This window comes from Cherax quadricarinatus, chromosome 72, assembly GCF_038502225.1.
Source record: "Cherax quadricarinatus isolate ZL_2023a chromosome 72, ASM3850222v1, whole genome shotgun sequence".
In the NCBI taxonomy this organism is placed as follows: Eukaryota; Metazoa; Arthropoda; class Malacostraca; order Decapoda; family Parastacidae; genus Cherax; species Cherax quadricarinatus.
This window is the reverse complement of record NC_091363.1, coordinates 37004-109092: the sequence shown is the minus strand read 5'-3', so window position 1 is coordinate 109092 and position 72089 is coordinate 37004. Positions and strand designations below refer to the sequence as shown.

Below are 72089 nucleotides of genomic sequence, written 5' to 3'. Positions count from 1 at the left end.
TCCATACCTCACCTATGCTATTTGTGCTTGGGGATCAACTGCAGCAACACACCTAAAGCCAATAATAACCCAACAAAAAGCTGCAGTAAGAATAATCACTAAATCCCATCCCTGGCAACACCCCCCCCCCACTCTTCATAGATCTAGACTTACTCCCTGTTCAGTACATCCACACTTACTACTGTGGAATCTACATCTACAGGACCTTAAACTCCAATATCAACCTTGACCTAAAACGCTTTCTTGATAGTTGTGACAGAACCCACAGGCATAACACCAGACACAAACATCTCTACGACATTCCCCATGTCCGACTAAACCTTTACAAAAATTCAACGTATGTCAAAGGCCCTAAAATCTGGAACACCCTACCTGAGAACTCTAGAACTGCAGACACATTCATCACCTTCAAAACTACCATTAGAAAACATCTTATCTCCCTGATAAACCCCATCAACTAACTACACGAATACCACCTGGTGGTTCACACTTACACTCACTCACCCATTTGACAAACAGAAATATTAATCTCAATCTTAAAATAATGAATCCTATGATACTCCAATACTGAAACTATGTACTGTGCCAAAACAAAAGCATTCACATTGCTAAACTCACAAACTAGTATTTAGTCACTTAGCCATAATACCAACTTACCTTATATTATTATTATTATTATAATCAAGGGGGAAGCGCTAAACCCGGAGGATTATACAGCGCCTGGGGGGGATGTGGAAGGCATTCAGGCTTAATTCGGGGAACTGGAGCACAGATCCAATTCCCTAAATCAAGAGCCCCTCACCAACATCAAAGAACCTTCCTTGAGGGGAACTTACCTTATAATTTGTAATATTTTAAAATAAAGAATTAAACTAAGTCTGCCCTAAATGCCTAGCCATGCTAGGCGTTCTAGTGGTACACTGTAATCATTATTTAACTACATGTAAACCACACAACCAAATTCTCTAAATTCAACATTGTAATCTTTATAGAGAATAAACTTTGAATTTGAAACTTTGAATGATTCTTAATCATTGTTTTCTTGAAGAGCTATGATATTAGAAGAGGTTTCCAACTTGTGACTTTTAGCGTAGGATTAGTGTATGTGTTGCGCCCATATTATTTGCTGTGGTCATTTCATAAGAAGCTTGAATTATTATTATAATCATAACTAAGCGCTAAGCCCATAAGGATCATACAGGGCTGCATAGAAAGCTTGGAGTTTTTCTGCTCTTTTGGCGCTCAGACATTCCTCAAATCATTGTCGAGTAGTGAGAGAACATGGGTTCATAGTCAGGGTCGACAATAAAACACTTGCATAGGGGCTCAAGCAGCAAGCAGTTGCCAGAGAGTGAATCCAGGTTCTGGGGAAGGTCTGTGGACATGCCAGGGTCAAGTAAGGGTGCCACAGTGATCAGGGAGGATACAATGAATGTTACTATTCATTTTTTTTTGTAAAAACATAAAGGGAGAGTGGAGGTAGAAATTAAAAAAAAACTACATACCTATCCTGTTAGGAAGTATTTCTTCAGTCATAGAGTAGTCGGGAAGTGGAATAGCCTAGCAAATGAGGTAGTGGAGGAAGGAACCATACATAGCTTTAAGATGAGGTATGATAAAGCTCATGGAGCAGTGAAGAGGCAGGGCCAGGAGCTGAGTCTTGACACCTGAAACCATAATTAGGTGAGTACCCCTGATGTGGCAGAAATTGCTATTGCTCCTTGGAAACTGTCCCACACCCTAAATGGCATACCAGAATATATCGCATACTAGGATACCTGGTATATTAAGATGGCACCTCCAGAATCGGTGGTGGAAGACTGAAAATGCCAAGTGTCATACATCTACACCTTTGGCCGCCACTCCTAGATCTGAAGGCCGCCTTCCCTCATCCAGAGACAGGTGATATCAGCCTCCAGGACACCAGAAATCCAAGTAGCACATCCCCAGATAATCCAGTTCCCATTTCACGACAGTGCTACCATTGAGGCTCTCAACAGATCACAGCTGATAACAATCCCTTTCCACTTTGCTGTGCGTGCGCCCTCGTGTGGGTATGTGTGCGCGCGCGCTAGTGTGGGTGTAAGACCCACTTAATATTTGTATTTATAACTCATTACAATTGTGACCAGGTGTGGACGTATCAGTGGTTCATTACTTTGTAATTTGTTCATGACTGTAACCATGTATAGGAGTGAGGCTGATTCATTACCTTTGTAACTTGCCATGATTGTGACCAGATCTACCTGGAGTTCATTACCTTTGTAACTAGTTCAGCTATCATAACTTTGGGCTCCAGTCCCTGGACCCATTATGTACCTTTGTAATCTTTTGACTACCGCCCACAGGATGGCTATGGGGTGAGGCCAGATGGAGAGGAAGGGTAGAGCGGAGGTATTTAGAATCGATCTGGTGAATGGGACAAAAAGTCTAATTCCTTAGATTTACAGCCCCTTTATAAAGTGCTAAAAGACTCCCATTGAAGGGGAGGAAATCCAGTAGAAAAAGGCAGAGCCAGGAGCTGAGACTCGACCCCTGCAACCACGTAGAGGTGAGTACTCGTATACATGTGCATTCCGTAAGTATAACCCGGGCCGGGAGAGTACCGGCGAATAAAAAAAAAATAAAGCTTTGCTCACATTTTTGAGCACACACACACATGCAAGAGTATATTTATATATGTGTGCAGATGCGCATACATCTGCACATATGTTTGTGTTGCTACACCAGAATTTTATCAGGGATCTGAGTTTATAAGATACTACAAGGATACCTTTCTGGTATCAGACCCAAATACATCACCTTTTAAAAAATGGCCAGATCACTGGATATGGAAGGACACGTTCACCTAACGGTTTATGCATCTTACTCCGCTCAAGGTATATACAATGTTTCATCTCTACCATATACCAAACCAACCTTATACCAAACCAACCTACTTAGAAATAACAAAACTGTCTTAATAACGGCAATCTGGAACGAATGAAAATGAAAGTATAGTCTCCAGGAGTGAAATTGGTTTTGTTACAGCATTTTACACACTTACCTATTATAATGCAACTAAACACTATGCCAGTAATTCTTCTGTACTCCATCCTGATCAAGAATTAAAACGCAAAATGCATTATTTGTCATTAATTAGACGCAATAAGAGAGTAAAATAGCACACAACCCCCTACCACAACAGTCATGGAAGCACTGAGGTGTGAGTGGAGGTCACTTCTTAGTGATGTCGCTCCAACGTATTTACTCTCACATTTTACTAGATATACACCAGTAAGAATTTTGCGTAGATATAAATAATGATAATGTATTCACAGAAAGACTACTAAATTATAAAAAAAATACATCCTACAGCTAGTGTTCTGTAAGTGTGTATTAATATGCATTCTTAATTAAGAAAATTAGTAAAAATCGCTCCATACGTATGCTCACAGGATGAACATGAGGGATGCAGAATAAACTAGCCGCTTAGGAACCACCGCCCACAGGATAGGTATGGGGTACAGATATTAATTAACTTAGGCGGAACAACATAAAATAAAACCTTTCTGACTAGTACATTAAAGCTTCCATATAACTTCAATTAAAGATCTTTATTAAGCACTCCATACCAATTTGTGTTTATTTCACATCTTGTAGGTATTTATGTTATCTACTTGAACTACTTACCTGGGTTGGGAGATATCATCAGGGCGATGATATCATGAACCCATAGGGGAACGACTGAGGATATCCTCAATATTCTTACTGGTCTTCCGCCTCAGCCTTACACATTTCACTGCCTATGTGGAAAATACTAAACATTTGCCGGTCTAAGTTATATTTACCTTATATTTTAACAAAGTATGGTTGAGTTTAAGCAAGTTTAAGTGGTTATTGTTTCTTACAATCTAATAATTCCAGGGAAGGAGGTATCGCTACTCGGTATATACCAGGTATGACTGTTAAGGTTTTCGTATACAAGGATAGATCCCTAGCTATCTTCAAGAAGGCTCTGGACAGGCACCTAAAGTCAGTACCTGACCGGCCGGGCTGTGGTTCGTACGTTGGGTTGCGTGCGGCCAACTGTAACAGCCTGGTTGATCAGGCCCTGATCCACCATGAGGCCTGGTCACAGACCGGGCCGCGGGGGGGTTGACCCCAGAAACCCTCTGCAGACATACTCAAGGGTATATTCAGTGTGTAAGCATTATAATTAGTCTGTCCGAAATACTCATGCATGCTAGTGGCTTTGTGTTTTTAACAATAGTTTATTACATGTAAACTACATGCTGTATACTATTATTAGAAATAAAAATTTGAATTTGAAAATCAACCTTTATTACCAAGAAGATAATGGACTGGTGTGGGTGGCATCCTGAGGGACAAAATAACCGACTCGGCAGACGATGTAACATCCCCCAATGAAAAGCAGGGGTGCCACTAGCACGTTAAGAGACAACACAATAAGTGTCAGGGGCCCAAGACTGTTCAACTGCCTCCCAGCATACATAAAGGGGATTACCAATAGATCCCTGGCTGTCTTCAAGCAGGCACTGGACAAGCACTAAAAGTCGGTACCTGACCAACCGGGCTGTGGTTCGTACGTTGGATTGCGTGCAGCCAGCAGTAACAGCCTGGTTGATCAGGCCCTGATCCACCATGAGGCCTGGTCACAAACCGGGCCGCGGGGGCGTTGACCTCCGGAACTCTCTCCAGGTAAACTCCGGGCTCTGGTGGCCTGGTGGTTAAAACTCTCGCTTCACACGGCAAGGGCCTGGGTTCGATTCCCAGCCAGAGTAGAAACATTGGGCGTGTTTCTTTCCACCTGTTGTCTATGTTCCCCATTAGTAAAATGGGTACCTGGGTGTTAGTCGATTGGTGTGGGTCGCATCCTGGGACACTGACCTAATTTGCCCGAAATGTTCAGCATAACAAGGGGCTTTCTATATAGTAGTATGTCATTGATGTCAGCTAGGCCTGTATGCCGTTTACCTGGAGAGAGTTCCAGGGGTCAACGCCCCCCACGGCCCGGTCTGTGACCAGGCCTCCTGGTCACAGGATCAACCAGGCTGTTACTGCTGGCTGCACGCAATCCAACGTACGAGCCACAGCCCGGTTGGTCAGGTACAGACTTTAGGTGTTTGTCCAGTGCCTGCTTGAAGACAGCCAGGGGTCTATTGGTAATCCCCCTTATGTATGTTGGGAGGCAGTTGAACAGTCTCGGGCCCCTGACACTTATTGTATTGTCTCTTAACGTGCTAGTGACACCCCTGCTTTTCATTGGGGGATGTTGCATCGTCTGTCGAGTGTTTTGCTTTCGTTGTGAGTGATTTTCGTGTGCAAGTTCGGTACTAGTCCCTCTAGGATTTTCCAGGTGTATATAATCATGTATCTCTCCCGCCTGCGTTCCAGGGAGTACAGATTCAGGAAATTCAAGCGCTCCCAGTAACTGAGGTGTTTTATCTCCGTTATGCGCGCCGTGAAGGTTCTCTGTACATTTTCTAGGTCATTAATTTCACCTGCCTTGAAAGGTGCTGTTAGTGTGCAGCAATATTCCAGCCTAGATAGAACAAGCGACCTGTTCTATGATGGGCTCGGCATGTACATGCACTTGTAGTAAATAGTTATTATTATTATTATTATTATTATTATTATTATTATTATTATTATTATTATTATTATTATTATTATTATTAAAAGCCTATCAGTACTTAACTACAACATCAGGTCCTTAAGCAAACACTATGATGACCTCCCGGCACTCCTTGAATCACTAAAGACACCCTTCTCCTGCATTATTCTTACTGAGACCTGGCTTAAGCAGGACACAATAGATATCTACCCTCTACCAGGATACACAGCAATTCACAACTGCAGACCAAACCAAGTTGGGGTGGTATTGCAATCTATTACTCTAACCAATTATCTTGTATTAGCACCACTTACTTTAGTGATGAATATGGGGAATACATTTTTGCTAATTTTACTGTAAAAAACCTTAAGACACCTATAACAATCGGTGCCGTTTACCGGATACCTCACACAAACATCCCAAATTTCAGTGAGAAATTAAAGTCACTAATAACAAACAGACAAATGAATAAGCACCACCTTCTCCTAGCTGGAGACTTCAACATCAACCTTGGCTTACTAGATGATCAGCCTGTAACTGATTTCATCAACAATATGAACAACACACTTCTCATACCAACAATAACTAAACCAACCAGGCTCACTGAGACAAGTGCAACCATAATAGACCACATATGGACCAATATACTAGCCCCCCTTAAATCAGGGATAATCACAGATAGCACTACAGACCACTACCCTACCTTCCTCCTGACAAACATTAATAAACCACCACTTGAATACAACAAAGTCTCATTTAGACTCCATGACGAGGCCTCAATAAGGAAGTTCACAACTGACCTAGAGATTGTTGACTGGCCTACAGAATTCTCCAAGGCCAATGGTATTGATGACTGGACAGACATTTTTCTTAACAAATTACTTAGACTATACAACAAACATTGTCCTATAAAAACGAAACAGATCACAAACAAACGGCTTGGTTGCCCATGGCTAACCAGCACCATTCTGAAATCCATTGACAAGAAACACCAATATGAAAAGCAATATAGACAGGGCTTAATACACAAAGATATTCTTAAACACTATTCATCAGTTCTCACCAAAGTAATAAAGAAAGCCAAACAACTATACTACTCCAGTAGATTCACAGACACTAGAGGAGATATAAAAAAGACCTGGAAAACACTCTCTCAGATTCTAGGGACCCACAAACTGAAAAAACCAAGAATATTGTCCTAACTAAACCTAATGAAACACCACTACATCCCACTGACACAGCTAACAAGATAAACGACTTCTTCTCAACCATAGGATCTAATCTCACCAATAAAATCCCACATACTAATGCCCATGCCGGGGACTACCTAGATGGGAATTTCCCAAATTCCTTCTATCTTGCACCAACTGAGCCCTCGGAAGTCACCGAGATTATAAAGTCACTTAAAAACAACTCAGGAAATCTGTCTAATGTCCCACCATTACTGTACAAGCGAGTGGCCCATATCCTTTCGCATGCTATTTCATTACTTTTTAACAAGTCACTAGAAACTAGCACTTTCCCGAAACTACTCAAGATGGCAAGGGTTACACCAATACATAAAGGTGGTGACCCTACAGACTTAAACAACTATAGACCAATATCAAACTTACCATTGCTATCCAAAATCTTTGAGAAACTCGTGCACAGGAGACTATATTCATTTATAACAGCACAAAACATACTCAACCCCTGCCAATTTGGATTTAGGAAAAATAAAAGCACTAATGATGCAATCATAAAAATGCTAGATCTGCTTTACACAGCATTGGAAAATAAGGAATATCCACTAGGAATTTTTATTGACCTAAGAAAAGCTTTTGACACAGTAGACCACGACATCCTACTCCACAAACTTGACCATTACGGTATAAGAGGCCATGCGCTTGCTTATTTCAAATCTTATCTTACTAATAGGTATCAGTATGTTACCATTAAAGACACAGCATCAACAACAAGGCCACTTGACACTGGAGTTCCGCAGGGAAGTGTCCTTGGTCCCCTGCTCTTCCTCATATACATCAATGATCTTCCAAACGTATCCCAACACCTGAAACCCATTCTCTTTGCTGACGACACGACTTATGTCATCTCTCATCCTAATCTTGCCACCCTCAACACCATTGTTAACGAGGAGCTGATCAAAATATCGACTTGGATGACAGTCAATAAACTTACGCTTAACACTGACAAAACCTACTATATTATGTTTGGTAGCAGAGCACGAGATGCACAAATTAACATTAAGATCGACAACACTCTAATTACCAGACATAATGAGGGCAAATTCCTAGGCCTATACCTTGACAACAACCTGAATTTCAGCACCCATATCCAACACATAACCAAAAAAGTATCCAAAACAGTTGGGATCCTCTCCAAGATACGATATTACGTGCCGCAAAATGCCCTTCTCACACTATACCACTCACTTATTTATCCATACCTCACCTATGCTATTTGTGCTTGGGGATCAACTGCAGCAACACACCTAAAGCCAATAATAACCCAAGAAAAAGCTGCAGTAAGAATAATCACTAAATCCCATCCCTGGCAACACACCCCCCCCCCACTCTTCATAGATCTAAACTTACTCCCTGTTCAGTACATCCACACTTACTACTGTGCAATCTACATCTACAGGACCTTAAACTCCAATATCAACCTTGACCTAAAACGCTTTCTTGATAGTTGTGACAGAACCCACAGGCATAACACCAGACACAAACATCTCTATACGACATTCCCCATGTCCGACTAAACCTTTACAAAAATTCAATGTATGTCAAAGGCCCTAAAATCTGGAACACCCTACCTGAGAACTCTAGAACTGCAGACACATTCATCACCTTCAAAACTACCATTAGAAAACATCTTATCTCCCTGATAAACCCCATCAACTAACTACACGAATACCACCTGGTGGTTCACACTTACACTCACTCACCCATTTGACCATAAACAGAAATATTAATCTCAATCTTAAAATAATGAATCCTATGATACTCCAATACTGAAACCATGTACTGTGCCAAAACAAAAGCATTCACATTGCTAAACTCACAAACTAGTATTTAATCACTTAGCCATAATACCAACTTACCTCATAATTTGTAATATTTTTAAATAAAGAATTAAACTAAGTCTGCCCGAAATGCCTAGCCATGCTAGGCGTCTAGTGGTACACTCTGTAATCATTATTTAACTACATGTAAACCACACAACAACCAAATTCTGTAAATTCAACATTGTAATCTTTATAGAGAATAAACTTTGAATTTGAATTTGAATTTGAATTATTATACTTGAGGCAGATACAGCGGCTGAGAAGTAACCACCCTAACCTGCACTGCCACACTGCTACATACAGTTATCATACATAGTGTAAATTACCCACCATAACCCAAAAAATCAGTGACTTATTTAGTAAGTTTATTCAAGTATACACAAATACAGTAACATATATTACCATAAAGCAGCATGTATATAGAGAATCAGGCCCGGTGGCCTGGTGGCTAAAGCTTCCGCTTCACCTTCACACACGGAGGGCCCGGGTTCGATTCCCGGCGGGTGGAAACATTCCGACACATTGCCTTACACCTGTCCTGTTCACCTAGCAGCAAATAGGTACCTGGGTGTTAGTCGACTGGTGTGGGTCGCATCCTGGGGGACAAGATTGAGGACCCCAATGGAAATAAGTTAGACAGTCCTCGATGACTCACTGGCTTTCTTGGGTTATCCTGGGTGGCTAACCCTCCGGGGTTAAAAATCCGAACGAAATCTTGTCTTATCTTATAACCCAAAAAAGTCAGTGACTTATTTCCATTGGGGTCCTTTTAATACCTTATTATTATTATACTATAAAGGAGATACTGGTTCATGCTGTGACTAGCTTTAACATGTACAGGCAGTCTGTTCCATTCGTTTATTGCTGTACAGTAAAAGGTGTTTGAAGCCTGGCCACTGACTGTGGGTACTACAAAGTTGTGCTCCCCCCTCCCTAGTACTATGAATGCTTTGGTTCCCATCCTTAACAAAATTGGCAGAAAGATATTCTGGGAACTGTTTGTGAGCAGTTTTATGAACTTTATTTAACTTCAGTTGTTTGCTCTCTTCAACATTCAGCATATCCAATTGTTGTAATCCATCCTGGCTTACATGCTCTCTTGGAATCTTACTGTTTTGTTCTGGGTGATTTATAGTCTACATTTCATTTTTTTTTTGTCAAGGCAGAGTACCATGAAGAGTATAAGGGCTAGACATAGGGTCCTGCTATCTTCGGTAGGTAGACATTGTGCCTGTCTGTAGAGGAACTTCAGTCTGGCATTCGCTTTCTTTACTACACTGCTCCCTATCAATTCTCCTGACAGGCATGGGTCATTTGTTTGTTGGCCGATCTTATTGAAACTTTATCAAATATTAGTACAAAAATGCTTCTAAACGTACACCAGAAAGAAACAAAATCGGACGAAAAATTAAAAAAGGTCACCTAGTTTGGGCAAACCTGTCCCTCAAGTCATCCATCTATGCTCCAAGTAACCTTTATGGACATTGTCATGGCTGCCTAAGCTTTAGCTGACAGTTTAATATTATTCACGTCATACCCATCCTGTGGGCGGTAGTCAAAAAGATTACAGAGGTACATAATGGGTCCAGGGACTGTACCTCAACATTACAGTGGTACATAATGGGTCCAGGCACTGTACCTTAACATTACAGAAGTACATAATGGGTCCAGGGATTGGGCCACAAAGTTTTGATAGTGCCACTAGTATCAGAGTACTAGTGGGAAAATAGTACCACTAGTACTCTGGTGGTGAGAATGGTGGCCTGGAGAGAGGTTCCTTGAAGGTGGTGGTGAGGGTCTCTTGATCCAAAGAATGTGATCTATGCCACCTGCGAGTGAACTTATCTTCCCAGGTAGTGCATGATCCCCACGGGTTGAGTGCTCCACCACGAGTAGTACTGACAGTGACGGTATAGTAGTGCCATCTAGTGGTGATAAGATAAGATAAGATTTCGTTCGGATTTTTAACCCCGGAGGGTTAGCCACCCAGGATAACCCAAGAAAGTCAGTGCGTCATCGAGGACTGTCTAACTTATTTCCATTGGGGTCCTTAATCTTGTCCCCCAGGATGCGACCCACACAAGTCGACTAACACCCAGGTACCTATTTGCTGCTAGGTGAACAGGACAACAGGTGTAAGGAAACGTGTCGAAATGTTTCCACCCGCCGGGAATCGAACCCCCTCTGTGTGTGAAGCGGGAGCTTTAGCCACCAGGCCACCGGGCGGTAGTCAGAGTTAGTCAGTTATCAGTGATGGTGTTATAGTGAAGGTCAGGACAGTGACCATTCTTAAGGTCACATAAAGGTCAGTTAACCTTCAATGGACGTACAGGAGAGAAGTTAGTTAGTTTAATGTTTATTATGCACCCCATACCCATCCTGTGGGCGGTAGTCAAAAGATTACAGAGGTACATAATGGGTCCAGGGACTGGGCCTCAAAGTTTTGGTAGCTGAGCAAGTTACAGAGGTAATGAATTCACAATTTACAAAGGTAATGAACTCACAATTTACAAAGGTAATGAACTCCAGGTAGGTCTAGTCACTGTCATGACAAGTTACAAAGGTATTTACAGATTACAGAGGTACACAATGGGTCCAGGGACCGGGCTCCAAAGTTTTGATGGCTGAACTAGGTACAAGGTAATGAACTCACAAGTTACAAAGGTAATGAACTCACAAGTTACAAAGGTAATGAATACTGTAAGAATGGTTACTTACGTTTATACATGGCTGCAATCATGAACAAATTTTAGAGTAATGAGCAATTCACACTTCCACACCCGGTCAAAACTGTAGTGAGTTATTGGTGCAAATGTTGATTGCTGAGTCTCTCTCTCTCTCTCACACACACACACACACACACACACACATACAAATTCATACACACACACACATAAACACACACACACACACACATACACAAACTCATACACACACACGCACACACACTCATACACACACACACACACTCATACACACACACACACACTCATACTCACACACACACACACACACACACACACACACACACACACACACACACACACACACACACACACACACACACACACACACACACACACACTCACACACTCATACACATACACACAAACACACACACACACACACACACACACACACACACACACACACACACACACACACACACACACACACACACATGCACATATGTGGTAATGCTTTATTTACAGCTAGCAAAGTCAGGGTATTTCTCCAGAATGGTCTGTAATATACCACTGTGGATAAAATACTTAGCCATTTCTTGAACACTTCTGAGTGAGTTGTTTCTAAATTCATTAATGTTATCGCACTCCAGTACATAATGACGCGGGGTGTGACAATAATCCATCTGGCAAAGTTTACATTTCGTTTGGTTTACATCTGGTGGTGGTGATTTAACCTGCCAAAGATACTTGTAACCCAGCCGGAGCCGGGCGGTAGTGACATCCAAGAGTCTGCTTATTTTGTTGATGCACCATAGACATGTGGCTCCTCCTCCTGCATGATAGAATGATGATAGATGGACTCACTGGTGTCAATCTCCCTGAGCCTTAAGTCCATAAAATTCAGCTGAAGTTCTTTTCATATTATTGTTCTCAAACTACTACCTGACAAGCCAAGATTGTAATCTACTCCCTCTTTGAAAGCATACAGCTTAGCCAATTTATCGGTTCTATCATGCATCTGAAGACCAATGTGAGATGGAATCCACAGCATGTGCACTCTGACTCCACTGTCCACAATCCTACCATACCTGTGTCTGGCTTCTGACACAAGCATGCCACAATTTATGCTTAATGAGTTGAGAGCATTTATGGATGACAGAGAATCAGTTACAATTAAACTGTCAATCTTTGATACATAGATGCATTTCAGTGCAAGGAGTATGGCAAACAGTTCTGTCTAAAGGGTAGAGGCCCAATTATTGATGCGTGCTCCAATTTCTTTAAGAGAGCCATCACTCTTTACGACAACAGCAGCACTACCAGCTGCACCAGTGGATTGGTGAACAGAACCATCAACGTAAATAATTTGCGAGAGTGTGTGCTGTGTGACTAAGTTATCAATACAGCTTAAGGCCTCATGTTTGGCTTCAAGGCGAAGTTTTGGTTGTGATTTAAGAAGTAGTTTGGGGGGAAATGGAGGAATGGTAGTTTGGAATGGGGTAATATTCCATGGAGCGGAGAAGTGCCGCTGTTGCCTTACTTGACATAGATCATGTATCTGATTCATGCGGAGGTCGGTTCCAGTCTTTTCGATCCATCTGGAGGAGTGTTCACCAGTGCTGAGGAAAGTTTGGAGGGCTTCTGTGCAGGGGTTTGAATGAGCTTGCCTGAGCATATTAACCCCAATTAGGATATTTCTTTCAGTAACACGATCTCTGATGCTTGGAATATCAAGTTCTTTTTGCATATTTAAAATTTTGGCAGTACGAGGGCATCCTAGGATGATCCTCATTGCTTCGTTCTGCAGTTTTTCCAGTCCTCCAAGCTTCCAGTCAGACACAAGAGCAAGTAGTGGCGCAGCATAATCAACCAATGATCTAATATAAGCAAGTTACATCATTTTCACAATTTTAACATTAGCACCATACCTGGGGTGAAGCCCTGCCACAGCTCTAAGTGCTCTTAGTCGTTCTTTTTATTGGCGACAAAGTCTTGTTACAACAGGTCCAAGTAGTGGAACCTCAAAGCCTAGATACCTGTATCTGCTTACATATTCTAGAAGAGACCCATCATGCAATTGGATCTGACGAACTGTGCCTCTCTGTCGAGGAGGACGCCTATTGAGTATCTTTGTTTTATCAGTAGAGATTATCAACCCCAGGTCCTGACACGAGGCTAGTACATGATTAAGAATGTTTTGGGTGTTGGAGAATCCGGTGGTGTGAATCATTATATCATCAGCAAAACTAATCACATAATTATGGGGCTGACTAGGCATAGCATTAAGTAATGCATTAACTAGAATATTGAACAGTGTGGGACTGAGCACACCTCCCTGTGGGGTTCCTAATTCAAAGTCTTTAGTTACACTTCTATGTCCCTGGAACAGCACAGACGATTTTCTGTTGGACAGGTAGCCTTTAATCCAGCGGAGAAGCCATCCTCCAACATCCATTCTGGCAAGTTCACTAATTATTACATGTCGGTTGGCTACATCGAAAGCGGATTTAAGGTCAAGGAAGGTAGTGTAGGAGCTGTCAGTGTGCAGGGTGAGAAAGGTGGCTATGCAATGATGCACGCTCCTTCCATGCATGAAACCATGTAACCGGGGAGACAAAAATTGTTTGATTCTGTACATGAGACGATTAAGAATCATTCTCTCAAATGTTTTTTCACAAGCAGCTAGTAAGAGATATTATGCGAAATGCATTTTGTTGATTGGGCTTAGGAATTGGAATGATGAGGCTGTTGGTCCAAGATTGAGGGAGCTCCCCAGTTACATAGCTCATGTTATATAATTCAAGTAATGGATTACCTGGTATTCGACACAGCAATCTGAGTATGTTGTAAGTAATACCATCCTCACCAGGCGACGTACAGGAGAGAAGTGCTGCTCCTCCTGCCGCCCCGCCGGCTTTACCGCTTCCTCAGCCTCTTAATACACCTAAATAATTTAAGTATTGTCTGTTGACGTGTTTGTCAGTACAACAGCAGAATTGAGCTGCAGCTCCTGGTCCCCACCACCAGTTTGGTCACTAAATTATTTAAATCTTAATTTTTTTTTGTGGGGGGTTAATGCGAGGAATTGAAGTTACTCCCCTTCCTCTGATCAAACAATAACTCTCACACCAGGTGTTACATAACCCATAATGTCTATGTACCTGGAGTACCTGGAGAGAGTTCCGGGGGACAACTCCCCCGCGGCCCGGTCTGTGACCAGGCCTCCTGGTGGATCAGAGCCTGATCAACCAGGTTGTTACTGCTGGCTATGTAGGTCTTACCTATTTTTTTCCATTATTGAAAAATTAGTGAAGGTCTCTTGATCCATGTAAGTTGCTCCTTGTGATGCAGATATAGACTTCCATGTAAACAAATTGTTAGTTATCACGTTAATGTTAAAGAAAATATAGATAATTTTACTATCTTAAACATTAAGTTCGGAAAAATCACATGGTCTCATGGTGTTTCAACGAGGATGACCCGATGAATGGACACACCAAACCCAGTATTTTAAGCGGTGAGTTGCTCCTTCATCAGGGAGACGTATGCATCTTTTTCTCACCACCTGTATAGTAAGGGAGGTGGTCGATCCCCTCCAGAGACGACATCTTGTTACTGTGTATTTGGTGTATAGGACGGCAGTTCACTTACCACACCAAGCTCAGATGCCAGTATATTATTATGAACCCATCGTGTTCGTTTCATCTCAAACGGCAGGTCGACATAAAGAGGCCAGGTAAAGTGCCAGCATACTATCATGGACTCATTGTGTTCATTTCAAACAAACCACACGTCAAGAGCAAGAGGCCAGCTCAAATGCCAGCAAAATAATATGGACTCATCACGTTCTTTTCAACACAAACAGCATATTGAGAGCAAGAGGCCGGCTCAAATGCCAGCATATTACTATTGGCCCATCATCTGCCGGAGAAAAGTGGTGTATGCCGCTTCTCTTAGATGACATCTCCAGCAATCAAGGAGCTAAATACAGAAGGAGGAAACTTATTCTCAAACCAGAACACAGAGACAACTTTATTAACCACTTGGATCAATGGTATAAGAATTACGAGCCCATTGGCACACAAAAATTTAATGATGATTTAATTACCACTATTGAGAGTGTTCTCACAGATCAAGTGGGCAGGAATAGGAAACAAAGACCCTCCACTATAAATAACAATAAAAACCAATGTAAATACTATAATGATCCACAGCTACGCAATCTAACACATGCAGCTAGGAGGATTGGTAAAGCATACCGTGAATGTAGAACCCCAGACCTGCTAAGAATGTTCCAAGCTGCACTAACAAATGCAAGGAATAGAAAGGAAGAACTTAGGCAACAGGAATGGGAACAGTTTGTTAGTGGATTAAATAGGTCCACCCCTTTGAGTTTGGCTTGGAAAGGTATAAATAAAATAACCAGGAAAAAGACTGGCAATGTTGCTCATCCCTTTCCTCTTGAAAAAGCAAATGACCTCATAAATGACTGGTCCAAAACATCCAGGCATGAAAGCCTTCCATCTCATATTAGAAAAAATTTAGAGAGTACTTCTGAAGATTAGATTTTTAGATTTTGCCACCGAAGTGGCTAGTTTATTGTGCACCCCATATCCATATCCATATCCGCCTGTCACTTCTGAAGAAATGTTGAAACTGATTAATTTTATGAGCCAAAATATTGATGAGAGTGATTGCCTCTTTACCGAGTATGAATTAGATAATGCATTAACCAAAGGTCGATCAACTGCTCCTGGAGAGGATGGTATAACCTATGATATTCTCAGAACTCTAAGGCACGTGCCTGATAACCCTTTGTTGGCACTATATAATCTCAGTTACATTGAGGGCGTTCTTCCTACTTCCTGGACCAATAGTCTCATTGTGCCTATCCCTAAGCCCCAACAGCCTGATACATTTAGGCCGATCTCCTTAACTAGTTGTCTTTGTAAAACTTTTGAAAGAATGATGCTTAACAAACTGTACTACAGAATCAGACACCAACTTTCCCCCTACCTCTATGGGTTCATGAAAGGTAAAAGTGTGCAGAACTGTATTTCCACCTTTCTCACTGCACACACCTCTACTAGTTTTACCACTTTTCTTGATCTAAAATCTGCATTTGATATTGCGAACAGAACCGTTATACTACATGAACTAGCCAGAATGAATATTGGTGGTAGCTTACTCTGCTGGATAATAGGATACCTGTCAAATAGAGTATCCTCTGTCCTTTACCAAGGCTTCAGAAGTGATTCTAAAGAAATGTCTTTAGGTACACCGCAGGGAGGAGTTCTTAGTCCCATGCTATTTAATATTCTGATTAATGCTCTCCTAAATGCTCTACCTGCCTCACCTAAACATATAGCTATAAGCTATGCTGATGATATCATGATCCATACAACAGGGCATAAGAAGATGAATACCATTCTTAATGAAGTTCAAGCAATTTGTAATCGACTAGGCCTCACAATATCTTCCTCTAAAACAAAGATATTAACAAGCAAACGACATCCCCCACCCATCTATTTGCAGGGTGAAATCATTAGCTACGTTAAAACTTACAGATATCTTGGTGTAGATGTACCCTTTAACAAATCCACTATACCACAACTAAACAAGAAATGCAAAGCTAGGCTAAATGCTCTCAAAGCTGTTGCTGGCTACAATCCCAACTATGGTGCTAATGTGAGAATCGTGAGAATGATGTACATAGCCTATGTTAGGTCCTTAATTGATTATGCTGCTCCCATGTTGATATTAGCTAGAGAAAGTTCTCTCCGACCCTTGGAGTTAATGCAAAATGAAGCTCTCAGGATTATTCTTGGCTGTCCCGGATCTACAAAAGTTCTTAACATGAGGAAGGAGCTTGGTATTTCTAGTATCAGTGATAGGATTGTTGAAATTAACACTGTACTCGGTATTAGAATGTTGAGAAACGAACCAGACACTGTCACAGTGAATCTTACCAAGTGTCTAGAGGTAAATACACACAGATCTAAATGGATTGTGAAAACGTGCAATTGCATTAAGTTTTATAACCTACATGAACTGTATCACTGTAGGCAACAAGAGCATTTCACCCCTCCATGGAAGATGTGTTCATTTAATATCACATACCTACAAGTCCCTCCCAAGAAGCTCATTGCTAGTAATCCCTTCCTTAAATCTCTTGTTAGAGCAACTGCTCAAGAAGAAATTTCTCACCTAGCTGGTAGTAATAAGTTATCACAAGTTATATACACTGATGGATCTAAACAGGTGTCTTCTGGCAGGGCTGCATCTGCTCTTGTTGTCACCTCCCTAGTTAAGAACGATAATAAATGTGTTGAGTTAGGCATAAGAATTAACAACTGGGCGTCTACACTGCAAACTGAATTGTTTGCAATCCTAATGGCGCTAAAGCTAACCTATGACACTGAGCTTGACTCTATCATCATTACTGATTCTATGTCATCATTGAAGGCTCTTGACTTATATAATGACTCCAACAACATGCTCATTGGGGAAGCCAGGAATAGATACTCAAAAATTAGGGAAAAGGGAATTAATGTACAATTGCTATGGATCCCATCACACATTGGATTACTCCTTCATGATAAAGTTGATATGTTAGCCAAGAAGAGTATCGAGAAGGAGAATGTAGAATATAACTTTGGTATAACTGTGTCTAGCATTAGGAATAATATTAGGAGAGAAGTAAATAATGAAAATGATTGTTATAGGAATGCAGTTAGAAGCCTGAGTAGATCTATAACCCACTATGATAACATGAACGTAGATAAGTATGTTTATGGAGCAACTTGCAATGTGAACAGACTGTTAGTTGTTAGGTAAGACAGACTGACTGATGTTGTAGTGGCCAGGCTTAGGCTTGGTTACAAGTACTTCTTGCAGTTTGGGAGACACACAGATGATGATCAAACTAAATGTAAATTATGTGATCAGGCATATGGTCACTCTCTTGAACACTATGTGCTTAATTGTCCACTTATTGAGGAATACAGAGACAGACAGTATAATAACCTATGTGACATGTCAAGATATCTTATTAATGAAAATAAGATACCAGATATACTAAGCAAATTTCCTAAATTTGCTTGTAACAGATAAGTGAACTATAGATATGTAGATATAAATCCATATGTATTCCTGTTAACCCTTTGGGGCCTAGTTCCTAGGCCTTTTGTGTATCCACATGCTCTCGCGCTACCGTCCACAGGATGGATATGGGGTGCACAATAAACTAGCCACTTCGGTGGCAAAATTTAATCTAATCTTAGATGGCAATGACACCATGAGACTATGGGGTGTTTTCGACAGAGGCCTTAAGTTCGGGAAAAATAACATGGTCTCACGGTGTGTCAACAAGGATGGCCTGTTGGATGGACACACCAAACCCAGCATTTTAGCTGTGAGCTGCTGCTTTGTCAGGTAAGACGTATGCAAATTTTCCTCACTGCCTCTATAGTAAGGGAGGCGGTCGATCGCCTCCAGAGACGGAATTTTGTTACCGTGTCTGTGGTGCATAGGACGGCAGTTGACCAACCAGAGCAAGCAAGCGAAGCTCCTCTGGCGTTAGTCTTGACGGCCGTGCGAGCAGTTGAGCAGACGTCTAGGAGACTATCGTCACCCGTGGAAAAGTAGTGTGTTCCGTTTTCGTTCGACGGCGATGACACCAATAGATCATGGGGTGTTTTCGGCCGAGATGCCTCCGGCAGCGGCCTTAAGTTCGGAAAAATCACATGGTCTCAAAGTTTTTCAGCGAATATGGCCTGTTGAATGGATACACCAAACCCAGTATTTTTAGCGGTGATTTCTTCCTTCATCAGGCGAGATATATGCAGTTTTTTTCTCACCTGTATAGTTAGGGTGGTGGTCGATCGCCTCCAGAGACATCTTGTTACTGTGTCTGGTGTGTTGGACGGCAGTTCACCTACCAGACCAAACTCAAATGCCAGCATATTATTATGCACCCATCGTGTTCGTTTCAACACAAACGTCAGGCCGAGAGTATGAGGCCAGCTCAAATGAGGGTATATTATTATGGACCAATCGTGTTTGTGTCAGCACAAACGACACGTCGAAAGTAAAAGGCCAGCCCAAATGCTAGCATATTATTACGGACCCAGCATATTATTATGGACATATTGTGCTCGTTTCAAAACTAACAACACTTCCAGAGCATAAGACCAACTCAAATGCAAGCATATTATTATGGACCCATCATGTTCAAACACAAGCCACACGTCGAGAGCAAGAGGCCAGCTCAAGTGCCAGCAAATTATTATGGACCCATCGTGTTCGTTTCAACTCAAACGGCTCGAGGAGACCAAGAGGCCAGCTCAAACGCCAACAGATTACTATTCAATTCAATTCAATTCAATTCAAAGTTTATTCTCTATAAGGATTACAATGCTGAGTTTACAGAAATTTGGTTATTGTTTGGTTTAACATGTAGTAAAATTGAGATTACAGAGTGTACCACTAGAACGCTTAGCATGGCTAGGCATTTCGGGCATACTTAGTTTTATTCTTAAATGTAAAATATTACAAATTATGAGGTAAGTTGGTATTATGGCTAAGTGACTAAATACTATTTTGTGAGTTTAGCAGTGTGAATGCTTTTGTTTTGGCACAGTATATAGTTTCAGTATGGGACCATAGTCACCAGGTAAAAAGTGGTGTGTGCAATTTCTCTTAGATGGCAATGTTAAATTTCCTAAATTTGCTTGTAACAGATAAGTGAACTATAGATATGTAGATATAATTCCATATGTATTCCTGTTAACCCTTTGCGGCCTAGTTCCTGGGTATTTTGTGTATCCATATGCTCTTGCGCTACCGTCCACATGATGGATATGGGGTGCACAATAAACTAGCCACTTCGGTGGCAAAATCTAAAATTCTAATCCATGAGACTATGGTGTTCTCGACAGAGATGCCTGCGGCAGAGAACTTAAGTTTGGAAAGATAACATGGTCTCACGTTGTTTCAACGAGGATGGCCCGTTGAATGGACACACCAAACCCAATATTTTTAGCGGTGATTTTCTCCTTCATCAGGCGAGATGTATGCATCTTTTTCTCACCGCCTGTATAGTAAGGGAGGTGGTCGATCGCCTCCAGAGACGTCATCTTGTTACTGTTTGTGGTGTGTAGGACAGCAGTTCACCTACCACACCTTATTCCTAGTAATGACCCTCGTATTGTAGACAGGCTTAATGACCTTGGTGTAGTAGATAGTCTTTTTAGTATGATAATATGATGTTATCTTCATTGTAGAATAATAAGAAAATATTATAACCTTTATATTATAATAATAAGGTAAAAGGACCCCAATGGAAATAAGTCACTCTGTCCGACTTTTTTGGGTTATCCTAGGTTCTCTACATATATGCTGCTATGTATGATAATTCTATGTAACTGTATTTGTGTATACCTGAATAAACTTACTTACTTACTTACCAAGCTCAAATGCCAGTGTGTTATTAAGGACCCATTGTTTTCGTTTCAACGCAAACGACACGTCGACATCAAGAGGCCAGGTAAAGTGCAATCATACTATCATCGACTCATAGTGATCATTTCAACATGAACCTCACGTCGAGAGCATGAGGCCATTTCAAATGAGGGCATATTAACATGGACCCATCGTGTTTGTTTCGACGGAAACCACACGTTGAGAGGAAGAGGCCAACTCAAGTGCCAGCAAATTATCATGGGCCCATCGTGTTCGTTTCAACCCAAACGGCCCGACGAGTCCAAGAGGCCAACTCAAATGTCGACATATTACTATGGGCAAATAGTCACCAGGGGAAAAGTGGTGTGTGCCGTTTCTCTTAGACAGCAATGACACCATGAGACTATGGTGTGTTTTCGACAGAGATGCCTGCGGCATCTTTGTCGGCATATTATTATGGACCCATCGTGTTCATTTCAACACAAACCGCACGTCGAGAGCAAGAGGCCAGGTCAAATTCCAGCATATTAATATGGACTCATCGCCACCAGGGGAAAAGTTGTGTGTTCCGTTTCTCTTAGATGACGATGACATGATGAGACTATGGGGTGTAAGTTCGGAAAAAATCACTATTCACACTATCCAGCGTGAACTGGATAGAAAGCTCGACCTCGTTGAGCTTGTGTTGGAGAGCTTAAACGTTGAAATGTCTGGGAGTTATGAGAATGTCATCAGCATGACGGAGACAGGTGACAGAAGAGGGAATAATAGTGGAAAAACGTTCGGCTTCAAGATGTTCCATGTATATGTTCACCAGGACGGCACTAAGTGAACCCTCGGGTAGTACGAAACTGTTGGTCCCAACTGTTTTGGATACTTTTGTTATTTGTTGGGTATGAGGGCTGAATTTCAGGTTGGTGTCAAGGTGCTGGCGCAGGAATTTGCCCTCATTATGTTTATCAATAGAAGTGTTGTTAATGACATACAATTATATAGGAAGTTCCTTGTTATATTGAGCATTTCCCGCAAATTATACCAGTTTTGTACCAGGATGTGACCCACACCAGTCCACTAACACCCAGGATGTGACCCACACCAGCCCACTAACACCCAGGATGTGACCCACACCAGTCCACTAACACCCAGGATGTGACCCACACCAGTCCACTAGCACCCAGGATGTGACCCACACCAGTCCACTAACACCCAGGATGTGACCCACACCAGTCCACTAACACCCAGGATGTGACCCACACCAGTCCACTAACACCCAGGATGTGACCCACACCAGTCCACTAACACCCAGGATGTGACCCACACCAGTCCACTAACCCAGGATGTGACGTGACCCACACCAGTCCACTAACACCCAGGACGTGACCCACACCAGTCCACTAACACCCAGGATGTGACGTGACCCACACCAGTCCAGTATCACTCCCTACACTGGGTTATTCTGGGTGACTAATCCTCCCTATCCTGGGTTATCCTGGGTGGCTAACCCTCCCTATCCTGGGTTATCCTGGGTGGCTAACCCTCCCTATCCTGGGTGGCTAACCCTTCCTATCCTGGGTTATCCTGGGTGGCTAACCCTCCCTATCCTGGGTTATCCTGGGGTGGCTAACCCTCCCTATCCTGGGTTATCCTGGGTGGCTAACCCTCCCTATCCTGGGTTATCCTGGGTGGCTAACCCTCCCTATCCTGGGTGGCTAACCCTTCCTATCCTGGGTTATCCTGGGTGGCTAACCCTCCCTATCCTGGGTTATCCTGGGTGGCTAACCCTCCCTATCCTGGGTTGCTAACCCTTCCTATCCTGGGTTATCCTGGGTGGCTAACCCTCCCTATCCTGGGTGGCTAACCCTTCCTATCCTGGGTTATCCTGGGTGGCTAACCCTTCCTATCCTTGGTTATCATGGATGGCTAACACTCCCTATCCTGGGTGGCTAACACTCCCTATCCTGGGTGGCTAACACTCCCTATCCTGGGTTATCCTGGGTGGCTAACCCTTCCTATCCTGGGTTATCCTGGGTGGCTAACACTCCCTATCCTGGGTTATCCTGGGTGGCTAACCCTCCCTATCCTGGGTTATCCTGGGGTGGCTAACCCTCCCTATCCTGGGTTATCCTGGGTGGCTAACCCTCCCTATCCTGGGTTATCCTGGGTGGCTAACCCTCCCTATCCTGGGTGGCTAACCCTTCCTATCCTGGGTTATCCTGGGTGGCTAACCCTCCCTATCCTGGGTTATCCTGGGTGGCTAACCCTCCCTATCCTGGGTTGCTAACCCTTCCTATCCTGGGTTATCCTGGGTGGCTAACCCTCCCTATCCTGGGTGGCTAACCCTTCCTATCCTGGGTTATCCTGGGTGGCTAACCCTTCCTATCCTTGGTTATCATGGATGGCTAACACTCCCTATCCTGGGTGGCTAACACTCCCTATCCTGGGTGGCTAACACTCCCTATCCTGGGTTATCCTGGGTGGCTAACCCTTCCTATCCTGGGTTATCCTGGGTGGCTAACACTCCCTATCCTGGGTTATCCTGGGTGGCTAACCCCCTCTACCCAGGGTTATCCTGGGTGGCGTTAGTAAACGAGTACATCGCTAAGTGAGGAGAGGCTGTATTTAGTTACAGTAATTATTTGTTTATTCACTGATTCAGTGAGAGTAGTTATTAATTTGTTATTTATTTAGCATATCATATTTATATTCTACTACGATATTTTCAACTTATGGGTTCTTTGGAACATAACCCCATTGTAAGTCAAGGAGCACCTTCCTGTGCCTTTAACAGTGATGTTTCTACTGTTGCTGTAATTCTAATCTTTTGATCATGTTGGTGCTTGAAAATAAAGACTGGGTGAGTGTTTTGATTGTAAGAACTGTTTAACATGATTAATAATAATACTGGTAATCTGCAAGTACTTGTGCAGTAAATCATCGACTTACAAACACGTCGAGAATCTCGTGTATTGTCTATAATAATCATAGAGGAAGTCTTCAACTTTAGAACACGTTGGGGACTTTCTGTATTATATAGTTTAGTTAGTTTAATATGTTTATTATGCACCCCATACCCATCCTGTGGGCGGTAGTCAAAAGATTACAGAGATACATAATTGGTCCAGGGACTGGACTCCAAAGTTTTGATAGCTGAGCAAGTTACAAAGGTAATGAACTAGATCTGGTCATAATCATGACCAAGTTACAAAGGTAATGAGCTCCAGGTTGAGCTGGTCACACTCATGAATAATTGCAAAGGTAAAGAATCATAAACACATTAATCATGAGAATTTACGAAGGTAATGAGCTCCAGGTAGAGCTGGTCACAATCATGACAAGTTTCAAAGGTAATGAATGATAAACACGTTATGACATGATTACAATCATAGACAAATTACAGAGTAATGAGCAGTTAACAAACATAGTAGGGAATTCATCCATTGCCCCAACAATAGATGTTGCTAGGTGCCTGTCTCTCCTCGGCAGACAGCCATTGCAAACAGCAGCAAGTTGCCCCGGGATCTGCTGCTTGCATGAGCACCATCGACCCTCCCCAAGAGGTCCAAGAAGCCAGTGACTCCGTTAGCAGCCCCATGGAGAGCTGCCCTAGGGACATGTCAGCGTCCTGGTGGACGCCAAGTTGATTGAAGATCCCAGGCCCTCGTGTGCACGGATGTTGAAGCTTGAGGAACCTGGCAGCTGCCTCCCGGTCGAACTCCACGATGCTGTCCCTGTAGTGGAAGTTCCTGCGAGCCCGGCACTCCCTGCAGTGCCATCGCTGACATCGTGGGTTAGGGGAGAAGTACCCTCTATAGATGGGGTGACGCTGGGAGTTGGGTGGGTGAGGCGGGGGAGACGCGCAGGAGTGAGGCGTTATGAGAGGGTCACTGTTTACTACACACGCCCTCCCCCTCCCCCCCAGCAGTGAGGGGGGGGGAGGCACTGACTGGTCCTGACTCAACACCAAACCCTCTAAAACTGAACAACACTTCAACTATTTATGCTGAAACGATGCACTGGGATGTCCGTTCACTGCTCTGGTATCTTCTCAAAGCATTCACACTGAGTTCTGTTAAGTAGGGACCTGGTCAGCCTCTTTGACCCGGAGCTATCCTTGAAAATCCCGCAGCTAGCCCGCTACACAACCTGCCGCGTCGGCCAAGCCAACAGCTGTGTGTATTGTATAATAATGATATTATACACAATACAGCTAGCCGTCCACTTTTGTGAGTTTCACTTTCGCGAGCTTCGAATATTCGTGAATGCCCAGCCACCCAATCATAACATGTATATGCAATATTTTATGAAGTTTTCATGTGTTTTATGATTGTGGTTCAATAGGTTAAGGAAGCAATATTGTTAGGCTAAGTAAATGCTATTATTAATATTCCCTGCAATATATTTGTGCATCAAAACATTTGCGACTGCTTCAGTACAGTACAGTGGACCCCCGCATAACGATCAGCTCCCAGCTCGACCAATTATGTAAATGTATTTTTGTAAGTGCTTTTGTAGGTGTATTTTTGGGGGTCTGAAACGGACTAATCTAATTCACAATATCTCTTATGGGAACAAATTCGGTCTATAACGGCACCCAAACAGACTTCTGGATTGAAATAATATCGTTATCCGGGGGTCCACTGTATTATTATGTTTCCCTACATCATATTTGTGCACCAAACATTTGCGAATTTTCAAGATTCACAAGGTTCTTGATCCCCAACCCTCGCAAATATGGAGGGCCACCTGTAATGATATAATACACAAGATTCTCAATGTGTTTGTAAGTCAAGGACTAACTGTACAAGGTATACAGACCATAGCTAACATCAGTAACATACTACTATGTACGTATATAGAAAATCCCTTGTTATGCAGAGCATTTCCTGCAACTTAGGTTATTGTATTTTGCGGCTTATTAGATGCATTTTTTCCTATAAAATGTCTCCCAAAAACCACTGCGTCCTATAAACTGAAGGTCAGTTACGGGAGCTATAAGTTTGGGGGGGGAGGGCTGGAGCTCTCCCAGTTATATCCGATGCTGAACCATTGAAATAAAACAAGTCATAAGCTGTGAAATATGGTAATTTTGTCCCCAGGATGCGACCCACACCAGTTGGATTACTGGGTGAAGGCTCAAACCTCCACCACTAACTGGTCACAAACCATGCCATGTTTATTTCCCCTGTGTGACTTAGTTATTTTCTTTCTGTGAGCAGCGACCAACAAGATTTACTGTTGTGAGGTGAGCCACTGCGATCACTTGGTTCATAAAGACAGTGGACAGTACGATGCTGTCGAATATGAAGAACATCCTGAGAGACAGATCTGTCTTTGCTCAAAAGGTCAGTATTTTTTGCTCACAAGGTCATTGCCCTGCTCACAAGGTCATTGCCCTGCTCACAAGGTCATTGCCCTGCTCACAAGGTCATTGTCTTGCTCACATGGCCATTATCCTGCTCACAAGGTCATTATCCTGCTCACAAGGCCATTATCCTGCTCACAAGGTCATTGTCCTGCATACAAGGTCATTGTCCTGCTCACCAAATTAATTTCTTATAAGGTCATTTTCTTGGTCATAAGAACAGTTTTCTTGATTGTAAGATAATTTTCTTACTGACCAATTTATTTATTTTATTTATTTATTTATTTATTTATTTATGTCTTTGCAAATAGTACATTGAGATCTTGTATTTACAAATAATGGGTTGCAATGCAAAGAGAGCCTCTATTATACCTAGGCATTATGGGCCGACTTAACATTATTGGATTACAGACTACTTAACACTAAGAATTATGTCATAGTTGTACAGTAGAATATTAATTATGTCATAGTTGTACAGTATATTATTAATTGTAAGTGAATCTAATTTATATAAGACAAAAGATATATTCATATATTCAAAAAATGCTTTTTGTGAAAACAATGATTTAATTATATTCCTGTCAACAATGGATGAAAGGTTCAAAGAAATTGTTGAAATTATGATGTGGGAATACACAAGTGAGTGTGTACTGAGTATTTAGCATTTAGTCTAGGGTGATTAAGTGGCTTTTGAGAAGAGTCTTAAATTGATTTTCAGACTGGGTTACTTAGTATCTTCTGGTAATTAATTCCATATTTTGGGGCCCTTTATGTGCATAGAGTTTTTACACAGTGTGATATGGACACGAGGTACATCAAAAAGAGATCTGTGTCTTGTATTATGATCATGTGTCCTGCTAGGGTTGGTGAGGAGAAGTTTGAGTGGAGGGTTTATATTTGCATGTATTGTTCTGTGTATGTAGTAGGCACATGAATAAGTATGGATGTTCTTAATGGTGAGCAGATTCAGACTTGAAAATTGGTGGAGTATGCTGGCAGGAGTGGAAATTTGTTATCATTCTGACTGCTGCCTTTTGCTGGATTATTAGAGGTCTTAAGTGATTGAATGTTGTTGATCCCGATGCACAAATTCCATATGTGAGATAAGGGTATATGAGTGAATGGTACAGTGCCAGCAGAGCTGATTGTGGAACGTAGTACCTTATCTTTGACAGTATGCCTACAGTCTTAGAGATTTTCTTGGTGATTTGTTGTATGTGTGTCTGGAACTTTAAGGCTACTGTCAAGGTGGATACCTAGGAATTTTCCCTCTGTAAGTCTTGTGACTGATGATCCGTTTAGCGTTATGTTAATTGGATCATTTGCAGCTTTGTTTCCAAACTGAATGAAATATGTTTTATCAGTATTCAGGGTAAGTTTATTAGTCATCATCCAGGCAGATATTTTCTGCAATTCGGCATTGACAGTGTATGATAGTATGACTGGGTTTGGGTGGGAGAAGATGTAAGTAGTGTCATCTGCAAATAATATGGGTTTGAGTAGCTGTGATGCATTCGGTAGATCATTGATGTAGATGAGAAAGAGGAGTGGTCCAAGGATACTTCCTTGTGGGACTCCTACTGTGATTGGTTGGGTGAAAGAGTTTGCATCATTTGCATACACATATTGAGTTCTGTTACTAAGGTATGACTTTAGGTAGTTGAGGAGTGGCCGCTGATACCATAGTGCGTTAATTTGGAGTACAGCAGTTCATGGCCGACTGTATCAAAAGCTTTACGTAAATCAATGATAATGCCCAGCGGGACTTCTTTCTTTTCGAGTGCGGTATATATTAGTTCTAGCATGTGTATGATAGCATCATTTGTGCTTTTATTATTCCTGAATCCAAACTGACAAGGGTTTAAATGTTGTGTGAGACAAGGTAGGAATAGATCCGTCTATGAATTAATTTTTCAAAGATTTTAGAGAGCAGTGGTAAGTTAAATATTCGTCTATAGTTGTTCAAGTCAGCTTGGTCACCTCCTTTATGGATCGGAGTGATCCTCGCTATTTTGAGGATTAAACCATACCACGGGCGGGATTTGAACCTGCGGTCAGAGAGTCTCAAAACTCCAGACTGTCGCGTTAACCACTGGACCAGCTAGCGATGGTCTGGAGTTTTGAGACTCTCTGACCGTGGGTTCAAATCCTGCCCGTGGTATGGTTTGTTTGCAATCGTGTCATTACGATTTTGTGAGTCAGTTATTTTGAGGATTGTTGGGAAAGATGATTCAGTGGATTTGTTAAAGTGTGTTTCAGTAATTGGTAACAATACTTGAGAAGCTTTTTTGTACATAAAAGCAGACAAACTGTTTGTCTCCTGCCTTGTTTTTAAGGGTGTTGATGAGCGAGACTTCTAGTGGGTTGGTTGGAGCTAGGAATAGCGTATTTGGGTAGGTACCTATGAGATAGGCTGGACGGGTGTTTGAGCTTGGTATTTTGTTCGCTAGATTTTTTCCTATGGTGGAGAAGAAAACATTGAGTCTGTTTGCTGTTTCAGTTGGTGTGAGTAGGGGTTCGTCTGATTTTGTTAGTTTGATTGTTTTGTTTTTGGATAACTTTTTAGTTCCAAGAATTTCAGATAGAGTTTTCCAGGTTTTTTTCATATCACCTTTGATGTTATGTAATCTATTTTCATAATACAACTTTTCACTGTATGTAGAGATTGTATATAGTATTTTCACTGTATGTAGAGTTTGTATATATTTTCAAAGTATATACTAGAACTTGTATATATCTTCACAGTATATAGAACTTTTGTATCTTCTCACTGCATAGAATTTGTATATGTTTTCATTCATTTCATCGGTTGTTTCAGGTGGTGCCATATGCTACGTTGATCATCAGTGGTATATATGGGGCAGCGAATTCACCCAAACTTCTAACTATCCCTGATGCCAAGGTCCTCCTGCAGCCTATATACACTTTCTGGCTCTCTACCAGTGTAAGTTTCTTTATATTTCCACAAGGATATTTACAGGGTTGGGTTAAAAGTTCCTATCTTTATTTACAAGAGCTGTTACTTAACTTCAACTCATTTGAAAACCTTTTTATTTTATGACCACAATGGATTTTGACTTTTGTGGGTTATCCTGGTGGGTATTTTACAAATATGTATGGTAATTGTACTTAGGTGTACCTGTAGCTTACTTACAAACAGAATGAAATTGGAGGCATATGTGGGCCAGCAATTTCATTTGGTGAAACGACTTTATTTCAGTTATGTTGTACGAACATGTTCCATTTTAGAATCGTCTTAGGAATAAATGATCTCAGGTGAAGTGATGTTCTGGAGTAGGGGGACAGTCAGAGTGTAGTTGCTGCTTGCTGCCTGTCTTGCAGTGTAGAAGCTCACTTCTTGCTGTCCTTGGAGTGGAGGTACTTTGACACTATTGGCCTTGTCTACAACAGTAAGGCAACCCACATCCCTCCAGTGTTGAAGGCTCTGCTGAAATGACGGATCTGTCCAGGCTGGGTTCAGACAAGAGATAAGTCGTCTTGCTCTGTTCTCTATTTTGTCAAGAAATTGCAGATGAGACATGGGAATCCAGGAAAGTGGAGCACACTCAAGGTGTAAGCAGTCTTGCCTCATACAGAGTCTTGCAGCCTCTACTGTTTAGAGTCAAATTTTACCCCAAGGATATCAACCTCATCCCAGGGTACCAACACTCCCCCATTTATTCTTATCGCTGCTCCAGCATTACTTTCATGGTGCCTAGAAGCCATCATCTGTGTTTTCTTAGAAGCAAATGCAACCTGCCATCATTTTTCCTAGGCTAATATAGCTGTAAGCTGGTGATTGATGTAACGTAGAGCAGCTAGCATATCCTCTCCTGGATAAGTGAATGCTTGAGTACAGTCATCTCCATATGCATGGGAATCTAGGATGAGTTGAAGGTCATTGAAATAAACGTTCCATAACAGTAGCACAAGCACACTTCACTATGGTACACTTGCACTAGTAGTGTGTCTTGTTGACTCTCTTCCACTCAGAACTACACTAAGAGATATACCTTGAAGGTAATTACTGAGAAGGCATAGTGTAGATCTAGCTGGTAACTCCTAGTGCATGTAGTTTTGCCAAGAGTCTCTGGTGCCATACTCGGTGGAAATGTAGCAATGTCCAGTGCTACTACACAGCTGACTGTGGATTCATCTAGTGACTGGTGCCACTTAGTGGAGAAGTTTAACGACAGATCAGCAGAAGAGTGACCTTTTCTGAAGCCATATTGATGGTCACAAAGAAGTGAATGGTAGTGGAAAAACTCATCCTCATTTGTTGTGAGGTTATTGTCTCAGGAATCTTGCCATTGATTGACAAAACTGACACAAGTCTGTGGTTGTTGATTTCCATTCTTCTTTTTGTGAACAGGGAAATACATTTGCATCTTTCCACAGAGAAGGCCATTTACACTGCTAGGCACTGCTGATAGATGCGAGTTAGAGGTGCTGCTAGATGGTCTGCACATCTACTCAGCAATCTTGGGCTCACCTATCTGGACCCACAGCCTTTTTCTTCCTCTCTGTTTGCCTATACTCACCTATTTTTATTTCTCAGTTCCTTACATATGGACTTAGTGCCTATTTTGAATATAATAATAGTGATAATAATAATAATAATCCACAAAGTAAAAGTGAGACTCATTCTGCTTGGTGCCCACTGATAGACATACTGTGGTCTCTAAATAGGTAATCATATACAAAAAAACCACATACTGAATATTATTATTATTATTATTATTATGATAATGAAGATAAGTTGCTTATTACAGAGAGATTCACCATCACTGCCACACAGGATGCTGGCCATCTGTGACGTCTCAGCAGATCCTGGAGGATCTAGAGAGTTCATGACAAAGTGTACCACCATTGACACACCCTTATGTCTCTACAATGCCAACCAGAATAAAGACACTAACAGGTACACAAGTAAAGATAGCGAGAGAAATAATGACAGGCAGAGTTAGTGGCTTTCTTTGTAAATCACACATTGTGATTAATATTGTGGATCCCTGTTACAGCTTCAAGGGCCCCGGGGTACTGGTGTGCAGCATAGACAATATGCCCACACAGCTGCCCAGGGAAGCCACGGATTTGTTCGGGTCTCTGCTGCTGCCTCACATGTCGACATCTTGCAGTCTGATGCCTCCAAGCCCTTCGAGGAGCAGTCATTCATCCACGAAGTGCATGGGGTTAGTTTTTTGATGTTCATTTGTGAAGTTCATGGGATCAGTCTCTTGATGTTCAGTTATTAAATTCATGAAAGTCTGAGTGACCTTGGCTACAAGACTGACTAAGTCTGAGTGACCTTACCTTGAGTTTACCTGGAGAGGGTTTCGGGGGTCAACACCCCCGCAGCCTGGTCTGAACCCAGGCCTCATGGTGGATCTGGGTCTGATCAACCAGGCTGTTACCACTGGCTGCACGCAAGCTGACGTACGAACCACAGCCTGGTTGGTCAGGTACTGACTTTAGGTGCCTGTCCAGTGCCTTCTTGAAGACAGCCAGGGGTCTATTAGTAATCCCCCTTATGTATGCTGGGAGGCAATTGAACAGTCTTGGGCCCTGGACACTTATTGTGTTGTGTCTGTGTACTCGTGGCACCCCTGCTTTTCATTGGAGGAATGTTGCATCTCCTGCCAAGTCTTTTGCTTTCATTTGGAGTGATTTTCGTGTGCAGGTTTGGTACCAATCCCTCCAGGACCTGCCAAGTGTATATTATCATGCATCTCTCTCGCCTGCGTTCGAGGGAACACAGACCAAGGACCTTCAACTGTTCCCAGTAGTTTAGGTGCCTTATCGCATTTGTGTGTGCCATGAAAGTTCTTTGTACACTCTCCAGGTCAGCAATGTCGCCAGCCTTGAAGGGGGCAGTTGGTGTACAGCAGTAGTCCAGGGTAGAGAGAACAAGTGGTTTAAAGAGAATCATCATGGGTTTGGTGTCCCAAGTTTTGAAAGTTCTCATTATCCATCCTATCACTTTCCTAGCAGATGCGGTAGATGTATTGTTGTGGTCTTTGAAGTTGAGATCCTCTGACATTATCACTCCCAGGTCCTTCACATTACTTTTTTGCTCTATTGTATGGTTAGAATATGCTGCTATGTATGATAATGTATGTAACTATGTGTACCTGTAACTGAATAAATTAGCTTCTGAGAAAAGTGCTAGACAAGAGTAAAGCAGCAGCAGGTCACACTGGGTCACAGCTAGTAAGCAGCAGGTCACTCTGGGTCACAACTAGTAAACAGCAGCAGCAGGTCACACTGGGTCACAACTAGTAAGCAGCAGCAGGTCACTCTGGGTCACAACTAGTAAGCAGCAGGTCACTCTGGGTCACAGCTAGTAAGCAGCAGCAGGTCACTCTGGGTCACAACTAGTAAGCAGTAGCATCAGGTCACTCTGGGTCACAACTCATAAACAGGTCACTGGGTCACAACTGGAAAAAGGCAGCAGGTCACACTGGGTGATATCTAGCAAGCAACAGGTCACACTGGGTCACAACTAGTAAGCAGGTTGCAATGGGTCACAACTAGCAATCAGCAACAGGTCATACTGGGTGACAACTAGCAAGCAGCAGTAGGTTTACCTGGGTCACAGTAAGCAGCATGTCACACTGGGTCACAACTAGCAAGTAGCAGTAGGTTTATCTGGGTCACAACTAGTAAGCAGCAGCAGGTCACACTGGGTCACAACTAGCAAGTAGCAGTAGGTTTATCTGGGTCACAACTAGTAAGCAGCAGCAGGTCACACTGGGTCATAACTAGCAAGCAACAGCAGGTCACACTGGGTCAGAACTAGGAAGCTGTGCATGACAAGGGACTTTCCATGGAATGTACTTTAGAAAAAAAATGAACTGTACTCCTGAAATAGACTGTACTCCTGAAATAGACTGTACCACTGAAATAGACTGGTCTGCTGAAATAGACTGTACTCCTGAAGTAGACTGTACTCCTAAAGTAGACTGTACCACTGAAATAGACTGTTCTGCTGAAATAACTGTACCACTGAAATAGACTACTCCTGAAGTAGATTGTACTCCTGAAGTAGACTGTACTCCTGAAGTAGACTGTACTCCTGAAGTAGACTGTACTCCTGAAATAGACTGTACTCCTGAAGTAGACTGTACTCCTGAAGTAGACTGTACTCCTGAAGTAGACTGTACTACTGAAGTAGACTGTACTACTGAAGTAGATTGTACTCCTGAAGTAGACTGTACTACTGAAGTAGACTGTACTCCTGAAGTAGACTGTACTCCTGAAGTAGACTGTACTCCTGAAGTAGACTGTACTCCTGAAGTAGACTGTACTCCTGTAGTAGACTGTACTACTGAAGTAGACTGTACTCCTGAAGTAGACTGTACTACTGAAGTAGACTGTACTCCTGAAGTAGACTGTACTCCTGAAGTAGACTGTACTACTGAAGTAGACTGTACTCCTGAAATAGACTGTACTCCTGAAATAGACTGTACTCCTGTAGTAGACTGTACTCCTGAAGTAGACTGTACTCCTGTAGTAGACTGTACTCCTGAAGTAGACTGTACTACTGAAGTAGACTGTACTCCTGAAGTAGACTGTACTCCTGAAGTAGACTGTACTCCTGAAGTAGACTGTACTCCTGAAGTAGACTGTACTCCTGAAATAGACTGTACTCCTGAAATAGACTGTACTCCTGTAGTAGACTGTACTCCTGAAGTAGACTGTACTCATGTAGTAGACTGTACTCCTGAAGTAGACTGTACTCCTGAAGTAGACTGTACTCCTGAAGTAGACTGTACTCCTGTAGTAGACTGTACTCCTGAAGTAGACTGTACTACTGAAGTAGACTGTACTCCTGAAGTAGACTGTACTCCTGAAGTAGACTGTACTCCTGAAGTAGACTGTACTACTGAAGTAGACTGTACTACTGAAGTAGACTGTACTCCTGAAGTTGACTGTACTCCTGAAGTAGACTGTACTCCTGAAGTAGACTGTACTCCTGAAGTAGACTGTACTCCTGAAGTAGACTGTACTCCTGTAGTAGACTGTACTCCTGAAGTAGACTGTACTCCTGAAGTAGACTGTACTCCTGTAGTAGACTGTACTCCTGAAGTAGACTGTACTCCTGAAGTAGACTGTACTCCTGTAGTAGACTGTACTCCTGAAGTAGACTGTACTACTGAAGTAGACTGTACTACTGAAGTAGACTGTACTCCTGAAGTTGACTGTACTCCTGAAGTAGACTGTACTCCTGTAGTAGACTGTACTCCTGAAGTAGACTGTACTACTGAAGTAGACTGTACTACTGAAGTAGACTGTACTCCTGAAGTAGACTGTACTCCTGAAGTAGACTGTACTCCTGAAGCAGACTGTACTACTGAAGTTGACTGTACTCCTGAAGTAGACTGTACTACTGAAGTAGACTGTACTACTGAAGTAGACTGTACTCCTGAAGTAGACTGTACTCCTGTAGTAGACTGTACTCCTGAAGTAGACTGTACTACTGAAGTAGACTGTACTCCTGAAGTTGACTGTACTGCTGAAGTAGACTGTACTCCTGTAGTAGACTGTACTCCTGAAGTAGACTGTACTACTGAAGTAGACTGTACTACTGAAGTAGACTGTACTCCTGAAGTAGACTGTACTCCTGAAGTAGACTGTACTCCTGAAGTAGACTGTACTCCTGTAGTAGACTGTACTCCTGAAGTAGACTGTACTACTGAAGTAGACTGTACTCCTGAAGTAGACTGTACTCCTGAAGTAGACTGTACTCCTGAAGTAGACTGTACTCCTGAAGTAGACTGTACTACTGAAGTAGACTGTACTCCTGAAGTAGACTGTACTCCTGAAGTAGACTGTACTCCTGTAGTAGACTGTACTCCTGAAGTAGACTGTACTACCAGGATCATTCTCTACAACCTGTATTCCTTTAAAATAATATTATTGTAATTATTATTGTTATTGGTATTAATCTATTATTAATGTACATTTTAATTTTCAGCTGAAACTGAGTCGAGTGCAGCAAGCAAAATTAGTCTCTGTGACTGATATTTCATAATGACTAATATTTCATAATGCTAAAGCTCCCGCTTCACACATGGAGGGCCTGGGTTTGATTTCTGGCGGGCGGAAGCATTTCAACATGTTTCCTTACACCTGTTGTCCTGTTCACCTAGCAGCAAATAGGTACCTGGGTGTCGACTGGTGTGGGTCGCATCCTGGGGGACAAGATTGAGGACCCCAATGGAAATAAGTTACAGTCCTCGATGACACACTGACTTTCTTGGGTTATCCCGGGTGGCTAACCCTCCGGGGTTAAAAATCTGAATGAAATCTTATCTCTTATCTTATAATGTCTGTGTATATATGTGTAATGTTGATGGTTATAATGTTCCAGGTGTGGTAATTGCTGTGCCTGGCTGTGTCTGCTGCAACATTGATCAACACAGCAACATTGACCAGTCTGAGAAGTGCTGTGCCAGGCTGTCTGCTGCAACCGTGATCAACACAGCAACATTGACCAGTCTGAGGAGTGGAGACAACCATACTAGTAACATTTAGTATTATACCTGGAGAGGGTTACTCCAGGTATGTGGAGATGCAGCAGCTGGTGATGTCGTCAGAAGTGGGCGGGGCCCACCTGTAAGGCATTTCCAGGTTACAAGTCAACTGAAATTTGGTTATTGAAGCAGATAGTAATTATATTAGGTGGGAAGGTGGTGGGGAGAGTATAGGAAAGATTGTAAGGAATTTATATCAAAAGTAGCTTAGTGGGAAGTATTAGCTTAGTTCCTGACCAGAGATGAAATCTCTGGCCAGGAAATAATGGGGAATGTATTCTATAGGTTACCTTGAATGGGGTTTACTTGGAGTTTATCCGGAGAGGGTTTCGGGGGTCAACGCCCCCACGGCCCAGTCTGAGACCAGGCCTCATGGTGGAACGGTCTGATCAACCAGGCTGTTACTGCTGGCTGCACGCAAGCTGACGTATGAACCACAGCCCGGTTGGTCAGGTACTGACCTAGATAAAAATTGGAGAAATGGGTTGTAAAGCTTAGAACTGAAGACTGATTAGATTTTAAGAAGTTTTAGTTAGTCTAATGTCTTTATTATGCAGCTAATACCCATCCTGTAAGACTGTAGGACTCAGAGATGAAATGTGTGATATATCATGGCTCACTTAGTTGGCTGCCTTCTAGCATACATCAGGGGGATTACCAATAGACCCATGGCTGTCTTCATGAAGGTGCTGGACAGGCAGTATGCTGGGAGGCAGTTGAACAGTCTTGGGTCCCTGACATTTATTGTGTTCTCTTAATGTGCTAGTGGCACCCCTGCTTTTCATTGGGGGGATGTTGCATCGTCTGCTGAGGCTTTTGCTTTCATATTGAGTGGTTTTTGTGTGCAAGTTTGGTACTAATTCCTCTAGGATTTTCCAAGTGTATATAATCATGCATCTCTCTCGCCTGCGTTCTATGGAGTACAGGTTTAGGAACTTCAAATGTTCCCAGTAATTGAGGTGTTTTATCTCAGTTATGCCTGCCGTGAAGGTATTCTGTACATTTTCTAGGTCAGCAATTTCACCTGCCTTGAAAGGTGCTGTTAGTGTGCACCAATATTCCAGCCTATATAGAACAAGTGACCTGAAGAGTGTCATCATGGGCTTGGCATCCGTAGTTTTGAAGGTTCTCATTATCCATCCTGTCATTTTTCTAGCAGATGCGATTGATACAATGTTATGGTCCTTGAAGGTGAGATCCTATGACATGATCACCTCCAAGTCTTTAACATTAGTTTCTTGCTCTATTGTGTGGTTGGAATTTGTTGTATACTCCGATGTAGCTTTAATTTCCTCATGCTTTTCATATCGGAGTACAGTGGACCCTCAGCTAACGATATTAATTCATTCCTGAAAGCTCATCGTTTGCTGAAATTATCGTTAGCTGAATTAATTTTCCCATAAGAAATAATGGAAATCAAATGAATCCGTGCAAGACATCCCAAAGTATGAAAAAAAAATTTTTTTACCACATGAAATATTAATTTTAATATACACAAACTGACACTTACCTTTATTGAAGATCTGGTGATGATTAATGGGATGGGAGGAGGGGAGAGTGTGGAAATTGTTAATGTTTAGAAGGGGAATCCCCTTCCATTAGGACTTGAGGTATCAAGTCCTTTTCTGGGGTTACTTCCCTTCATTTAATGCCACTAGGACCAGCTTAAGAGTCACTGGACCTCTGTCATACAACATATCTGTCCATAGAGCTCTGTACCTTTCGTTCCTTTATGATATGTCTAAAGTGGTTCACAACATTGTCATTGTAACAGTCACCAGCACGGCTTGCAATAGCTGTGTGAGGGTGATTTTTATCCATAAAGGTTTGCACTTCAAGCCACTTTTCACACATTTCCTTAATCTCTTTTTTTCAATTCCATACTAATTCTCACCCTTTTTACCACAGGGATGGCACTAGAAGCTTTCTTGGGGTCCAAGGTGACTTATTTTGCAGCTACAAGCACTAAAAACACTGGGATAATATGAAATGTACCGAATGTATGCATAGATGCGACCGCACTGGCTGGCTTGTAAACATTGGCGCTCAGGCCACACATGGACGCGTCTCGAACGAATTGCATAGGATGAGTTTTTTAGCCTTAGCTGAGGCTAAATTTTTGCGTTAAATTGTATCGTATGCTGGATTTAACGTTAGGTGATGCCATCGTTAGCTGAGGGTCCACTGTAATTGAAATTTCTCATCATTTAACTTCGTATTGTTTTCTGCGGCCCATTTAAAGATTTGGTTGATGTCTACCTGGAGTCTTACAGTGTCTTCAATGGAGGTCACTGTCATGCAAATTCAGGTGTCATCTGCAAAGGAAGACATGGTGCTGCTGTATGATAATTTATGTACAGTGGACCCTCGCCTAACGAACGCATCGCATAACGTTAAATCTGCCTAACGAAGCTTTTGAGTGTAAAAATTTTGGCCCTCTTAACGATAAAAAACTCGCCCAACGTGATTCCTCCCAAACCTGTCCGTCCAGCCTGAGCGCCTCAGCTGCCTTGCCGTCATTGTTTACAAGCCAGGGTGGCCGGTTGCATGCATACATTCGATGCATTTTGCTTTATTCCATTGTTTATAGTGCTTGTAACTGCTAAATAAGCCACCATAGGCCCAAAGAAAGCTTCTAGTGCCAGCCCTGTGGTAAAAAGGGTGAGAAATACTATCGTACTGCAGTCAGGTGTTGCTGCACCACCATCAGCTGCTGCTGCACCACAGTCAGCTGCTGCTTTACCATGGTCAACTGCTGCTGCACCACAGTCAGCTGTTGCTGAACCATTGTCAGCTGCTGCCACACCAGAGTCAGCTGCTGCTGCACCATGGTGAACTGCTGCTGCACCACAGTCAGCTGTTGCTGAACCACGGTGAGCTGCTGCTGCACCACGGTCAGCTGCTGCTGCACCACCATCAGCTGCTGCTGAACCACCATCAGTTGCTGCTGCACCACAGTCAGCTGCTGCTTTACCATGGTCAACTGCTGCTGCACCACAGTCAGCTGTTGCTGAACCACTGTCAGCTGCTGCTGCACCAAAGTCAGCTGCTGCTGCACCATGGTGAACTGCTGCTGCACCACAGTCAGCTGTTGCTGAACCATGGTGAGCGGCTCCTGCACCACGGTCAGCTGCTGCTGCACCACAGTCAGCTGCTGCTGCTGCACCACCATCAGCTGCTGTTGTACCACCATCAGCTGTTTCTGAACAACATGACTCGTCCCGAACCTGTCCATCTAGCCTGAGCGCCTCAGCTGCCTTGCCGTCATTGTTTACGAGCCAGAGTGGCCGGTTGCATGCATTCATTTGATACATTTTGTATTATTCCATTGTTTATAGTGCTTGTAACTGCTAAATAAGCCACCATTTATTTATTTATTTATTTATTATAAATTTGAGCACACATACAGAGGTACAAAAAAAATACAGATAAGAGCAGCATGCCAAAGCCACTTATACTATGCATAGCATTACGGGCTGGCTTAAAATTAACTTAAGATTAACTAAGCAATGATGAAGTCAGTGATAAAACATTAATGTAAACAGATTACTATAAAGCACAAGTGAGTATTACAAAGACAGGTCATATGGTTGCATTCAGTCATATGAAGGATTCTGTTAGGTAGTGTATTTAAAAAATAATAAAGTTAGATTCGGTTTTAGGTTTAACATTTATGTGATATAATTGTGAGAAACATTTAAGATATACAATTTATAAGGTTCAGTTATTCAGTATTTATTTGGTTTTGGGTGAGTAAGTGATCTTTGAGTAGAGACTTGAATTTATAAACAGGTAGTGTTTCTTTTATATTTACAGGTAATGAATTCCAGATTTTAGGGCCTTTTATGTGCATTGAGTTTTTGCATAGTGTGAGATGAACACGAGGAACATCAAAGAGTGATCTGTGCCTTGTGTTATGGTCATGTGTTCTGTTGAGGTTGGCAAGGAGATGTTTGAGGGGAGGGTTAATATCAGAGTTAAGTGTTCTATGTATGTAATAGGTGCAGTAATAAGTATGGATGTTTTGTATGGTGAGTAGGTTTAGTGTACTGAATATTGGTGGAGTGTGCTGCCTGTAGTGAGAATTTGTTATCATTCTAACTGCAGCCTTTTGTTGGGTAATTAGTGGTCTGAGATGGTTAATTGTTGTTGAGCCCCATGCACAAATTCCATAGGTGAGATAGGGGTAAATAAGAGAGTGATATAGGGCCAGGAGGGCTGACTGTGGAACATAGTACCGTATCTTCGATGGGCCCAAAGAAAGCTTCTAGTGCCAACCCTGTGGTAAAAAGGGTGATAAATACTATCGTACCACAGTCAGCTCCTGCTGCACCACCGTCAGCATTTGCTGGATCAGTCAGCTGTTGCTGCACAATGGTCAGCTGTTGCTGGACCAGTCAGCTGTTGCTGGATCAGTCAGCTGCTGCTGCACCATGGTCAGCTGTTGCTGGACCAGTCAGCTGTTGCTGGACCAGTCAGCTGTTGCTGGATCAGTCAGCTACTGCTGCACCATGGTCAGCTGTTGCTGGATCAGTCAGCTGCTGCTGCACCACAGTCAGCTGTTGCTGGATCAGTCAGCTGCTGTGCAGTCAGTCAGCTGCTGCTGCACCACAGTCAGCTGTTGCTGGACCAGTCAGCTGTTGCTGGATCAGTCAGCTGCTGCTGCACCACAGTCAGCTGCTGCTGCACCACAGTCAGCTGCTGCTGCACCACAGTCAGCTGCTGCTGCACCACAGTCAGCTGTTGCTCCACCAGTCAGCTGTTGCTCCACCACAGTCAGCTGTTGCTGCACCACCATCAGCTGTACTACTCAAAGATGTGGAGAGAGTGTTGTTGGTGTGGCTTAACGTGAAACAGTTACCGAGAAACAATTAACCCCAGAGGGTTAGCCACCCAGGATAACCCAAGAAAGTCAGTGCATCATCGAGGACTGTCTAACTTATTTCCATTGGGGTCCTTAATCTTGTCCCCCAGGATGCGACCCACAACAGTCAACTAACACCCAGGTGAACAGGAAAAAATGCCTGGAACTAGTGCTCATATTGGTGAATTTAAGGCCAGCAAAGGTTGGTTTGAGAGATTTAAGAATTGTAGTGGCATACACAGTGCAATAAGACATGGCAAAGCTGAAAAATTCATCTCCCAACAAGTGGTCATTTGTGACGAAACAGGCCTGTTCTGGAAGAAAATGCCAAACAGGACCAACATTACTCAAGAGGAAAAGGCACTCCCAGGACACAAGCCTTTGAAAGACAGGCTAACTCTCATGTTTTGTTGTAATGCTAGTGGGGATTGCAAAGTGAAGTCTTTACTGGTGTATCACTCTGAAAATTCCAGTGTTAAAGAAAAACAGTGTCTCATCACTCATCAGTACTCTTCAATAAAGGTAAGTGTCATTTTAACATTTATTTATGTAGTTATTGTGCATATCTTATTGTTTTCTTTGTAGGGAAATGTATATTTCATGATTTTTTTTTTTTAATACTTTTGGCTGTTTGGAACGGATTAATTGGATTTCCATTATTTCTTATGGGGAAAATTAACTCGGCTAACGATAATTTCGGCTAATGATGAGCTCTCAGGAACGGATTAATATCGTTAGGTGAGGGTCCACTGTATTTATGTGTACCTGAATGAACCTATTAATCACCAGTCTTAATCCGTAGTAAGCAAGTATATTTAGGGACAGGTATGCATTATCATACATAGTATAAATTACCTAGGATAACCCGAAGTTAAAGTGACTTAGATCAGTTTTAATTATCCTGAAATACATTACATACCAGGCTGCCTTTTGTGTCTACCAGTATTTTATTACATGTAAACTATATTGTGCTCCTGGAGTATAATGAGAAATGTAAATATTTGAATGTAAATTTGACCTGCACCCCATTCCCAGCCTGTGGGGGCACCCCATACCCAGCATGTGGGTGCACCCCATACCCAGCCTGTGGGTGCACCCCATACCCAGCCTGTGGGTGCATCCCATACCCAGCCTGTGGGTGCACCCCATACCCAGCCTGTGGGGGTACCCCATTCCCAGCCTGTGGGGGCACCCCATTCCCAGCCTATGGGGGCACCCCATTCCCAGCCTGTGAGTGCACCCCATACCCAGCCTGTGGGTGCATCGCATACCCAGCCTGTGGGTGCACCCCATACCCAGCCTGTGGGTGCACCCCATACCCAGCCTGTGGGTGCACCCCATACCCAGCCAGTGGGGGCACCCCATACCCATCCTGTGGGCCACCCCACAGGCTGGGTATGGGGTGCCCCGTTTCGCTCTCCAGGAGCTTTATCAAGCCGTACACACACAGTTTGATAAAGCTCCTGGAGAGCGAAACGTTGCCACAATAAAATGTCTCATTAGTTGCACTTACGCCCTTTTACCTAACATATTGTGGGTAATTCTACCAACATTAATACAAAACTATGTAAATATACTGTACCTGCATTATTATTATAAATGATAATTATACTTATGTGTACCTGTACCTAAATAAACTTAAACACTGTGCTGGCATGCAGGTACACACTGTGCTGGCACGCAGGTACACACTGTGCTGGCACGCAGGTACACACCGTGCTGGCACGCAGGTACACACTGTGCTGGCACGCAGGTACACACTGTGCTGGCACGCAGGTACACACTGTGCTGGCACGCAGGTACACACTGTGCTGGCACGCAGGTACACACTGTGCTGGCACGCAGGTACACATTAAAATCACTAAGAGTGTCTTATTCATCTTGAAGATGCCATATTAATAATAAGTGGGAAGTACAGTGCCTGCACTCTGAAGGAGGGGTGTTAATGTTGCAGTTTAAAAACTGTAGTGTAAAGCACCCTTCTGGCAAGACAGTGATGGAGTGAATGATGGTGAAAGTTTTTCTTTTTTGGGCCACCCTGCCTTGGTGGGAATCGGCCAGTGTGATAATAAATAAAAAAAATAATAATAATAACGTGAATAATCACTGAGGTGCATCAAATATCGTAAATAACTAACTTATTAGTTATTAGTTTGTAGTGATATATTGAAAAGATTAGCCAAAGGTATGCTAAGTTCCTCTTTACATTCCTTTAAAACCCTTGCAAACAGTTCATAAGGGCCTGGGGATTTGTTAGGCTTTAATTTCTCTATTTGTCTGAGGACCATGTCACTAGTTACCCTAATTGTGCATAGTTTATTATTATCCTTTTCTACATAATTTATTATTTCTATAATTTTGCTAGTATCTTCTTGAGTAAAAACTGAGAGGAAGTAGATATTGAAAAGTTCACACATTTCCTTATCACTGTCAGTGATCTGACCTGAGGTACTTTTAAGTGGGCCTATCTTGTCCCTAATCTTACTTCTGTATACCTGAAAGAATCCTTTTGGGTTAGTCTTCGAATCCCTTGCAAGTTTAACCTCATAATCCCTTTTTGTTTTTCTTATTCCTTTTCTTATTTCTCATTTTAATTGAATAGTATATTGATTTCTTAACTGCCCTTCCCCTCTTTTGATATGCCTATATATGCCTCTCTTTTGACCAGTGAGATGTTTTAATCTATTGTTTATCCATTTCGGATCATTGTTGTTAGATCTAATTTCCCTACTTGGGACAAAAGTCGTCTGGGCAGCCAGCGCTATGCTCTGAAATATATCATATTGGCAACCAACTCTACCTACCTGACACATAATAAGGTCGTCCCAATTTAACCCACACAGGTAATTAGTCATACCCATGAAGTCGGCCAAGCAGAAATCTGGGACAGCGACTTGATTGCAGTTATCTGGATAATATTAGGGTAGAGCCCTACCCCAATATTTGTGTTATACATTACAGCAGGGCCCCGCTTTACGGCGTTTCACTTTACGGCGTTCCGCTAATACGGTCATTTCAAATTATGACCAAAACTCGCTATACGGCTCCCCCCCACCTGACTTTCTAATACGGTCACCGTGCCCCACCTTGTTTGTTTACATTCTTCGTGAGCTCAGTAAGCACTAAGTCTCTCCATTTTGTCTGGAAACTCCAAAATTTCAAATGTTTTTAAAAGTTATTTCATATTTTATATATACTCTGATAAAGTGGACCCCCGGTTAACGATATTTTTTCAATTCAGAAGTATGTTCAGGTGCCAGTACTGACCGAATTTGTTCCCATAAGGAATATTGTGAAGTAGATTAGTCCATTTCAGACCCCCAAACATACACATACAAACGCACTTACATAAATACACTTACATAATTGGTCGCATTCGGAGGTGATCGTTATGCGGGGGTCCACTGTAATTATACTTATGTATACCTGTACTTAAATAAACTTACATACTGTGCTGGCATGCAGGTACACATTAAAATCAGTAAGAGTGTCTTATGTCTCCGGACGTCATATTAGTAATGATAATAATAATCATCGAGTCTCATTTAAATGTCATATATTACGTTAAATACACATTTTCATTAATCCATCTATGATATTTTTTCAAAATTATATAATAAACACGATACATAACATAAAAAGATGATAAATACACCCCACAATAGAATAAATAAACATAAATATGAGATGTGGTAGCAGACGACTTGCACAAGTGACGCCATATTAGAAATGCTAATAATAATAATAATAATAATCACCGAGTCTCATTAAATGTTGTATATTACGTTAATATACACATTTTCATTAATCGATCCATGATATTTTTTTCAAAATTATATAATAAACACGATACATAACATAAAAAGATGATAAATACACCCTACAATAGAATAAATAAACATAAATATGAGATGTGGTAGCCAGATAACTTGTACAAGCGATGCCAAGAATAACATTTTCTCTAATCTAACAAGAGAAAATGTGTTACTGGGGGTAACTGTAGAAAATTATTCCTTTCGTATGTATGTAAGTTTATTCAGGTATACACAAATACAGTTACATAGATTATCATACATAACAACATATGTGTAGAGAACCTAGGATAACCCAAAAAAGTCAGAGTGACTTATTTCCATTGCCTTCACTCAGAGCATCATTTCTTCTCAAAATGATGTTACATGAGAATGGGAGTGTTCTTCTTTATTTATTCTACCGTATCAATGTAGAGACAACCTGTACACAATGTAACTTGTACACAAACCAGACGTGTACACTTCGTTTACAAAACTTACCTTCGCCTGGTTTGTTTACATAACTCTGCGCCTGTCCTCTCTCATGCACTCATTCTTTCTCTCTCTCATTTATTCGTTTTATCTCATTTACTTACTCCTGACCGTACATTAAGACTACATATATTTTAAGGTAAGTAATGAGTGAACTGTATATACATTTTATCGCTCTGGGATGCTTAAATGTAATAGAATATTATGTGTAGGTGTGTTGGCCTGGTATGGTAGCCCGGCTGACTACCATACATACCACACTTGATTTTTTACAATAAATACTACTCATCTCACCCTATATTTTAAGGTAAGTAATGAGTGAACTGTATATACATTTTATCGCTCTGGGATGCTTAAATATCATAGAATTGTATGTGTGGGTGGGGTGGCCTGGTATGGTAGCCTGGCTGACCACCATACATACCACACTTGATTTTTTACAATAAATACTACTCATCTCACCCTATATTTTAAGGTAAGTAATGAGTGAACTGTATATACATTTTATCGCTCTGGGATGCTTAAATATCATAGAATTGTATGTGTGGGTGGGGTGGCCTGGTAAGGTAGCCTGGCTATTACCATACATACCACACTTGATTTCTTACAATAAATACTACTTGTCTCACCCTAGATTAAGACTATAAATATTTTAAGGTAAGTAATGAGTGCACTATGTGTGTATTGTACTTTTTTATTGTTTTTTGATGCCTGGTTCTATTGCTAACTTAATATATGTTAGTGTAAACTTGTTATCTAGTGTTTGTATGCATTTGTAAGTGGATAAAAAGGGTGTTCCACTTTACGGCGGTTTCCGCTTTACGGCGGTAGCCTGGAACCTAACCAGCCGTATAATTGGGGCCCTCCTGTATTGTAGAAGCATTGGGATTGAGTTGGATATGGGGATCTATGACCTAAAATCATTAATAACTTAAAAGTTGCTGTGCAAACAATTACCCATTCCAGTGGCAGACAACACACTCCCCCCAAACTTGAACTTGTTTAATAAACAAAATATGCAATCATACTACTGTGCCTACAGTATACAGGACATTCGTTCTCAATATAAGCCTTTCTATGAACTTTTTCCTTTTAATAGGTGCAACAAGACAAAAAAGCTGACATCACCCCACGTGTCCAACTCAACCTGTGTGAAAATTCAATGCTCATAAATGGCCTTAAGATCTGGAACTCCGTCTGAAGCATTGAAAGGCTCCCTATCTGCCACCCATTTCAAAGCTGTTAAAAAACACCATCTCCTTAGCATAACTGAAACAGCACTCTGTTATGTCTAACAAAACCAGCTTTCCTCCAGTTCTGTCCCTGTTCTTCCTTCAACACCTATACATAATTGGTAACATATATTGTCCTATTTAATTATATTGTAATCTAAAGTAGCTTACTGTATCTTCAACATTTCTATATTCAGTCACTATAAAACTGAGGATCTCTGAATTAGTACTTCGAAATAATATGTCTCTTTTGTGATAGACTATTTGTCATTAGGTGTCTTATTGTAGTTAATTGCATAAGAATTCTTATTGAATAATATGTATCTTAATTAATATGGCTTACAATTAGCTGGTCAAAATGCATTACATAATTTGTGGCCATCGTTTGTGCCTACGTTTATATTAATTCATGTAAATTACATTATATGGTTTAAAGAAAAAAAGTACATGTATTAGTGTCAAAAATACTAAATGTGGTTTGTTGTGTTGCCAGACTGTTGAATATTGTGTGTTGCTGTATCAACATGTGAGGACAAAGACTGTTGCAACATGTAACCAAAAATACTGCTGGAACAAGTGTAGAAGCCTTCAAGAGGAAACTGGACAAGTATCTTCACCAGGTGCTGGATCAACCAGGCTGTGATGGAGTGGGTCAGGGGACCACCAGCAGTAACATCCTGGTGGAGCAGGCAAGCACCAGATGAGCCTGACCCCTGGCTGGGCTCTGGCAGTAGAATAACACTCAGAACTCATCAGAGGTTAATGTTAGTTTATCAATAGTGTGTGTGTGAGGAGTTTATAATAATAATAATATATTATATTTTATTTTGACATGATACATGTATATACAAAGTAGAATAATAGTTGGGTGTACATACCAAAAACCCCTTTATACACAGAGCATTTCTGGCAAACTTAAAATTAACTTAAGATTAATAAGGCAGTAACAGTACATGTGGTCATTAGATGAGTTACAATGAATACAAGAAACTTGAGTATTCTATTAGGTCATGCTATATGACTTTAATAAGTCTTGTAGAGAAGACATACATTTTTTATTATTAACCTTAGATGGATACAATGGAGTGATTAATATTTGAGATGAATACAGATATTGAGAGCAAGTATATATTGCTGATAAAAGGTTTTACCAATGTTCATGATATTGAGCAAATGCATGTACAGTTTTTACATATGTGTTTATGATGGGCTGGGATAGGTTAAGGAGATGAGGTGTTTTCTAAATATAGTTTTAAAAATGCTGAACCAGTGGTTCTGGAGATTTCTGGCAGAGATATCCAGATTTTGGACCCTTTTATGTATAATGAGTTTTTAAAAAGATTTAGCCTTATGCAGGGAATGTCATAGAGGTTTTTGTGCCTAGTGTTGTGTCTGTGAGTCTTGTTGCAACTGCCAATAAAGTGTTTCAGGTTGGGATTTATATTAGAATTTATTGTTCTGTAAATGTAGGTTGCACAATAGTATGAGTTAATGTTTTGTATAGTGTGTAGGAATAGGTCTTTGAAGAGTGAGGGGGGAGGGTTGTCTAGCAGTGGATTATGTGATAATTTGCACTGCAGCTTTTTGTTGTGTTACTATTGATTTTAGGTGGTTTGTCATTGTGGAACCCCAGACACAAATATGGGTAGATCAGTGAGTAGTATTGTGTAAGTAGTGCTGTGTGTGGTACATAGTAACATATCTTTGAGAGGATGACAACTGTTTTAGAAACCTTTTTTGTTATGTGTTGGATATGGGTGTTGAATTTTAGGTTGCTGTCAAGGTGCAGACCCAGGAATTTTCCCTCATTATGTTTAGCAATAAGGATGTTGTTAAGCATATTTAGTTGGTCCTCACTTGCTCTACTCCCAAACATAATGTAAAAGGTTTGGTCTATATTTAGTATGAGTTTATTGATGGTCAACCAGGTTGCTATTTTTGTGAGTTCTTCATTAGCAATAATGTTGAGTGAGGCTAAATTTAGGTGAGAGATGACAAAAGTTGTGTTCTCACCAAAGAGAATAAATGTAAGTTGTTGTGATACCCTTGGAAGATCATTGATGTATAAAAGGAAAAAGAGGGGGCAAAGAATGCTACCCTGTGGTACACCAGTGTCCAGGGGTCTTGTCGAGGAGGTTGTGTCACTGACAGATGTATTGCTTTCTCTTAGTGAGGTAGGGCTTGATAAATGCAAGCACATGGCCTCTTATACTGTAATGATTAAGCTTGAGGAGTAGGATGCTGTGATCTACTGTATCAAAAGCTTTCTTAAGGTCGATAAAGGGTCCAAGCGGGTACAGTGGACCCTCGCCTAACGCTATTAATCCATTCCAAGCGTTGACGCGGCATTTTTTTTTTTCCCCCCATGTTATTTTTATTGTTTTCTTATATCTTTATATCTAATATAATAAAAATTCACCGTCTGAGATCATGCCAGAGCAGGCGGAGATAATGTGATCAAGGAACCAATCAGGTACCCCTGGGATTATTGCACAAAATGGCCGACACCTCCAGCCAACAAAATATTGCATACCCACGCTAATATCAATTATAAGGCTTATTTACCTTTCACAATTGATCTATTATGACATAGTGCAATATAATAATAGCATAGAAACATAAAAAGTACACCTGAAAAAATAATATATAGCATAATATGATGCCCCAGAGGAAAAAAAATTTACCGATATATCCCCTGAAGGTGAAAGGATCCATTCTCTCATCAGTGATGAGAGAAAACGGAGATTTACAACGGTTAACTGTAATAAACACTCGTAGGGCACGGAAAAAGTGTAAAAGAAAGTGAATTTTTCGGGGAAAAAAAAATTTCTCGGGCACCTGGGGTGCCGCGCGCTGCGGCCTATATCTCGGAAGTAAGTTATTTACCTATTTAGGCCGGGACCATCCTTATTTATGAATGAATTGACTTGATTTTCACAACAAACATAGAAGAATGATGCTTTATTAGTGGCTGTGTTCCTTTCTGAAGTATCCCAAATATTTTTTGATTTATGTGGGCAACAAGACCGACATCTTCCAAAATGTCAAAAAGTTATGAAACTTTATTTTTTTTTTGCATGAAGATAAGGTTTATTTTAGAATTGGTTCATGCTTCGTGATGGAATTAGAAGTGTTCTATCAGCAGCAAGTGTCAAAACCACTTTTCCAAGTACCACTGAGTCACCCCCGACTGCCAAATGTAACTTTTCGTAAATTTTGCATATTTCATTTCCTTTTTGGCCGATATGTTTGAAACTTCAGCACAGGATACTCGATATAAGCTTCTAATAGTACACCAAAAATGAACATAATCGGTTGAAAAATAAGGGAGTCGATGTGTTACCATTTATCCACCCCGAATACACATCCGCATCCGCCATATCTAAATTTTCACATCCGATACATCCCTAGTACACAGTATTACATCTTGCTTAATTATTATGTCTTCTGAGTGGCCAATCATACTAGAGTACAACTGATGTCACCATGATTGTTCAATATACAGTGGACCCTCACCTAACACTATTAATCCGTTCCTGAGAGCTCAATGTTAGGCGAAATTATCGTTAGCCGAATTAATTTTCCCCATAAGAAATAATGGAAATCAAATTAATCCGTTCCTGACACCCCAAAGTATGAACAAAAAAAAATTTTTAAGCACATGAAATATTAATTTTAATACTCACAAACTGAAGAAGACATGCACGGTTACATGACACTTACCTTTATTGAAGATCTGGTGATGATTGATGGGATGGGAGGAGGGGGGAGTGTTGATGGTGTTAGTGTTTAGAAGGGGAATCCCCTTCCATTAGGACTTGAGGTGTTGAGTCCTTTTCCCGGCTTACTTCCCTTCTTCTTTTAATGCCACTAGGATCAGCTTGAGTCACTGGACCTCTGTTGCACAACATATCTGTCCATAGAGGCCTGTACCTCCCGTTCCTTTATGACATTCCTAAAGTGTTTCACAACATTGTCAGTGTAATAGTCACCAGCATGGCTTGCAATAGCTGTGTGAGGGTGATTTTCATCAAAAAAGGTTTGCACTTTAAGCCACATTGCACACATTTCCTTAATCTTTGAAGTAGGCAACTTCCTCAGTTTCTCTATCCCCTCCTCCGAAGCAGTTTCCTCAGGTGTGGCCTCTTGCTGTTGAAGATGATCTAGCAGCTCATCAGTGGTTAGTTCTTCATTGTCCTCCTCCACCAACTCTTCCACATCCTCCCCACTAACCTCCAACCCCAAGGACTTTCCCAATGCCACAATGGATTCCTCAACTGGCATAGGATTCCCAGGGTTAGCCTCAAACCCTTCAAAATCCCTTTTGTCTACACATTCTGGCCACAGTTTCTTCCAAGCAGAGTTCAAGGTCCTCTTAGTCACTTCCTCCCAAGCCTTACCTATAATGTTTACACAATTGAGGATGCTAAAGTGATCTCTCCAAAACTCTCTTAGAGTCAGTTGAGTTTCTGAGGTCACTACAAAGCACCTTTCAAACATAGCTTTTGTGTACAGTTTCTTGAAGTTGGAAATGGCCTGCTGGCCCATGGGCTGCAGGAGAGGAGTGGTATTAGGAGGCAAAAACTTGACCTTAATGAAGCTCATTTCCACAGAAAGGCGCTCTGCCACGTCTGAAGGATGACCAGGAGCATTGTTTAATACCAGGAGGCACTTAAGGTCTAATTTCTTTTCAGTTAGGTAATTTTTCACAGTGGGGGCAAATGCATGGTGTAATCAGCCATAGAAAAAGTCTCTAGTGACCCATGCCTTACTGTTTGCCCTCCACAGCACACACAAATTAGCCTTGAGGACATTGTTTTTCCTGAACAATCTGGGAGTTTCAGAGTGATACACCAATAAAGGCTTCACTTTGCAATCACCACTAGCATTAGCACACATCAACAGAGTAAGCCTGTCTTTCATAGGCTTATGTCCTGGGAGTGCCTTTTCCTCCTGAGTAATGTAGGCCCTGTTTGGCATTTTCTTCCAAAACAGGCCTGTTTCGTCACAATTAAACACTTGTTCAGGTTTCAGTCCTTCACTGTCTATGTACTCCTTGAATTCCTTCACATATTTTTCAGCCGCTTTGTGGTCCGAACTGGCAGCCTCACCATGCCTTATCACACTATGTATGCCACTACGATTCTTAAATCTCTCAAACCAACCTTTGCTGGCCTTAAATTCACTCACATTATCACTAGTTGCAGGCATTTTTCTAATTAAATCCTCATGCAACTTCCTAGCCTTTTCACATATGATTGCTTGAGAGATGCTATCTCCTGCTATCTGTTTTTTGTTTATCCACACCAATAACAGTCTCTCAACATCTATCACTTGCAATCTCTGTTTCGAAAACCAAGTTGCACCTTTGGCAAGAACAGCTTCCTTGATTGCCGTTTTCTTGGCCACAATAGTAGCGATGGTTGATTGGGGTTTTGTGTACAATCTGGCCAGTTCGGAGACATGCACTCCACTTTCATACTTAGCAATGATCTCTTTCTTCATATCCATAGTAATTCTCACTCTTTTTGCTGTAGGGTTGGCACTAGAAGCTTTCTTGGGGCCCATGGTGACTTATTTTGCAGGTGCAATCACTAAAAAGGCTGTGATAATATGAAATGTTCCAATTGTATGCTTGGAAGCGACCGCGGTGGCTGGCTTGTAAACACTGGCACCCACGGAACAAGTGAGGCGGGCTCAGGCCGCACGTGGACGTGTCTCGAACGAATCGCATTGAGCGAGTTTTTTAGCGCTAGCGGAGGCAAAATTTTTGCATTAAAATGTATCGCTAGGCGGATTTAACGTTATGTGATGCGTTCGTTAGGTTAGGGTCCACTGTATTCATTTTTATCCAGTGCTGTGTAAAGTAGATCTAGCATTTTTATTATTGCATCATTTGTGCTTTTGTTTCTCCTGAAGCCAAACTGGCAGGGGTTGAGGATGCTTTGTGATGTTATGAAGGGATGTAACCTTTTGTGTACGAGTTTCTTGAAGATTTTGGAAAGTAAAGGCAAGTTTGACTTTTTTTTTTTTAACAAGTCGGCCATGTCCCACCGAGGCAAGGTGACCCAAAAAGAAAGAAAATCCCCAAAACGGAAATACTTTCATCATCATTCAACACTTTCACCTCACTCACACATAATCACTGTTTTTGCAGAGGTGCTCAGAATACAACAGCTTAGAAGTATATTTTATTTATTTTTTTTTTTTATTATCACACTGGCCGATTCCCACCAAGGCAGGGTGGCCCAAAAAAGAAAAACTTTCACCATCATTCACTCCATCACTGTCTTGCCAGAAGGGTGCTTTACACTACAGTTTTTAAACTGCAACATTAACACCCCTCCTTCAGAGTGCAGGCACTGTACTTCCCATCTCCAGGACTCAAGTCCGGCCTGCCAGTTTCCCTGAACCCCTTCATAAATGTTACTTTGCTCACACTCCAACAGCACGTCAAGTATTAAAAACCATTTGTCTCCATTCACTCCTATCAAACACGCTCACGCATGCCTGCTGGAAGTCCAAGCCCCTCGCACACAAAACCTCCTTTACCCCCTCCCTCCAACCTTTCCTAGGCCGACCCCTACCCCGCCTTCCTTCCACTACAGACTGATACACTCTTGAAGTCACTCTGTTTCACTCCATTCTCTCTACATGTCCGAACCACCTCAACAACCCTTCCTCAGCCCTCTGGACAACAGTTTTGGTAATCCCGCACCTCCTCCTATCCTAACTTCCAAACTGCGAATTCTCTGCATTATACAGTGGACCCCCGGTTAACGATATTTTTTTCACTCCAGAAGTATGTTCAAGTGCCAGTACTTACCGAATTTGTTCCCATAAGGAATATTGTGAAGTAGATTAGTCCATTTCAGACCCCCAAACATACACGTACAAACGCACTTACATAAATACACTTACATAATTGGTCGCATTCGGAGGTGATCGTTATGCGGGGGTCCACTGTATTCACACCACACATTGCCCTCAGACATGACATCTCCACTGCCTCCAGCCTTCTCCTCGCTGCAACATTCATCACCCATGCTTCACACCCATATAAGAGCGTTGGTAAAACTATACTCTCATACATTCCCTTCTTTGCCTCCAAGGACAAAGTTCTTTGCCTCCACAGACTCCTAAGTGCACCACTCACCCTTTTCCCCTCATCAATCTATGATTCACCTCATCTTTCATAGACCCATCCGCTGACACGTCCACTCCCAAATATCTGAATACATTCACCTCCTCCATACTCTCTCCCTCCAATCTGATATCCAATCTTTCATCACCTAATCTTTTTGTTATCCTCATAACCTTACTCTTTCCTATATTCACTTTTAATTTTCTTCTTTTGCACACCCTACCAAATTTATCCACCAATCTGTGCAACTTCTCTTCAGAATCTCCCAAGAGCACAGTGTCATCAGCAAAGAGCAACTGTGACAACTCCCACTTTATGTGTGATTCTTTATCTTTTAACTCCACTCCTCTTGCCAAGACCCTCGCATTTACTTCTCTTACAACCCCATCTATAAATATACGTATAAAAATACACAACATATCCCTCCAAACTGCCAATATCCCAAACCCCTCCTTTAGAGTGCAGGCATTGTATTTCCCATTTCCAGGACTCAAGTCTGGCTATAACAAATAACCGGTTTCCCTGAATCCCTTCACTAAATATTACCCTGCTCACACTCCAACAGCAAGTTTGATATTGGTCTATAATTGTTATATCTGTTGGGTCACCACCTTTGTATATTGGTGTAATCCTTGCTAGCTTGAGTGATGCTGGGAAAGTGTTAATTATCTAGCGATTTGTTGAAGAGTAATGCAATGGTGGGTGAAAGGATTTGAGCCACTCGTTTATACAGTAGTGGTGGCACTCGGGTTACATTCCTTGATTTGTTATTTAGAGAGTTAATAATCATGGTAACCTCAGTGGGCTCTGTTGGTGTAAACTAGAGGGATGTTGGGAACTTATAGCATTTTATCGAACAGATCTTCAATCTGTCAGTATAGTTTATTAAATCCATCTCATGTAGTAACTGGGTTGATTGATGCAATCCACATTAGATCTTTGCAATGACACTTGAGTAATAGTGTCATAAATACTTTAAAAATTTTGTTTCCAGAAACTGTCTCCTACCAAGGTAGTGACCCAAACAAAGAAGAAATGCTTTTACTATCACAGTCTTGCCAGAGTGGCACTGATGCTACACCTCAAAACTGCTAATGTCTCCACCCCTCCTTTAGGGTGCAGATACTGTACAGTGGACCCCAGCTTTACAATCACCTCCCAATGCGACCAATTATGTAAGTGTATTTATGTAAGTGCGTTTGTACGTGTATGTTTGGGGGTCTGAAATGGACTAATCTAATTCACAATATTCCTTATGGGAACAAATTCGGTCAGTACTGGCACCTGAACATACTTCTGGAATGAAAAATTATCGTAAACCGGGGGTCCACTGTACTTCCTTAGTTGTTATATAGTAATTGAAGAGAGTTGTTGGATAGATGTACTTGAAATATTTGTCATTTTATATTAGTGATTTATATTAAGAGTCATATACATAGTTATATGTTGTATAGCTGAAGGGTTATTTGGCAGTTGGTCAGTTGTGTTAATACAAACACTGCTGTTACAAAGTAAATTTTATGGAATCTAGTCCACTGTATACAACCTAAGTAGGCATAATTTGGATTGAAAATGGTATGAAATGGGTCACCAAAATTGTATTTTTTTAATAAGATGTGTGTGGCATCTGTAGTCCTGTTAGACAGGCCTTACAGTGCGAAACTCGGGACAAAATTTAACCGAAAAAATGGTTCTAAACTTGAAGCATGTAATACTCAGGGCAGACGAAACTTGGGGTTCCACTGTATAGTCTTCTAGAAATCCCTAAGAGTTATATAATCCTGATAGTAATCCCTAACAGTTATATAGTCCTTATGAGTGATAAGAGATAAGATTTCATTCAGATTTTTAACCCTGGAGGGTTAGCCACCAAGGATAACCCAAGAAAGTCAGTGTGTCATCGAGGACTGTCTAACTTATTTCCGTTGGGGTCCTCAATCTTGTCCCCCAGGATGCGACCCACGCCAGTCGGCTAACACCCAGGTACCTATTTTCTGCTAGGTGAACAGGACAACAGGTGTAAGGAAGCGCTTTGCCCTTGTAGTAGTCCGTCAGTTATATAGTACAGGTCAGCCATCACTAATCCGGCATCATTGGGACCTGTAGTGTGCTGGATTACAGAGTGATTAGGTTAGAATACACTTAACCCTTAAATGGTCCAAACGTATATATATGTTCACTCTATGTAGCTCCCCAAACGTATATATACCTTTTATTTTTCCTGCCTCCAAATTTGGCATGATTGGCCTGAGATGCCTGATCATCATAGAATTGGTCTTGACACTCGGTGTTTACCTGGAGTTTACCTGGAGAGAGTTCCGGGGGTCAACGCCCCCGCTGCCCGGTCTGTGACCAGGCCTCCTGGTGGATCAGAGCCTGATCAACCAGGCTGTTGCTGCTGGCTGCACGCAAACCAACGTACGAGCCACAGCCCGGCTGGTCAGGAACCGGCTTTAGGTACTTGTCCAGTGCCAGCTTGAAGACTGCCAGGAGTCTGTTGGTAATCCCCCTTATGTATGCTGGGAGGCAGTTGAACAGTCTCGGACCCCTGACACTTATTGTATGGTCTCTTAACGTGCTAGTGACACCCCTGCTTTTCATTGGGGGGATGTTGCATCGTCTGCCAAGTCTTTTGCTTTCGTAGTGAGTGATTTTCGTGTGCAAGTTTGGTACTAGTCCCTCTAGGATTTTCCAGGTGTATATAATCATGTATCTCTCCCGCCTGCGTTCCAGGGAATACAGGTTTAGGAACCTCAAGCGCTCCCAGTAATTGAGGTGTTTTATCTCCGTTATGCGCGCTGTGAAGGTTCTCTGTACATTTTCTAGGTCAGCAATTTCACCTGCCTTGAAAGGTGCTGTTAGTGTGCAGAAATATTCCAGCCTAGATAGAACAAGTGACCTGAAGAGTGTCATCATGGGCTTGGCCTCCCTAGTTTTGAAGGTTCTCATTATCCATCCTGTCATTTTTCTAGCAGATGCGATTGATACAATGTTATGGTCCTTGAAGGTGAGATCCTCCGACATGATCACTCCCAGGTCTTTGACGTTGGTGTTTCGCTCTATTTTGTGGCCAGAATTTGTGAGCAGTATTAAAAAAATCTGGGACCACTTAGTACCTTGTGGGAGCGCCAGTTAAATTGAGCGCCAGCTAGAACAAACAGTGGGGCAAACACCAAGGATTCACTGATGTAATGTCATATTAACACTCCTCTTTTAACAGGAAAGTGATGTTAACCCCAAGTTTAGGGTCTGTCGATCTCTGTCTATCTGTCTCTATCTGTGTCTGTCTATCTGTATCTGTCTCTGGCTTTGTTTATCTGTCTCTGTCTATCTCTTTCAATCTGTCTATCTCTGTCTCACAGGTACACATAAATACAAGTATACGTAGTATAAATTACCTAGGATAACCCAAAAATCCAGACAAAGTGCTATACTCTGCTTGAAGATGTGAGTAAAAGTGATGATGCAGTCTTGTGGTTCTCTCTGAGACAGAGAGCTAGACGGATAGACAGATAGACAGGGAGCTTGACAGACAGACAAATAAACAGACAGAAATGTTAGTGTATCAGCAAAAACAAAGCTAGGGGGATGGTCATATAATCTTTTCTTATCAGCTGCACCCTCCCCCACCCTCGTTTACGCTCATCAAACATCAGCTCTTATCAGATGTTATCTCCCCTTATCTTGTCACTGTCAGGGGTGAACATTTATTATTATTATTATTTTTTTTTTCATCACCACACTGGCCGATTCCCACCAAGGCAGGGTGGCCCAAAAAAGAAAAACTTTCACCATCATTCACTCCATCACTGTCTTGCCAGAAGGGTGCTTTACACTACAGTTTTTAAACTGCAACATTAACACCCCTCCTTCAGAGTGCAGGCACTGTACTTCCCATCTCCAGGACTCAAGTCCGGCCTGCCGGTTTCCCTGAACCCCTTCATAAATGTTACTTTGCTCACACTGCAACAGCACGTCAAGTATTAAAAACCATTTGTCTCCATTCACTCCTATCAAACACGCTCACGCATGCCTGCTGGAAGTCCAAGCCCCTCGCACACAAAACCTCCTTTACCCCCTCCCTCCAACCTTTCCTAGGCTGACCCCTACCCCGCCTTCCTTCCACCTCAGGCTGATACACTCTTGAAGTCACTCTGTTTCGCTCCATTCTCTCTACATGTCTGAACCACCTCAACAACCCTTCCTCAGCCCTCTGGACAACAGTTTTGGTAATCCTGCACCTCCTCCTAACTTCCAAACTACGAATTCTCTGCATTATATTCACACCACACATTGCCCTCAGACATGACATCTCCACTGCCTCCAGCCTTCTCCTCGCTGCAACATTCATCACCCATGCTTCACACCCATATAAGAGCATTGGTAAAACTATACTCTCATACATTCCCTTCTTTGCCTCCAAGGACAAAGTTCTTTGTCTCCACAGACTCCTAAGTGCACCACTCACCCTTTTCCCCTCATCAATCTATGATTCACCTCATCTTTCATAGACCCATCCGCTGACACGTCCACTCCCAAATATCTGAATACATTCACCTCCTCCATACTCTCTCCCTCTAATCTGATATCCAATCTTTCATCACCTAATCTTTTTGTTATCCTCATAACCTTACTCTTTCCTGTATTCACCTTTAATTTTCTTCTTTTGCACACCCTACCAAATTCATCCACCAATCTCTGCAACTTCTCTTCAGAATCTCCCAAGAGCACAGTGTCATCAGCAAAGAGCAGCTGTGACAACTCCCACTTTGTGTGTGATTCTTTATCTTTTAACTCCACTCCTCTTGCCAAGACCCTCGCATTTACTTCTCTTACAACCCCATCTATAAATATATTAAACAACCACGGTGACATCACACATCCTTGTTTAAGGCATACTTTTACTGGGAAATAATTTCCCTCTTTCCTACATACTCTAACTTGAGCCTCACTATCCTCGTAAAAACTCTTCACTGCTTTCAGTAACCTACCTCCTACACCATACACCTGCAACATCTGCCACATTGTCCCCCTATCCGCCCTGTCATACGCCTTTTCCAAATCCATAAATGCCACAAAGACCTCTTTAGCCTTATCTAAATACTGTTCACTTATATGTTTCACTGTGAACACCTGGTCCACACACCCCCTACCTTTCCTAAAGCCTCCTTGTTCATCTGCTATCCTATTCTCCGTCTTACTCTTAATTCTTTCAATAATAACTCTACCATACACTACCAGGTATACTCAACAGACTTATCCCCCTATAATTTTTGCACTCTCTTTTGTCCCCTTTGCCTTTATACAAAGGAACTATGCATGCTCTCTGCCAATCCCTAGGTACCTTACCATCTTCCATGCATTTGTTAAGTAATTGCACCAAGCACTCCAAAACTATATCCCCACCTGCTTTTAACATTTCTGTCTTTATCCCATCAATCCCAGCTGCCTTACCCCCTTTCATTGTACCTACTGCCTCACGAACTTCCCCCACACTCACAACTGGCTCTTCCTCACTCCTACAAGATGTTATTCCTCCTTGCCCTATACACGAAATCACAGCTTCCCTATCTTCATCAACATTTAACAATTCCTCAAAATATTCCCTCCATCTTCCCAATACCTCTAACTCTCCATTTAATAACTCTCCTCTCCTATTTTTAACTGACAAATCCATTTGTTCTCTAGGCTTCCTTAACTTGTTAATCTCACTCCAAAACTTTTTCTTATTTTCAACAAAATTTGTTGATAACATCTCACGCACTCTCTCATTTGCTCTCTTTTTACATTGCTTCACCACTCTTTTAACCTCTCTCTTTTTCTCCATATACTATTCCCTCCTTGCATCTCTTCTACTTTGTAAAAACTTCTCATATGCTAACTTTTTCTCCCTTACTATCTTTGCATCATCATTACACCAATCGCTCCTCTTCCCTCCCGCACCCACTTTCCTGTAACCGCAAACTTCTGCTGAACACTCTAACACTACATTTTTAAACCTACCCCATACCTCTTCGACCCCATTGCCTATGCTCTCATTAGCCCATCTATCCTCCAATAGCTGTTTATATCTTACCCTAACTGCCTCCTCTTTTAGTTTATAAACCTTCACCTCTCTCTTCCCTGATGCTTCTATTCTCCTTGTATCCCATCTACCTTTTACTCTCAGTGTAGCTACAACTAGAAAGTGATCTGATATATCTGTGGCCCCTCTATAAACATGTACATCCTGAAGTCTACTCAACAGTCTTTTATCTACCAATACATAATCCAACAAACTACTGTCATTTCACCCTACATCATATCTTGTATACTTATTTATCCTCTTTTTCTTAAGATATGTATTACCTATAACTAAACCCCTTTCTATACAAAGTTCAATCAAAGGGCTCCCATTATCATTGACACCTGGCACCCCAAACTTACCTACCACACCCTCTCTAAAAGTTTCTCCTACTTTAGCATTCAGGTCCCCTACCACAATTACTCTCTCACTTGGTTCAAAGGCTCCTATACATTCACTTAACATCTCCTAAAATCTCTCTCTCTCCTCTGCATTCCTCTCTTCTCCAGGTGCATACACGATTATTATGACCCACTTTTCGCATTTAACCTTTACTTTAATCCACATAATTCTTGAATTTACACATTCATATTCTCTTTTCTCCTTCCATAACTGATCCTTCAACATTACTGCTACCCCTTCCTTTGCTCTAACTCTCTCAGATACTCCAGATTTAATGCCATTTATTTCCCCCCACTGAAACTCCCCTACCCCCTTCAGCTTTGTTTCGCTTAGGGCCAGGACATCCAACTTCTTTTCATTCATAACATCAGCAATCATCTGTTTCTTGTCATCCGCACTACATCCACGCACATTCAAGCATCCCAGTTTTATAAAGTTTTTCTTCTTCTCTTTTTTAGTAAATGTCTACAGGAGAAGGGGTTACTAGCCCATTGCTCCCGGCATTTTAGTTGCCTCATATGACACGCATGGCTTACGGAGGAAAGATTCTTTTCCACTTCCCCATGGACAATAGAAGAAATAAAGAAGAACAAGAGCTATTTAGAAAAAGGAGAAAAACCTAGATGTTTGTATATATATATGCATGTGCGTGTCTGTGAAGTGTGACCAAAGTGTACGTAGGAGTAGCAAGATATCCCTGTTATCTAGCGTGTTTATGAGACAGAAAAAGAAACCAGCAATCCTACCATCATGCAAAACAGTTACAGGTTTCTGTTTCACAGTCATCTGGCAGGACGGTAGTACTTCCCTGGGTGGTTGCTGTCTACCACCCAACCTTATTATTATTATTATGTATTATTATTATTATGCATTATTATTATTATTATATATTATTATTATTATTATTATTATTATGCATTATTATTATTACGTATTCTTTTTCTGCTGCTGCTCCTCCTGCTCCTGCTCCTGCTCCTCCTGCTCCTGCTCCAGCTCCAGCTCCAGCTCCTGCTCCAGCTCCTGCTCCTCCTCCTCCTCCTCCTGCTCCAGCTCCTCCTCCTCCTCCTGCTCCAGCTCCTGCTGCTGCTGCTGCTGCTGCTCCTAATTATTATTGTATACTTCCACATATCCAAAACATTGCTGGGACATATAAATACTTTGTATATATTCCAAGAGAATAGTAAATGACCAAGGCAGGTGTAAATGTCCACCTGTCACTGTGTTTGATAATTTGAGTACAATTTCAGTACCTAATACTAGTATCAGAACAAAGATTGGTTATGAAATGACAAGAACTACTATAAATTGTAATTATCAGAACAAAAATTATATAAAATATGAAAAATAGAAAAAAGGTATATCGTCAACACTTCTGCAAGTGGCAGGACTCATGTTGCCGTCACATGAGCATCCAGTGCCAACTTCTAGGCCTCATATCTCGGTAAGTACTGACCCTAATTTTTTTTTATTCTAAAACATTTAAAAGCATGTGCTCTTTTTTTCTATGAAAAAAAAAGATTTTTTTTTTTCAAAATATTCAGGGGCGCTGCGCGAGTGAACGTATATATACCTTTGGACCGTTTAAGGGTTAATTAACCTATCAATAGAGAGACTCTCTGCTACATCTTCCTCATTTTTATCACTGCTTTCTCCTCCATTGGCTTGCTGTAGTAAATGTAAATGTAAATGCCAGGCAAGACACAGCAGGTTGGGCTCTCCCCCTTCATACTCTGCTAATATAAGTGTTACCATCCAACAAGTGTGTTTTACTCCAATCATCATATCTCCTATGAACTCCCACTACACATATTCAAAGTTAAAAAGGAGAATGATGTATTTATTGTTTGTGGTTTACGTATATTTGTAAATGCTGTAGGGTTATACAACACCTGGCTTGGTTATGCAACACCTGACTTGGTTATGCAATACCTGGTTTGCTTATGCAATATCTGGCTTGGTTGTGCAACACCTGGCTGAGCTATACAACACCTGGCTGGGCTATAAAATACCTGGCTGGGCTATACACCACCTGGCTTGGTTGTACACCACCTGGCTTGGTTATACACCACCTGGCTTGGTTATACACCACCTGGCTTGGTTATACACTACCTGGATTGGTTATACTCAAATGATCTCTACAGATTCAGCATTTTCCATAACTAACAATTTTCCTGGCTAGGATGTTCATCTCTGGAGTATTGTAGCCACAGCTCCAGTGTCCTCACGTCAAACAGGCAAAGGTTAATGTCTGCTAGATGGTTTGTATACAAGATCAAACGAAGAATAGATCTTCGATTATGCAGCATCCTTGGCTGGGGTTGAACAAGAGTCAAAAACACGATAGTTACATCATTTTTTTTTTGATGTTCTGGTGTTGTTAGTGTTAGCAAAATAGGATTAATCAGGGGATTCAGAGAACCTGGTTAGTGGGACTTTGAGTTCTGGAGGTGGGAAGTACAGTACCTGCACTCTGAAGGATGGGTGAGGATGTTACAGTTCTGGAGGTGGAAAGTACAGTACCTGCACTCTGAAGGATGAGTGAGGATGTTACAGTCCTGGAGGTGGGAAGTACAGTACCTGCACTCTGAAGGATGAGTGAGGATGTTACAGTCCTGGAGGTGGGAAGTACAGTACCTACACTCTGAAGGATGGGTGAGGATGTTACAGTCCTGGAGGTGGGAAGTACAGTACCTGCACTCTGAAGGATGGGTGAGGATGTTACAGTTCTGGAGGTGGGAAGTACAGTACCTGCACTCTGAAGGATGGTTGAGGATGTTACAGTTCTGGAGGTGGGAAGTACAGTACCTGCACTCTGAAGGATGGGTGAGGATGTTACAGTCCTGGAGGTGGGAAGTACAGTACCTGCACTCTGAAGGATGGGTGAGGATGTTACAGTCCTGGAGGTGGGAAGTACAGTACCTGCACTCTGAAGGATGAGTGAGGATGTTACAGTCCTGGAGGTGGGAAGTACAGTACCTGCACTCTGAAGGATGGGTGAGGATGTTACAGTCCTGGAGGTGGGAAGTACAGTACCTGCACTCTGAAGGAAGAGTGAGGATGTTACAGGTCTGGAGGTGGGAAGTACAGTACCTGCACTCTGAAGGATGGGTGAGGATGTTACAGTCCTGGAGGTGGGAAGTACAGTACCTGCACTCTGAAGGATGGGTGAGGATGTTACAGTTCAAAGGGTCACATTAACTGTGATGTTACATTGCTTCTGACAAGACAGCTATTGAATGAATGATGGTGAATGTCTTTCCTCTTTTATTTCATTGCCCCATCATGGTGGGAGACAACTGATATGTAAAAAAAATATATTGTTTTTCTGGATTATTTTTCAGGTCTCTGTATTAAAAAGACTGCTGCACAGTTTTGAATTTCAGATGACCAATTGCTGGATAATCAATGATGTATTTATTTAGCCACACAGTTGTGTGCATGATAATGTGTATAAATGTGAAGGATGAGGATCTTCCATTTATTAAGCTTTACTGGGCATCAACATGACACTATATCTCTGAATTAAGGACCATATAAGCTCAAGGAAACAGCTAGAGAGGGAGGTTGGTGACAGGTCTGGTGAATGGGAGCCCTGGACAGCTGTGTGTGTAGTGGACCACGCATTGCGAATCTTGGGTCAGCTGGTCGGTGAATTAAGAGTGAGTACAAGTCTGTGTTACTGATAACATCTACCCTTCCCCTGGTAATAAGTCTCATAGGTCAGTTGTGTAATTTTCCGTCAGGATATGTTGTATTCTCGCTCTTTATGTTATTAAGTAAACTATAGCCATAGTTCCCATTTTTATTTGTACCCTCTTATGCCATTCCTATTCTGTTAAGCACTGGGATAATACAGGAGATGTGCTCGCTTGCTGGGATACCTCAGGCAGAGTGAGTAAAGGTCTCACAATTTTCAGAAGTTTTTCAATGTGTCAGCCATATCCCACTGAGGCAGGGTGACCTAAAAAGAAAAACAGGTCTTTTTTTTATATTTAGTGATGTATACAGGAGAAGGGGTTACTAGCCCCTTGCTACTGGCATTCCTCTTCAAGGGGGGCTCCTTGGCATGGTGAAGAGGCTCTTGGTCTGAGGAATTAGACCTGTTGGTCTCCTTCCTCAGACCGAACCTAATTACCCCCCAATCCCCCCTTCCCTATCCCATCCTCCCCTTTTTCCTTTCCTCCTCCTCCCCCCGTCCCTCCCTTATTCCCTTCCTCTTTTTGGCCTTTGGGATTCTTTCCACAGGCCTACTGGTTCCTAGGTAGGGGGAAGGGTACCAGGGTCAATCTCATTCCGTTGAGGTTCTTGTGGTGGTGTAGTTTGCCGTGGAATCTGGATCGCCTGGGGATATCCAATTCCCTCTCTGGTCTTCTGGTGGGTGGCTTTGGGTGTCTTTTGGGTGACGGGTGTATCTCTGGAGGCCGCCTTTCGGATTCCGGGGGTGGTGGCCAAAGGAGGTATGCTTTGTGGCGGATATCCGGCCGCCCTCTCTTTGTTCCACCGAGGTAGCTCGGCAGATGTGAGGTTGCTATCCTGGATTGCTGGTTTACTGGCATGAAAGGTAGGGTATGGCACGGGTTCCATGCCGCATCTGCACTACTTGTGGTGTTGAGGTCTTCTTGGGCGCGGAGGGTGATTTTCGGCCCTTTCATTCCTCCTAGGAACTATTCCTCCCTGTTCCCCTTTTTTCTTTTTTTCTTTTTATTTTCTTTTTTTTTTCTTAAAAACAAAAAGAAAGAAGTAACCTAGCATGCGGTCGACCGTGTTTCCAATTGGACCACCATGCATGGGCTTAAATTTTCCAGTACCAAAACTCACCAAATTACTTTCACTAGATGCTCTGTCAGCTCCGATCATCCTTTGTACCTCTATGGCTCCTGTATCCCTGAGTGTGATAGTCAGGTTTCTAGGCCTTCTCTTTGACCGTAGGTTATCCTGGAAACCTCACGTTACCTCTCTGAAGGCAACTTGTCACAGCCGGCTGAACCTTCTTAAAACCCTTGCTCATCTTTCATGGGGAGCTGATCGTCGAACTCTCCTTCACCTACATTCAGCCCTCATTTTATCGAAACTCAATTATGGTGACCAGATCTATTCAGTGGCCTCTCCTGCTACTCTCTCTCTAGCCTCAACCCCATCCATCACCAAGGATTACGTTTATGCCTTGGTGCTTTTCGCTCTTTCCCTGTTGAGAGCCTCTATGCAGAAGCGAATGTTCCATCCTTGTCTGTATGCTCTCACAACCTCTGCAATCCTTCAATTTATAGAATGGTCACCGATATTAGTAGACATTATTTGTTCGCCGCCCCTGTTTGCTCCGTCCCTTCTCTCTTTGCCTACATTCGCTCTTGTCTTCCCTTCATTTACCACCTTTGTATGTTCATGTAGCATCTCACTTTTCCATACCCCCCCTGGGAAGCTCCAGCTGTTTGGGTCTGTTCTTTCTCACTCCCTTGCTCGAAAGCCCAACTGCCTACGGTGGCTTCCCGCTCTCTTTTTCTTGACCACTTCCACTCTCATTCTCATGCCATCGCAGTGTACACAGATGGCTCTAAGTCTTCTGACGGCGTCGGATTCGCACCAGTGTTTCCGGACAGCGTCATGCGAGGGCATTTACTATCTTCGGCTAGCATTTTTACTGCTGAATTGTACGCCATTCTTGCAGCACTTATTCGTATTGCATCTATGCCTGTATCATCATTTGTGGTTGTCTCAGACTCCCTTAGTGCTCTACAGGCTATACGGAAATTTGATACACCTCACCCCCTAGTTCTCCATATCCAACTTTGGCTATGCCGTATCTCTACCAAGCATAAAGATATTGTTTTTTGTTGGGTCCCTGGTCATGTTGATGTACAGGGCAATGAACAGGCAGACACTGCTGCGCGGTCAGCAGTACATGACCTACCAATTTCATCCTACCAATTTCATATAGAGGTGTTCCATTTCCGGACTATTTTGCTGTAATAGCTACCAACCTTCACACCCATTGGCAACAACGTTGGTTAACTCTGCTCGGTAACAAACTTCATTCTATTAAACCGCGCATAGGTTACTGGCCATCTTCTTGTCATCAGCGTCGAGGTTGGGAGACTACTTTCTCCCGCCTTTGCGTTGGCCACACTCGTCTTACTCATGGGTATCTCATGGAGAGGCACCCTGTTCTTTTCTGTGAGCAGTGTCAAGTTCCAGTATCGATTAGCCACATTCTGTTAGACTGCCCTCTCTATCAACGAGCACGCAGAATTTACCTCCAACGTCGTCTCCGCTCTACTACTCTCTTTACCTTCCCTTCTTGCTGATGGACCCTCCTTTAATCCTGACTCTCTCATTGACTTCTTGACAACGACTGATTTACTCCACAAACTCTGATAATGACACCTTTCACACTCCCCTCAGCCCTTTCTACCTCAATCTCTTGCTGCCCTCTACCCTTTCACCATCCACTGCCCCGCTGTTCTCCGTAACCTATTACTCATCCATCTCCCTTTTGCCACCTGATACCCTCGCTTCCTTCCTGCCCTGCAGCACTGTATAGCCCTTATGGTTTAGTGCTTCTTTTTTATTATAATAATGCTACTGGCATTTTAGTAGCCTCTTATGGCACGCATGACTTTCAGAGGAAAAATTCTTTTCTTATGCTTAGATGATGGCACAGCAGTGTGGTACAGTTGTCTTAGGCATGGAACAATGATGTATAAAGCCAGGATTACCTATACATTTATCATTTACAAGTCATAGTAATGGTATAGACATGTACAATATAGTACAGTACAGTGGTACCTTGGGATACAAAATTAATTCCAGAAGGCTGTTCAAGTGCCGATACTGAACGAATTTGTTCTCATAAGGAATAATGTAAATTAGACCCCCAAAAATACACTTACAAAAGCGCTTACATAAATACACTTGCATAATTGTTCGAGTTTTGAGCTGTTGTATCCCGAGGTACCACTGTAGTACTTTATTTTGGTTAGTGTGGATCTAGTGGGCCCAGAGATTTTAATATCAATATTATATAATATTACACAAATAACCCGCACATAAAAGAGAGAAGCTTACGACGACGTTTCGTGACTTGGACCATCTACACTAACAGTGGGCAGGATGGCCAGAGATTAGTTAATAGTCAAGAATTGTATATATATTAATATAATATTAATTATGAGGTGTGTATATAACAGTGGTGTTGATATGTCAGGGAGATTGCAACACCCAAAACATTTATTATAAAACTGCAATAATCATCATCACAAACTGCAGAGAGAATCCCATGACAAACTTCCATACATCCAAAGGACAAAGTAAAGCAATATGGAAAAATAGACACAAATAAAGTATAATGTGATCCTTTATTGACTATGTTTAACACACACACAGTGGCTTTATCAAGGTGGGTTTGTGACACTGTGGCTTTATCAAGATGTGCTTGTGACACTGTGGCTTTATCAAGATGTGTTTGTGACACTGTGGCTTTATCAAGATGTGTTTGTGACACTGTGGCTTTATCAAGATGTGTTTGTGACACTGTGGCTTTATCAAGATGTGTTTGTGACACTGTTTCTTTATCAAGATGTGCTTGTGACACAGTGGCTTTATCAAGATGTGTTTGTGACACTGTGGCTTTATCAAGATGTGTTTGTGACACTGTGGCTTTGTCAAGATGTGTTTGTGACAATTTATCAAGATATGTTTGTGACACAGTGGCTTTATCAAGATGTGTTTGTGATACTGTGGCTTTATCAAGATGTATTTGTGACACAGTGGCTTTATCAAGATGTGTTTGTGACTTTGGCTTTATCAAGATGTGTTTGTGACACTGTGGCTTTATCAAGATGTGCTTGTGACACTGTGGCTTTATTAATATGTGTTTGTGACTGGATAAAGTCCACTGTGTGGGTGAAACAGAGTTGATAAAGGATTGCATTACTCTGCATTTCTATTTCTCCATCATGTTGTTTTATACTATTTATCTCTATCTTAGAGCAATATATAATTATCCCTACATGTAACATCACCTCTAAGATCACAATTTTTTTGTACCCGAGCCAATAAGCAATTGTGCATGTCATCTTGTATTGTTTGTGATGTTGAGACAAACACTAACAATACAAGATTTTTCACAAAGTTCCATGTGGTGGATGTGAAGAGATATTAGTTTTTATTTAACACATCGGCCGCTTCCCACCGAGGCCACGTTGCCTGAAAATAGAAGAAACACTTTCATTCCATCACTGTCTTGCCTGAGACATAACACTAAAGTTCAAAAATATTTATCTGGAAGAAACTGCAAGAAACTAAAGTAAATGCATTATTGAGCATAAATATGCATCTTAAACCAATGTTTGTCCAACACAAGAATTACCACAACCATGCAATGAAATTCTTAACTCAAAATTGATAATAAAAATGGAAAATTATTATAATCAAAAGTGTTAATGAGGGTTGAAAAAAATACAGAAATATATAGTATGAAAGAATTATGTGACATAAGACAAGCACAAAGAACCAAGACTACTTGCAACAGGAAAAAACTTTAATATGGATATTGAAGCATCTTGATGCTGGTGAGGGGCTTTGATCTGTACATTCTTTTTGATTATAATAATAATTTGATCTGTACTTCTACCCTAGCTTCCCTTCAGGTGCTGTACAATCCCTACAGGTTTAGTGCTCCCCCCATAATTTTTTATTAACACACTGGCTGTCTCTCACCAAGGTAGGGCAGCCCAAAAAAGAAAAACTTTCATAATCATTCACTCCATCACTGTCTTGCCAGAGGCGTGCTTACACTACAGTTATAAAACTCTACAGAGTGCACTTCCCATCTCCAGGAATCAAGTCCAGCTTGTTGGTTTCCCTGAATCCCTTCATAATTGTTACCTTGCTTACACTCCAACAGCATGTCAAGTCTTAAAAACCATTTGCTCCTAACACACTCATGCATGCTTGCTGGACATCCAAGCCCCTCGCATGCAAAACCTCGTTTACCCTCTCCCTCCAACCTTTCCTAATCTCCATCTTTCCTACATACTCTAACCTGAGCCTCACTATCCTCGTAAAAACTCTTCACTGCACAATACAAATACGTAATATAAATATTGAAACACATACACTACCAGTAACTACCATTACCACCATTATCTACTACCATCACTACCTAACATGTTAATGTGCCTCAAGATTTACCCTAGCATGGGCCAGTAGGCCTACTGCCATACTTCTCTAATATTTACACGTTTCTCCAGCCTATAAACTGTGGGAACACTTGAAGTTCCTAAACCTGTACTCCCTAGAATGTAGGAGGGAGAGATACATGATTATATACACCTGGAAAATCCTAGAGGGACTAGTACCAAACTTGCACATGAAAATCACTCCCTATGAAGGCAATAGACTCGGCAGACAGTGCAACATCCCCCAATGACAAGCAGGGGTGTCACTAGCACTATAAGAGAAAACACAGTAAGTGTCAGGGGCCCAAGACTGTTCAACTACATCCCAGCATACATCAGGGGGATTGCCAATAGACCCCTGGCTGTCTTCAAGCAGGCACTGGACAGGCACCTAAAGTCAGTACCTGACCAGACGGGCTGTGGTTCGTACGTTGGATTGCGTGTAGCCAGCAGTAGCAGCCTGGTTGATCAGGCCCGATCCACCATGAGGCCTGGTCACAGACCGGGTCATGGGGGCGTTGACCCCCAGAACACACTCCAGGTATACCAGATATGATCCATCACAAATTCTGATACAAGATTATTGTCTTAATAAAGTTAGTTACTGTCTGTGTGTCTACAACTACAGATCCCCCTCAAGGAAGGTTCCTTGATGCTGGTGAGGGGCTCTTGATCTAGGGAATTGGATTTGACCTCTAGTTCCCTGAATTAAGCCTGAATACCTTCCACATCCCCCACAGGCGCTGTATAGTCCTACAGGTTTAGCGCTTCCCCTTGATTATAATAGTACTACAAATGGCACCTATAACATTGCACTTTGGTGCCATCTTGTATAAGGAAAATAGTGCTTGGAGTCATTAAGTCACTACACTGCATTTGGGGTGCCATCTAGTGCAGGGAGACAGCCCTGTGTGACCCAGGTGGGTTTAGCACTTGGTTTTGCTAATGGCACTAAAAGTTAATGAAAAATGGCACTAGGCTGCCATCTATTGAAGAGAGATTAAATTAAATTAATTTTTTTTGCACAATAGATGGCACTAAAAATTACTAATGAAAATAGCACTTGGATGCCATCTATTGTTGGAATTGTTTACTAAATCTAGTTCAGTTTTTGATTAATAGATGGTGCTGTAAGTTATTGAAAATGGGAAGATAAACTAGAGACTAAACTAAATTTTTTTTTAGTTCACTTTTTGCTCAATAGATGGCGAAAAAAAAATAGAAAATGGGATGATAAACTAGGGGAGACTAAACTAAATTTTTTTTAGTTCACTTTTTGCTCAATAGATGGCGAAAAAAAAATTAGAAAATGGGATGATAAACTAGGGAAGACTAAACTAAATTTTTTTTAGTTCACTTTTTGCTCAATAGATGGCGAAAAAAAAATTAGAAAATGGGATGATAAACTAGGGAAGACTAAACTAAATATTTTTAGTTAATTTTTTGCTCAACAGATGGCGCTGAAAATTAATAATAGGAATGGCACTTTGATGCCATCTATTGTGAGAATTATGAACTAAATTTTTAGTTCATTTTTTGTATAATAGATGGCACTGAAAATTACTAATGAAAATGGCACTTGGATGCCATCTAGTGAGAGAATTATGAACTAAAAATATTTTGTTTACTCCCCTAATTAATGCTCCCATTTTCAAATTTTTTTTTTGCCATCTATTGAGCAAAAAGTGAACTAAAAAATATTTAGTTCAGTTTCCCCTAATTTATCCTCCCATTTTCATTAACTTAGCACCATTTATTATGCAAAAAATGAACTAAAGATTTAGTTCATAATTCCAACAATAGATGGCATCCAAGTGCCCTTCTCATCTTCAGTGCCATCTAGTGTGCAAAAAAATGAACTAAAAATATTTATAGTCTCTCCTCCCATTTTCATTAATTCATATTATAATCGAAAAGCGCTAAGCCATCATTAACTTATAGTACCATCTATTATGCAAAAAATGAACTAATTTAACCCTTGAACTGTCCAAATGTAGATTATACAGCGCCACTGGGGGTAGATGTGGAAGGCATTCAGGCTTAATTCGGGGAACTGGAGCACAGATCCAATTCCCTAAATCAAGAGCCCCTCACCAACATCAAGGAACCTTCCTTGAGGGGACAGTAGATGGCAGCCTGGTGCCATTTTCATTAACTTTTACTTTTTCTGTTACCAAGGGTGAAGCACAAAACCCACAGAGGTCATAGTGTGCCTGGGAAATGGGAGGCAATTATATTATTATAATAAAGCGCTAAGCCACAAAGGCTATACAGCGCTGGTTATAATCATAAGAGCTAAATCCACAAGGGTCAATGAGGCAGGCCAATTCAATCCAAGAGAGGATTATTACAATCAAGGGGGAGCGCTAAACTCATAGAATTATACAGTGCATGTAGGGGGGAGGACTGAAGGTATTCAGGCTCAATTCAGGGAACTGGAGCACAGATCCAATTCCCTAGATCAAGAGCCCCTCACCAGCATCAAGGAACCTTCCTTGAGAGGATCTAAGAGAGGAAAAAGTCCAATTCCTTGCATCAAGTGCCCAACACTAGCATCAACTTCAGTAGACGCAGGAAAGTGGTCGAGAAAGAGACACGAGCAAATGTGAATATCTAGAAAATATTTGAGTTCTGGGACTATGATTCTAACAAACACAGGTTTGAGAACAACATACTGGCAAGAAAGGTGATGACATGACAGTGAGGTAATAGACAGCATCAGGTAACCTATGAAGTCAAGTGACAACCACATAATGTAGTGGACAGGTCTAAGGTTGTGTTTGATATAAGGACACAAGTGCAACTAATGTAACATTTTATTGTAGCAACAATTCACTCTGCAGGAACTTTGTTAAGACATTACAAACAATGACACAGAGTATATATAGGTATAGTGTGAGGTGCAAAGCATAATACAATCATTGTAGGTAATAGCAGTAGTATTTGTGGTAGTAATAGTACAACTACTACCACCACCTACAATGATTATATTATGCTTTGCACCTCACAATATACCTATATATACTCTCTGTGTCCATGTATTGTTTGTAATGGGTTTGACAAAGCTCCTGGAGAGCAAAATGTTGCCACAATAAAATGTCACATTAGTTGCACTTTGTGTCCATTTATCTAACATACTGTTGGTAATTCTACCATCAATATTACATCTAAAGTTGTGTCCTGTGATGACTTT

At 41.7% G+C, this 72089-nt stretch overlaps 2 protein-coding genes and 1 long non-coding RNA gene across 6 annotated transcripts in view; 2 read left to right on the top strand and 1 right to left on the bottom strand.

The window, feature by feature from the left end:
- Positions 1-3209, bottom strand: part of knk (protein Skeletor knk) — a 176331-nt gene extending 173122 nt beyond the window's left edge. The window contains exon 1 of the mRNA XM_070100241.1: positions 3047-3209. Within this exon, the coding sequence (XP_069956342.1) occupies positions 3047-3095 (49 nt within the window). The 5' untranslated portion in view covers positions 3096-3209. The remainder of the gene's footprint in view (positions 1-3046) is intronic.
- An 18361-nt stretch (positions 3210-21570) lies between these two features.
- On the top strand, positions 21571-47155 carry LOC128694214 (alpha-aminoadipic semialdehyde synthase, mitochondrial-like). Of its 4 annotated transcripts, XM_070100237.1 has the most exons (8): positions 21571-23461; positions 26050-26175; positions 29014-29139; positions 30968-31116; positions 31217-31387; positions 35569-35759; positions 45978-46232; positions 46604-47155. In XM_070100237.1, the coding sequence occupies exons 2-6, from the start codon at positions 26122-26124 to the stop codon at positions 35609-35611; spliced, it is 543 nt and encodes a 180-aa protein (XP_069956338.1). In that variant the 5' UTR covers positions 21571-23461; positions 26050-26121; the 3' UTR covers positions 35612-35759; positions 45978-46232; positions 46604-47155. The 4 variants fall into 4 exon arrangements, with proteins under 4 accessions (XP_069956338.1, XP_069956337.1, XP_069956339.1 ...); XM_070100236.1 differs by lacking the exon at positions 21571-23461 and having other exon boundaries at positions 23851-26175; XM_070100238.1 differs by lacking the exon at positions 21571-23461 and having other exon boundaries at positions 23851-26175; positions 35569-35828.
- Positions 47156-52607: 5452 nt separating this feature from the next.
- LOC138854867 (uncharacterized) lies at positions 52608-63513 on the top strand. The gene is made up of 2 exons (XR_011394017.1): positions 52608-54429; positions 60714-63513. It is a non-coding gene; the product is annotated as an uncharacterized lncRNA (long non-coding RNA).
- Positions 63514-72089: the final 8576 nt, after the last annotated feature.

What these genes read in the sequence shown, in the direction of transcription:
- LOC128694214 (XM_070100237.1), top strand. Translation starts at nt 26,122, where the DNA reads ATGCTGTCGAATATGAAGAACATCCTGAGAGACAGATCTGTCTTTGCT. An exon ending in GATCTGTCTTTGCTCAAAAG is followed by an intron (nt 26,176 to 29,013) that starts GTCAGTATTTTT and finishes CGGTTGTTTCAG; the next exon opens with GTGGTGCCATATGCTACGTT. An exon ending in CAGAATAAAGACACTAACAG is followed by an intron (nt 31,117 to 31,216) that starts GTACACAAGTAA and finishes TCCCTGTTACAG; the next exon opens with CTTCAAGGGCCCCGGGGTAC.